This window comes from Amblyomma mixtum, chromosome 9 (genome assembly GCF_055824585.1).
Source record: "Amblyomma mixtum isolate Tamu chromosome 9, ASM5582458v1, whole genome shotgun sequence".
NCBI classification, from domain to species: Eukaryota; Metazoa; Arthropoda; class Arachnida; order Ixodida; family Ixodidae; genus Amblyomma; species Amblyomma mixtum.
The window spans coordinates 58,567,780-58,639,868 of record NC_143020.1 but is presented as its reverse complement, the minus strand read 5'-3'; the positions used below and the strand labels follow the sequence as shown (position 1 = coordinate 58,639,868).

Sequence of the window (72,089 nt, the reverse complement as noted above, 5' to 3'; positions counted from 1 at the left end):
TGCTGCAGGCATGCGCGCAGGATGGACGGATGGATGGATGGATGGATGGATAGGAGCGCCCCCTTTGAAACGGGGTGGTGGCAGTTGCCACCATGCTCAGCTTTTCTTTCTTTATTATTTTTTGTTTACTGTGTTGGCAATTCTCATTAAGAATCCCCATCATCTTTACCTACGGTTTCCTACAATTCTAACCTTATGCCACATCTCTGCTTTTCAGCCACCAATCCTCCAATCGCTTTTTGGTAACTTCTACTGCAGATTTATTTACATGACCACTGTTATCTTTAAACCCTAGGGCCTCCGGAAGAGTGACTGTGCCTGCATCGACATCCGGATGGATACCATCACATTTGAGTATGAGGTGTTCAATTGTTTCCACAGATCAACCACACACTGCACATGTGTCAGCTTCTTCGTTAAATTTCTTTTTGTAGCTGCGCGTTCTAAGGCACCCTGACCTAGCGTCAAAGAGTAGGGCACTGCCTTTTGAGTTATCATAGAAAAATTCTTTCCTGATCTGCCTTTTCCAGTATCGATATAGTTCCACACTATGTTTCTTTTCCTTTGAATTAATCCAATTTTTAAATTCGGCGTTTTTAACCTGTAGTTTAATGTTCTTTCTTTCTCCGTCCTCACCACCGGCATGCTTACTGGTTAGTTTTCTTGTTCTCTTCCGCCACTGCGAGTCAACGCTCTTCCTGTATAAATATTTAAATACCTTAGCTGCCCACCTGCTGCCGTCGAATTTCCTCAGGCGTTCTTGATATAGTATTTTACTCTTAGCTTCCCGTGCTTCGAAAGATGCCCAGCCCATATCTCCTTGCACTGCCTCGTTTGTGGTGTTGCCGTGGACACCTAGTGCTAATCTTCCAACAGCTCTCTGATTTACGTTTAATCTCGACTGAACTTCTGCCCTTAAGCACAGAACCGCATTGCCGAAAGTAAGTCCCGGCACCATTATTCCTTTCCAAATACCTCTTAGTACTTCATATTTGTTGTACCCCCATAATGCCCTATGTTTCATTATCCCGGCATCTCTTCGTCATTTTGCCCTAAGAGACTGTTCATGCTTTTCCGTGTATATCTGCCCTTCGTTTAGCCATGTCCCGAGGTATTTGTATTCGGCCACTTTGGGTATTTCGTGGCCTTGTATTATAAACACCTGATCAGTTGTATGGTTGAAAATCATCACACCAGACTTAGTTGCGCTAAAACTGAATCCTAGAGCGTCTCCTTCGTCTCCACAACAATTAACGAAAGTTTGTAATTCTTCCTGGCTATCTGCTAACAGTACAATATCGTCCGCATACATTAAACCCGGGAGTCGCTGCTCAACTACATTTCCGCCTAATCTGTACGACAGATTATAACCTAGATTACTTTCTTCTGGCCTTGTTTCCATATTTACCACTTAAAGCATGAACAGCAGCGGTGATAGAGGACAACCTTGTCTTAAACCTTTGTGCACCCCCACAGTTGTGGTACTTTTTTTCCCTTCCCATGTAATTTCCACTTTGTTATCTCGGTAGATTTCCTGTACAAAATCAATTACCTCATGACCGATACCTAAATCTTGTAATATGCTCCACAGGAGTTCCCTGTTCACGTTATCGTATGCACCGCTTATGTCCAGAAAGGCTAAATACAGAGGTCTGTTTCCCGCCTTAGATATTTCTATGCATTGGGTAAGCACGAACAGGCTATCATCTAAGCGCCTACCGCTTCTGAACCCATTCTGAAGTTCCCCGAGTATGCGATTACTTTCTACCCATAACTGCATTTTTAATTTCACCGCCTGCATTGCCAGCCTGTACATACCAGATGTTATCGTAATCGGACGGAAGGATTTTATGTTCATCTTATCTTTATGTTCATCTCGCAGCTGCTGGCTACCTGGCGCCACCTGGCGTCCTCGAGGCGATCTGCACATACGCACTGACGTAGGGCCGGCTCCCGGCAGGTATTCTGGTAACGGTACACGGTATTCTAAAGGTATCTTATTCGTACAGTGGAAGGAAGCGTGCCATGAGACCGCATCAGGCGTCTCACCGAGTGCTAGGCACTCTTTATTTGGACTAGGTGTTTTTAAAATTATCAGTCCAGACAATTCACTTTAAGTGCCAAAAATTTACACCATCTCCACTTGACTTCTTTAAAACATTTCATATCCGTAGAAACACGGTATGATGAGCGAAATCACGTACAGTGGTCACAGCAATTCTCTAGAGCAAACGAAAGCCGCGATGTAGCAAAAACAATGTGAAATTTTTAGCAGGTACTCGGTTCCGGAGACGCATAGACCAAGTTGCCTTGACAGTCGCGTTGTGCCACGGATATCTCTGCCGCCTGATGCAAGCCAGGCAGAAAAGCGTGACGAACGCTAGAGTGGCAATGAAATTTTTAACGACTAAATTAGGTGACTTGTAATAGCAAAACCGATTTGAAACGAATGCTGAACGAGACGACTTGCCCTAATAAATTTTCGTGCCCAGCCGTTAGATTACTCGCAGTGTTTACATCCCAAAGCGTATACCGACGTTTGTGCATGGACCACATGGGAAACTAAGTCACATAGCAGACTCGATTATGTGTTGTAATTCTACGATAACGATGCGCTTTTAATCTCCAGAGATAGCAATTAAATGTCGCTTCATGTAAAGTGCCGCACGCGGTTGTTTCCCGTGCGGATATTTAAGGGTCCGCTCCGGCGCTTGCGAGGGTATATGCCTATCAGAAGGAATAATTTAGCGAATAATGCTTCCGGACTCTAGGGATATGTCTTCCTCTACAGAGCGCACGAAATAAATCTGAGAGCAACAATAAACGAAAGCATGGCCTTCAGTTTGCCGCCCAATTACGTCTTCGCAGCTGTCGTGGCGCACCGCGGATTAAACATCCTGTCATGCCGGCCAAGTTTTTATTTTCCAATTTTCCATGACTACCCGGCTGTCGTAGCAATCCGTAGGCTAAACTTTCGTAGATTCCGGTCAAGTCTCGCGGTTGGACTGAGGATAAGGAGTACCGAACACCCCCCTCCAGTAGAATAGAAATAAGTTCCACACGTGAGCACTTCCGAGTGGCAGAAAGCTTGCTTAAAGTCCGATAGTACAAGAAACGTACTCGAACGGTCACTGCGTCACCGCTAATCGCACCCCTGAATAGCGAGACATTAACCTTTCGTTATGAGAAGGCGTCGTCATGTCGTCCGCTTACGCGAAACTTCCAGCCCTTATTGCATCTAAAAACACCAAGCATCAGGCGCGTAAAACCTGAACAGTTCGTCCTCGTCACTCACCTCTGTACTTAGCAGCTCTTCGACGGGAAAGTACGTCCAGTTCACGCCTTTTTCCGGGCACAGCACGCCATCCAGGGGACAGATGGGCTCGACGCCCTCCGTGCACTGCTCGTAACAGGATATGCAGAGGACGTGCTGGCAGGCAAGGACTGCCGCCTTTGTGCGCACCAGTCCGCAAGCACTGCACGCTGTGACGTGGGGAGGCGGCTTCACGAAGAGGAGAGGCCTCCAGTCGAGCTCGGCGGTGAACCCGACCAGCGTGTAGGGCACTTTTCCAGGAGGCATCCCGTCCTGCTGTCGTCCTAGTGCTGAAGACGATGGAAATGCTGTGCCCATCCGAGAATGCTTGTCCCCGCTATCTCTGTCTCTCCCTCTCTCCTTCGGTTTTGTTTTTTGCCCGTCGTCAAGGCTCCGATCGAATACACCTGTCCCAGTTCCTTGCCACGTGGTGAATCGTCAACACTTTCAAGTCACTCTTCGGAATGCTACCCCGCCAGCATGCGCATATCTGCCGCTGAGCAGAAATGATAGTTCGTTGATCACCGAAATTTTGACCATAATGGGAAAGAGAGAGAGGATTCCCGGGGCTTTGTTAAGGTCTTGGTCCTTGTTTCATTTTTGTTTTGCAGGTACCTGTTTCTTCAACAAAGATTGCGTGGTGACGGGAGCAAGAAATAAGACGTCACTGCAGTTCCGTGACACCGTCATGTTGTGGGATAACCGCGTACCCCATTTCCTCCGCCAGCCAGCGGCGAGCTTGCGAACGCCACATGGCAAACCGCGCGAGCCACCCGGGAACGGAAGGCAACCTGCAGTGTAGTTTGCAGGTACATGTGGCGCCGTCTCGCGGCCGAAGAGACAAGCACTGAGTAGGCAGCTCGGCGCGGCCCGACCGGCTCCGCTTCCCGAGGAAGGCGCAAACAGCGAGGTTGTGCAGCTTTGCGGATTTTCTGGAAGCTTTACCTCGGCCATCCTACGCCATGGATGTCGGTCGCACTCGGAAAAAAAACCAACCGGAGATACTGTTGCGTGAAGGACTGTCATACCCGAGAAGGGAACGGAGACGTGAAGCTCTTCGTTTCCCTGCAAGGCCGTACGGGTCAACCCGGCGACTGAAGTGGATCGTCGCAGTGCGTCGTGTCAAGGAAGTTGCACTGGTGTTATAATTCACGTGAAGCTAAGAGGAGAAAAAAAGTATAAATGTGGAGCTGCTGAATGAAGCTATAATATTGAGCGTTCATTAATTTCGCCGCTAGTAGTTCTCTTGCTTGGTATCGTCGAATTGCGGTCGCGCTCCCGCGTTGAGAAGCCGTTTTCTGGTTCTGTCAGAACAACGGTCTTCAAATCAGGATTCGTCGCGTTCGAAAGCAGGGCTCTTGGTCGCGGTTTTGTCCTATACTGGTACTCAAGTACGTGCGCTCAACGTTAGCGCGTACGTGTCGAGGTACCATGAATTAAAGGCAGCACGCCTCGCGGGGTGAGCCGCAGGTGATTAATTCAGGTCCCACTCCCGTATGTCGTTCCCTTATGTGTTTGCCCGTCTCGCGCAGATTTACATGCTTTGCCTAAGGGGTGAATTGATTTTGCAGTGCTGTGTGTCATACAAATTTGGTTGCATTATATTTGAGTGGTGAAGACTTCTTCAACTGCAGCAAAAATGACAACACAAAAATATGTTCAAAGCACTTTGTCCGTGTTGAAAAGAGTACCATTGAAACGCATCCCGGTTATCTCCCGACAAGCAAGGTCATGCATGAAACTGCCCTAACATTATTAACAACCTGAATTCAGCTGTAAACACCTGGATACCGCGGGAGTCATAAAGAGGCTCACTGTGTGGTTGCTTGGACGTTCAGTCTGGGCTCGATAGATGCAATTCTTTCTGTACACCCACCACTGTTTACTGTGCTTTCGATTACACGCTACGGGAAAAATTCACATATTCACGGGTCCCGTGCATCTAAACTTTGTCCCTTTATGTTTTTCAAAATCTATTTTCCATATCAGTTACCAATGCAAAGCGACGAGACGGTTGCTTACACATGCACTGTACATGCACAAGTTGAACGTCGTACACGTGTTTGCCCCGCTGAGACTGACACTTCGCCGAAATTTCAGCGCCGTCCGTTTCCTTCACTGAGTGCACATGGTTGCTCTCGTAAAGGCGACATCCTTTTTAGAGCTCCGGTCGCTGCCAAAGCTAGCGCGACTATTCGCGCAGGGTAAGTGCGCGCGCGAAAAGTAGTTCGCCATAAAACCAAAGCGAACACAAGCATATTTCGTTGCTACAAATCCCGTGCCGCGACCTCCTGGACTTCTCTTTACCTCGTGCCACATTTTCGTAATGCGACTCGTTGAGGCATCGAAAAGAAAAAAAAATTGGCAGTGGCTTAGCTCTGGCTAAGCCTGGATATAGAAGCGAAAAGTTGCAGTTATGCTTTGTTTGACGTCATGGCTGTCGCAGTTCGCGCACAATGTACTGGGAGCACCAGGATAACGGTGTAGGCATGCGCGTTATTAGCCCTCCTTCCGCATGCGTAGCAACTGTGGTAAACACGCGGCTGCAAAGAAAGGGTGGCGAGGAGGCGAGCGCGCAGCAGCGAACTCTCTCGCTACCACTTTTTTGTCTTCCTTTCCTCCTTCGTGCGCGCGCATGCGTCGCCATCCGACTTTCACCTCAGCAAAAGTGGATTTCAAGGTACAATTTTTCGCCCGAAGCGAAATCATCATCATCATCATCAAAACTTTTTAACAAGGAGAGGGGTTTAGAGCACGCTGGGTGCTCTAAACTCTTCTGTTTAAAGAACCTCGGGCTATGAGGTTGGCGGCTTCATTTCCAGGATTCCAGGAACTAAGAATGAAAATAGAAATAAGGACTTTTTTATTTACATTTTATTTTTACAACAAATTTTGTGCGCTTTGTGGCTGAAAAAGAAATGGCGAACGATATAGATGTCATGCTGTGAATGTTGAGTGTTATGGGAGTAGTAAGTGGTTTTAATTATAGATGGTAAATTTAAGGAAAAAGATTGTTGCTAGCCCCAGCATCTGCCACCGCTGCTGGAAGCACTTGAGCTGGGGCAGCAGAAATAAAGGAGAGCAGGCAGTGTGTAGGAGTGAAATGAAAGAGTGTTGTGGGAGGGATACTGATTTCGGTACGAGGGTCGTCGGCTGAGATATCCCGCTGCGGCGTGTCCAGGAAGGTCAAAGCACCTGGCCGGGCATTTCACGAGCGGGGTTAGTGGCCTTCATTACTCAGTTCGGGGAAGGGGCTTTGTTCCGCCCTCCGACACCTCCGACAAGGCGGCTGGTCGGCGCTGCTTGTCAAGGCAACTAAAGGGATAATCCATTCTCTGGCATCGCTGTGTCCCATGGTGGGATAAAGACATGAAGGGGTGGCTCTGTGCCGCCCCGACGAAGTTGCTGCCCACCCTAACCGCAGGGGAATGGCACCGCCACCGAAGTCGTCGCCACGACAGCGCCAAGGCATGACAACGGTGGGGGCGCGTCAGGTCTGCAGGTTTGAAGGCCTGAAGAAAACACAGCAATTTTGAAAAAAAAGGGGTTTTTTTCGTTTTTTTCAGACGAGAAAAAATGGAAAGAAACATCGAAACATTCACAGTGGAATTTCAAGGTTTTATGATTGCTTGCTTTCAGTTTAGGTTTTTGTTTTTGCTTTGAAAACCATTACAGCCTGCATCGTTGAACGATTGGAGAGCAGTCGTCATCGCCGGTGCGATGTAGTGCTTTTAAAACGTTCGTGCTGTGAGTACGCGGGTTGGAGGCCAGGTCACATATAAGATCCAGGCTTGACTTAAAAACACACTAATAATTGAACTCACGCCTGAAGTAGAACAAAATGGCTGCAAATTCTACAGTGCTACAGACATGGCATAAATAACATAGGCTGCTGTGAACGTAAGCGGTTTTAGCCAAATACAAGCCTAGCTTCTTGATTTCCAACGCAGCAGAGTACAGGACAACCGCTGGAATTTGGTCCAAGAGAGAGGTCTTCAGCGAAGCACGTGCCCCCATCTACCTGGTGCAAGGCCTTTGCACCAACCAGCCGCTAACTCCTCTGGCTTGCCGACTGCTGCAGATACCACCATCATCCGCCAGCTGCAAACGAAACTGAAACATTCACTCCCCTTTCGTTCCTACTCAAATGAAGAACTGTCGTTTCGTTTAAGCCGTTTCAGAACAATGGTGAGCCTCTGTGCGTTCATCGAGCAGGCGGGCTTGACTTCCCGCTTGTTCTTCGGCACGTAGTGCACGCGTGACATGAACGCTCCGTGGGTGCTGCCGGGCGCCCCACCCCGGCCGCTAGTGCAGTGTGCCGCGCGCGCGATTAGTCCTAGACAGGACGCTACGTGCGCGCGGCTATGCACATAAAGTTTTCTTCTTTTTGTAAGTGAATGTGCACAGTGGCCGCTCGCGCGCACTTATTTTCAGACAATGTTTGGACATTAGCGCGCGAGCGGCTCGAACTTGAATACTTTTGTATTTTGTATATAGTGTAGAAAGCTCTCCCCTGGCCTTTCTTGCTATCGCTCTCCTGTATACTCTCCTCACTGTCCTCTCCCTTTCCCTTTCATTTCCGCCGGCTGCAGCTCTGGTGCTTAAGATATTAGATTGCAATAGCCGCGGCCGGCAACACTCTTTTGCTTCACCTTTTCTTATTTTTAGAAATAAACCACTACAACCTTTAGCCTCTCCGTTTTCCGCTGACGGGCACGAGTTACCCGGCTGTCCAGGTAAGCGATGGTTCTTTTTTTTTCTTACTCTCAACCAGTGTCGTAGGCATTACCGAAAAGAAGTAACTAAACACGTTACTCGTTACGCTAAGCAAAAAAAGAACGCGTTACCGCCCTACGTTACCTACAAAAAAAGGTAACGCGTTAACGTTACCGTTACCGAAAAAAAGTATCACAAGTTACTTCGCCGTTACTCCATGACCATTAATTTTAATCGGTGCGTCTTCGCTGTAACTGTAACCTAAAACTCGACTTCTCTGCAAGGCTTGTTTTCCAACCAAAAGATCTCAAACCCTGACGACGCGCTCATATTCTTCAAGCGAATGGAATCTCCGGATGATCGCACTCTGCTTGCAACAGAGTCTAGGCAGGAAAAGGAGGGAGGCCGTCCTTAGTCACAGTGCTGTGGGGAGTGCGTTGTTCCTTGTTCTTGCTAGAGGAAAACGGGGGGGGGGGGGGGGGGGGGTATGGCTATGACGGGAGAAAGTTGAAGCGACAGTGTTGTTGAGCAGAAAATTTTTAGAAAGTTTAGTGTGAGGTAGCTCACTACCACCCGCACATGAATTAACAAAAGCCCATTTCATTTTTTCCTCTACTTGGGTGCTACAGCCAGTTGACTGCAATCCCCTTTTCTGTGCTGTACCATTGTACTCTTTCGACGGCTCTCTTGGGGCCATCTTGAAGTAAAGTGGCGACATTCCTGAGTTTACTCAGAAGAAGGAACTGCCTCCACAAAGAATGCGAGAGTGTCGCCTGGGAACGAGACCTTTTGGTTGGAAAACAAGCTTACGCAGAAATTGACTTACAGATTTCTGCAAATGGTCCATTGGTGGCTCGGCATGCGTCCACTCTTTAGAGAGTTGTGTGTGTGAGTGGTTCGGGGGTGAAGACGTGTGTGAATGCGTGTTCGTGCTTTTTTTTTTTAGTTGAGTGCGTCGTCAAGGGCAGGTGTTTTTTGGCATGCATGCGAGCCGCAACACGGGTCGTCGAGAACACCTGTAGATTTTGTTTATTTGCAAAATCATTTTCGGCGTCTTTTTTTTCTGAAAAAGAGGCGGAGGGGGACAATTGAAATAAAAAGTAACTAGTAACGTCACACCTCACGTTACCGCGAAATATTAACGTAAGTACGTTACCCGTTACAGTTCCCAAAGGGTAACGAGTACGTGGCTAAGTTACCGAAGAAAGTAACGCGTTACCGGTAACGCCGCTACTTGTAACGCGTTCGAAAACACTGCTCTCAGCAGAGACCGTAAAGCCGATGCGGGGGAGCCTAGATCGGTAGCACGTGTAGCGAGCCGCATACGCGAAACTGCTCGCCCTACACCTTGTGTGGAGTACGGGGTCCGCTGAGTAAGGCACTGGCGAGCCCTGAGCTCCGCCTACTTGTTTGTGCATTGACAATGCACTCTTCTCGGTTGGAATTACTCGCGAGCAGGAATAGTAAAGTTCCAACCAACTACCGAAGGTTTTCAAACCAGCCGAAAACAAAGAAGTTGAATGAGCGCGCCGAGTCTCAATTTTAGCCTTTCTTTTAGACCACATTTTTCTTAAACTGCCTTCTATTTTAGTCCCGTCCTAACTAAATCAATTCTGTTGGTTAAGTTGATATTACTGCCCCAACCGGCAATATGTCACCCTACGGACGTACGAAGACCATGAAATGTTCTTCGTACTGCTAACCGCCGTATATGGGACCACCGGCCAACGCGCCATTATCTTTCGTCGATCGCGACAAGCCTGCGACCAGCCCAAACAGGCCACCCGACGTCGGAAGTTAACTGTAGTTGTCGCATCCGAGGACGACCGGCAATGGTTCCCACTGGATCTCGAGTTCGTCGTCTTAGCGCAAAATCCACAAAAGAGCAAAAACGTGGTAAAAATGCATCAAGCGCGGAGCTAGGGCACTGAAAACATGGCGCGGAGGATGAAGTATGGACGAAGGCAGTCGGAGCGCCGCCGAAGGGCTAGGTGCATGGCTTAGACGGAACACGGGGCGCAGCTTCTGAGTAATTAATGTTAACACTCTGGTAAAATCCTATCCAAGGCGTTGAATAATTAAGGAGAAAGTAAACAGGAAACTAAACAGAGTATCACGCTTTGCAGAATATCTACAGAGTGAGTCAATAGTTTCTAGGTCGCATGGTCAGGTCTTCTGCAGTTTATTGTGACACTTAATACGTGTGTAAAGCTACCAAGGCTTCCAGACGTGAGAATGATGCCTCTCCTAACACATACACCTATTTCGAGGTTCAGGGATGGTGTTGTAGACGTCTCAGTACGCAGCTTAAAAACAAACTCCGTGGCCCGGGGACTTTTGATCAGGGGAATGGGGGAGGTGTACATTATATAGGAAAACCTACTGGGAGTACTGTAGGGGACAAAACTCTGTGAACCATGGGTTCCTCAAACGAAGCCGATAGCTATATTATTAGCCGGCAGCTGGAGATGAAAGAACAAAGCTTTGACTCTCACCTCCACAAGCGGGCTCTTTAGCCGCCGGCTAAATCTCACGTGTTCCTCAAACCAGCGGCCGCTTTCGTTTGAGAAACACGTGGTTCACAGACTTTTGTCCCCGACTGTACATAGCTTTTAATAGCATGTATGCATAGCAGGTATCTGAAACCATATTCACATGAATAGTGAACAACCGACCTATCATAATCATAAACACGTGTCCTAATATCCTTTGTTAGTAAGGCACCCTGTTCAAGTTGCCTTATGGCAACAGCTGACTCAGGTACCTTGTAAGCCTTCTTGAGCATTTCTGCTTTTTTAGCTAATTGGCAGAGCGAAAACAAATTCCCTGCATGTGGCAAACGCTGCTTTTTCAGTGGGACTTCTTTTGCTGCTTCCCAGATGCGATTGCTATTTATGTAGCTTGTTGTTTTTTGCAAGAACAACTTTTATTAGCGGTTGTCTTGTCACTCTAACATTGTTTTTAGCCTCAAGGTGTTGCACGATGGTTCTGGCATAAATGCGGCAAGCAGGTGCCGCGACAATTTTTCATTGTGAAGGTAGACACAACGGAGAAAGAGTGTAGCGTCTTTTAAGCTCCCAGGTATGATTTAATTTAGGGCGGTGCATTTGTGAAGTTCCTGGCGAATCTATGCCGCTCTGAAGTAGCAAACCTCGCATCAAATCATTTGCAGCTTGCGGTGACTGCAGACTCAACCACCAAGAACAAAGGTTGCAGCAGCTTTAGTTTGCGTGCTAATTTACAACTTATTTTGTGGCATATGCGTGTAGCCTTGGGCAGTGAAGCTGGCTTTTTAAACCCACCTTTCGCCTTCGCACAAAGAACGAGAGCCGTCTCCATCTCCAGCCTTCGAATCGTCAACAGCGATAGTGCTAGGCCTAGTTGATTGCAGAAGATGCAGACGCACAAAGATGGACGCACCAGCTCCTTGTGCGTTCGTCTTTGTGCCTTCGTGTTTAGCGCCCTATTAAGGTCTTATACAATCGTCAACCTTAAATCCTTGCTAGGCATCCCAAAATGTATTTTGCCATACTCGGTGGTGTTCCATGAGCGAAGTGACGCACTCTTAATGTTACCAAGTAACAAGTCAGGAGCAAAGCGAAGACTGTCCAGAAGAAAAGGCAATCCATTGAAGGGGGAAACCGCTAAGTAAAATCCGAATCTATTACTGCCCGCAACAGTAAGTGATGGTTTTCCGCAGACTAGGGCAGGCACGTAGCCAGCAGTATTTGTCGAGAGGGGCCCAAGGTTAACGTTTCGTATCGAAGGTAAGGGACGGGGGATTAGGATTTTAGGCTAAGACGCCGCTCCACCCCCACCCCCCTTCCCCAACACTTAGATGCATGCCGTCACTATGGCTACAAAAGTATAAGCCCAATACCATAGCACTTAATGTTTGCCCTTTGTCACTTCAAAATTGAGGTGCCAAGAGACGCATGAAAATGCGTCACAATATGGATATTATACAGAACGGCGAAGAGTTCGTCGACAGTTTAAGGTTACCAGAGAAGTCTATTCGCACTTTTCAGCGCCTACAGGTGGCGCGGCGGCATCGCTGTCATGGAGAACGGAGCGGTGATGGAGGTACCACGGAAGCGCGTGCGTATGAAGGAGCATGCAGCTCCCGACCCTGTTGCGTTTGTCGAAGCGATTCTGCCGCTCGCTGAACAAATGCAGAGGTGCGCCGTAGGGAATGATTCACCTTTCAATGTCAGCCATATGATCCGTTAACAGCTTGAAACCATACAACGCAAAGGAAGGTAGGGGACTAAGGAAGCACTTTCATGCGCCTCTTTTCGATCCTCTGTTCCATTAACTTGCGCTAAAACTTTTTCACATGAATGGCTAAGTAATTGGCTTCAAAGTACCGCAATTTCGGGTATGCAGTCCGCGGGCTGTAATGTAAAAAAAGCTGAAATTTTGCGCTTTGCGGCGCACTAACTATAGGCGCGGACAGTACAGTATCTTTCAATATCGCCGGATATGCAATGAAATTCCGTACGCTTACTCTGTTAGGATATCGTTCTGGGGTGTGTGCAGATAAATTTTATGCGCCGGTCGCACAAGTTGCTCCTCTGGGCTTTGTGTATCGGACGCGGACAGTCTAGTGAACAAAATGTTTTTCAGAAATAATTGAGCCCTGCTGACACGTGTGGACTGCATATTGTAAATTACAGTAATCAGCCACGACCGGCACTAATCTAGTGCTTTATACTCGCCCTATTTACAGAACTCGTGAACATGCTAACGAGCGAAAAATACAGAGCGTTTCGCAAAACATTACTCTGCACAGGGGTCCGCTACGTTTAAATGTTTCATGAGCACCACGGTCAGAACATCAACTGTTGACATTCAAACCACACCTTTAAAACGCATATATGCAAACTCTCTAACCGGCTTGTGTTTTTTTTTTTATTCTTGACGCCATGTCGTGAGAGTACTCGGTAATCTGTAGCGACGACACGGTGCCGGCTGTCAGCCGTGGTCGCAGAGGGCTAAGATCCTTGATTGAAGTCATGAAACTCCGGACCGAGGAGCGCCGTAACCAGCCACGCTGTGGCGGCTAGCTCACCGAGATAACGCCAGAAGAAATCTTTCCAGATTTCTCACAGTACACGACCATCGAATTTGAATCACTCACTTTATTCCCGATCTACAGCTCCAAGCTTCAATGTGCTTTCAATTTTTTGTACCTAGAGAAACTGCACAGGCTCAGTTCATCTCACCCGGCACGATTTTTGCACTGGGGGACACTACACAAACGATCGCTTCACACTTTTCGCGCCGGCACATCCATTGCGAGAAGTGTAGCTGCTTGCACTGCGAACGCCGATCACCGGCAGACCGCTTCGGAAAAGAACCGCGTGGGGGCGCCACCGTTGCTGAAACGTGCGAATATCCTCATGATTGTACTGCAAGAATTCAGCCCCGAATTCAAAGAAACTACTTGGGACAGTCGTGATGTTTTATCTTTCGATCTTGCTGCCACGTGTTTAAAACACGCATTACGTTTCCAACGCAACAAGCTGCCTGATACATGCAGCACAACAGCTGCACATTTCTTATAGAGGAAAACAACACTCTTCTTTCGAGCCGCTCGCGACCGTCTTCCGAGACCGTCTTCTTTTTTCTTTTTTTTTTGTCGTGTGCTGTACTCGCTCGTTGGGACGTACCCTTGGACTCCCCCCCACCCTTCCCCCACCTCCAATCTTTTCTAAACCACGTCTCCGGGATTACCCTGCTCGTGGTCCATTGGTTTCCTGGAAGGTCCTTGTCGTCGAAGCCGGCACCATTCTTGAGCGCGAAGCATTCCATGGGTTCTGCTGACGCTGATGCACGTGCACAAGAGATCCGCCAGTGCCCCTGTCATCTTAGCTTGTCTTTCCCCTTCATCTGAGAGAGAAAAATACCCCACTAACGAGGGGCCGAAACGGCCCTGCCCCAGAGGCAGTCGTGTTGGGACTCTACAGGTGTGGTGGCCACCTGGTGCTAAAGAAAAGGGGCACCTTCCGCCCTGTCCTCTCGGGGTCGCTCGGCGTACTCAGTCAAACCCACAAAACTGGATGTTCTAAATGTTTCAAGACAAAAGCCTCATTTGGAGCTGTCGGAATCGATGAATACTGCAGCAACACTATTACATATTTTTATTTCGATATCCCGATCCTGAACTCTAGTCAGCCAAGTTTTATGTGGCTTATTCCCGCGCTCTTTAGGTCCTACATAATGACTGTACCTCTATGCAGAAAATTGTGGCATGGATGTTGAGAGACAATAGTTTACGGCAACGGCTTTTAATTTTTATCATTTGACACATTTCATTTTTATTGCTGACGTTATTTGTTTCTTCATTTATACAGTTGTACTTCTGCAGTGGTATCTTTACCCGGCTGATATGCATCGCGTGCCAATGTATGCCTGCTTAGCATGTGTTACTCTCCGTGCGCCTGTGGTTTTCGTTCAAAATTTACTAACGATTTTTAAATCTTAGTTACCTTGCTACCTTTTATTTTCCAACATCAGCTTTTACGTCGTGCAGTTTCGGGGTCTCTGGCTGTGCGCTTAGGTACAAGGTGGGGGGGCTCATGTTACAGCGTGGCCACATAGAATTTGTGGAGGGATCAAACTCAAGAATAATAACTAATTAGGGAGTAATTACTCATTGACATCCACCCGATTGCAGCCATACGGCTACAAATTAAAGCCAGCTTTCTCAGAAATTCCGGGGTCCGGGGTTCGAACCGCGCACCAGGACGAATTTTTCTTTAACTACGAAATTTCTGAGAAAGCTGTATAGCTTTCCTTTGTAGCCGTATGGCTGCGCTTGGGTGGATGTCAATGAGTAATTACTTCCTTATTACAAATCTACTCCATCTTGGGGGATTCTCCTAGACATATGACCAAGAATAATAATTGCATTGTCATTCTGCATTAGATAACGCTACGCACTGTCTAGACAAGTGAAATATGTATTTTTAGGGCCGCCGCGGTGGCTCAGCGGTTGTGGTGCTCGGCTGCTGACCCAAAAGACGCGGGTTCGATCCCGGCCGCGGCGGCTAGAATTTCTTTGGAGGAGAAATTCTAGAGGGTCCGTGTACCGTGCGATGTCAGTGCACGTTAAAGAACCCCAGGTGGTCGAAATTTCCGGAGCCCTCCACTACGGCGTCTCTCATAGACTCAGTCGCTTTGGGACGTTAAACCCCATAAACCAAATAAAACCAAACCGAAATATGTATTTTTTTTTAAATAAAATAATGTATTCGTATGTCTTAAAAATCGTGGCAGACATAACTGATACCAATGCGTCCATGTCTTTGCGTAATCACTAAGTGAATAAAATAGCACACGAAGTCTACAACTATATCAGTCCGAAAGCAGCAAGCAGTGCATGCCGCTGATATGGAAAACGAAAAGGTCATGAAGTGAGCAAGTACAGGACGAATATTTCAATGAATCTGTCGTTCAAGAACCTTTACATTTTTGTAGATATGCAATAGCCAGGGAAAAATCTCAGTGACGCTGTCCTTCGTTCCAGTGTACTGCGCAGCAGCAGCTGTCACCGGTCATGCATTGCGAGTAATTGCCCCGAAATTTTTAGTCGCAACAGCGGGCATATGTATAAAACGAGGAGTTCTTCAAAGTATACATTAGAAGTACGAAGATAAAATGGAGTATTAGAAATGCGAAGATACAACTTGATAAAGGACAAAAAAGTGTCCCCTGGAAACAAAGTCACACCATGTATACACAAAACCTCGCAACTAGGTATCTAAATACACGTATGTCTCCATTAAATCTACGTGTCTAAGCAAAAGTCACTCTAATAAGGCATCAAACAAAGCAAATAAATATCTTGCGCAATCACAGATAGTAAACTTTTCACACGGAAAGACAGACGATCCAGGCAAGGACAAAACTATGATAGTAGAAGGCGCGATATGTACTTGGGCCATGCTGCAGTCGGTGGACAATTCGACAATTCAAGGGGGGCTGAAGCCCCATAATCTCTCCCCCCCCCCCCCCCCCTCCTTTGGCTACGCCCCTGATCCGCACGTGGTGGTGCATTTCAGAACCTCGAGCCCGATTGGTGTTCTTTGTTTTGTAACGTTATTTATTCGCGTGTTTTGAGTGGGAACTTTTGATTCGGGTGATGATGTAATCAAAAATTTCAACCTGTAACCCGATGATTGCCTGGGAAGCTTCTTTCAAGTGCCGACAGATGGAAATAAAAACAGCGTGTGAAGAATTATAACTATTCTCTCTTTGTTAGGAGAAGGTAAGTGACGCCAACCAAGTAAAATACAGGAAAAACACGACGTTTCAGGACCGGCTCGGGCCCTTCTTCACGGTGTGACTATGGGCGAGCGCAGCTGTTCTTTTTAAGCCCCTGCGTGGAGGACCTCCGGGTCAATGGCCGCAGCCCATGGACATAGGATGAGGGGAGTGTCCCCAGGGAACGATTAACATTCTATCGTGTTTGCTGAATGTGCCACGACTCGAGTAGAAGCCTCCTGCGTGGGTTAGAATCCGTTTCCAATACAATGGTGCTGTCGAAGTCAATTGGGTGGTCGCACCCTTCGCACTGTTCGGCCACGGCGCTGCGTTGACGAATCAGGTGACGGACGTCCGCTTTGTGTTGTCTCATCCTTTCCGCGAAGTTCTTCCTTTCCCCTATGTACAACGCCGGGCAGACGGAACACCGAATTTTGTACACGACCCCCTGGGCCTTTTCTCTGGGCTGCCGGTTTTTTTGGGCGGGGGAGAAGGCGACTGATAGTGCTGGTCGGTTTGTGCGTTGCCAGCACCCCTTCTTTTCCGAGAATGCGAGCCAGCGTCTCGCTCACGCCTCTCACGTACGGGATGCAAACACGTTCTCGCTTCTGGCACGCGCCTGAGGAAATAATAGTTCGGATTTTGTTTTGCCTTTCTTGTTTCCTGATAATGAGCCGGATGAATTATTGACTTTTTGTTTATTTTTCAAGAATTCAACATCTTCATGGGCTTCTATTTCTTCTGTATTCTAAAAGAACTCACAGCGCTCGAAAAGGTAACTGTTACTATAGGCAGTGAACACCGAATGTTGGAGTTATCGGAGATAAGGTAAAAAACAAACAGGAAACGGATGATGTTTTTTTCCGGAACAAAGGATGACATATTCGGAGCGAGCAAAAACCCCTGCTAGGCACTCCCACCACCGCTCTTAGTGGCGCGATGTTAATTCTAAAGACTAATTAGTGAAGAGTGAATCCTGTTATGAGGTTACCATGGCGTACAAAATGTCTACAACAAAAAAATAAACGCGATTCACGAAGTGGAGGACTTTGCTTCTTTAACATGTTGGTACGTGCCGTAAATACATTGGGGGGGGGGGGGGGGGGGGGGGGGTAGAGACAGGCTTTAGTCGATTGGACCGTTCTTAGATTACGGCGCCCGTAATGATAAAATTACGGTGACTCGATGGCAGGCGCCGCTTTCAGGGTGAGGGCACCGCTTCGACGGGGGTATGTTGGGTCCTACTCTCCCGTTCGGCTTCACTGGGAGCAATGCGTCGGCGGGCTGTTTCGAACAGAAAACGCCTCTACCGTGTGAAATTCCGCAAATTTGGTGTGCTTCCTAGACAGGACGGTGCCATAGATTGCTTAAAAAGTGATTCAAAGTTAGTTACGCAAATATATATCTTCTTTCGCAGCTAATCTGCCTTGAAACTCGGCGTCTTGTGAACAGTCGTTACTTTCTCACAACGATCGCAGCCTACTCCAGTGGAATCAGCTGACCCAGATGCTTTGCATTTCCTTACCTTGCAAACATGCAAGATAACTTATTTCGAGCTGAATTTTCATATCCGCCAAAAACTCCCATTCAAGCAGCTTCTCGTTCACCGCGGAGTCAACTTCGAGAAGTTTACGATAATGAAACGTTAAATTAGCGCATTATAACTCCGCCCCAAGCAAACATTGTTCTGAAATGCAAGCAGTTCGCATGCATTGCCTCGCATCCTTTGGAGTTCTGTTGGTTTACAGCCGTCTCACCTGACCTGTGGTTCCCACTTTTTTTCTCCGCCCACTTCCCGAGCAAAGCGAGATAGCCGCTGCCCTTTTCTAGAGTGAGCATAACACCAGGGAACACAACAATCCCTCATTGCTTGATCTCCGACTGCTGCACCACGCTCACAACAGGAGATCACTTCAGGCAAAGCAGCGTGGCCCAATGGGCGAATTTACGTATATTTTCGCCTCGGTTTTGCATGTTTCGAGCGTTCCCCGCGGCTGTTCTTCTCCCGACTGGAGACGCATCATTGTACAACAGCCTCAGTACACATCGAACCTTTTGCACCATGCTGTCAGAAGTCGCACGCTTTGTCAAGACCACTAGCACGTGCGCCGATGACGTAGGCCGGGAAAGCTGTAATCGTCCTGCAGTTGATTGCGCCAAGGGGGACGAGGATTGAAACTTGCCAGACCGTATCCAAATTTACCGAGCGCTTCCTACTGAACCTGACGACAACGACGTTTTCAGTAAGGCACTCATATTATATAGGTCTACTGTATGTGAGCACACGTCAAGCATTATGTTCAGTTCTCGGTTCTGGCAGCCTTGACGTCATAGGAAGCATAAAAGGGTTCTCACGCAGCTTCCACCCTCTCCGTTCGATGACGTTCTACGTCACACCTGCGGTACTCAGGACGTTCCACGTCCGCCGTTTATGAATGTGGGTGGCGCTGATGAACACTCTCAAGGTTAGGTTACTTGTAAACATAAATACCCCCGAAAGCAGAAGAATTGACAGCCGTCGCCGTAGCTCAGAGGTAGAGCACCGGACGCGTAATTCGGAGGTCGTGGGTTCGGATCCCACCGGCGGCATGTGGTTGTTTTTTTCTTCTGCTTTTCTAATCAATTAGCCTTAAGCGATAACATATTCAGTAATATTCTAAATTGATCAACACCACAAATAAAATAAATAAATTTAAAGAAAAAAATCCCCTGTGCCCCTAGGTTTCAGTGGCTGTTGGCTTCTGTCATATTTACATCACGAAGGCATTCTAACCCCCCCCCCCCCCCCCCCCCCCTCCTCCGCCCTCCCTTACCCCCGTCTCTCTACTTACTTGCGCCAGTTCATTACCAATATCCTGGCGGTGTACCTACATTGAGTGCGTCAATAAGCAAAGAAGTCGCGACTGCGTGACGCAACGAAAGGCACCTTTTTTCTCCACTACAGAGCAAAAAGGCTCGTGTCGTTGCCGTCACGCAGCCACATCAGTAAAATGTGTCACGCGTGTTTCTGGGCAGGCATTTTCTAGAGTTTACGTTTCTTTTTTTTTCCTCTCTTGATGACAGTTGCGGGGATGAGAGCTTTTCTGTACTTTCGACCCGTCCGTGTTTTTTTTTTGTTTTTTTGCGCGCTTTGCGTCAAACGAGCGCACCTGAAGTTTGCTCCCACTGCACCAGCGCCACTTCTCCCCTGCCGGTCATTTTGGCGTTTCTGCCTGGGCACGTCGCCGGTGGAGCGTGCTGCTGCGCGTGCTGCTCGCGCCGCTAGCACTCCCTCTTTCATAATGAGCACGTGCCGTCCTGCTCGCGGGCGCACAAAAGTATTCTTGCCAGTGGCAAGTAAAATTTTATTTCGTATTTTTCAGGAATCGTTAACCACAGGAATATTGCCCTTAAGCTGGGAGATAGCTAAAACAGTACCAATTTTCAAATCTGGGAACAAAAACTCCGATGAAAATTACCGTCCAATATCTCTCACGCGCATCTCCTGCAAAATGCTGGAACATATAATTGCATCTCATGTTTTCAGTCATCTTGAGCAGAATAAATGTTTACGCTAATCAACACGTGTTTAGGAAGGGTCACTCCGGTGTAACACAATTATTCGTACTAACTACTGTTTTGCATTTTAATATCAACGAAAATATGCAAACTGATCGTATGTTCCTTGACTTTGCCAAAGCGGTTTACCGCATAGTTCAGTGACGCATGATTTTCGAAATTATCATCACTCCTTCTATACTCGCTAACTTTCACATGACTTCGCAATTCCTCTCGCATCGCCAAAAGGTGATATTTGTTAATAATCTGTCCTCTGACCTTTCCCCGGTAGCTGCGGTGCACCGCAGGACATTGTGCTTTTTCCCTTATTATTTCTTATTGATATAAATGATTGACCTAATAATATAACTTCCAGTATGTGAATATTCGCGGATGATTGCGTTTGTTAAGATCGGCGTTAGCAAGAAGTCAGCACCCACGTTGCTCCTGGATGGTTCCGAGAAACCCCTGTCTACCCAACGACTTGTTTGCCTCATGCGTGCCGAATGGACCTTAGAGGCAAGGGCAATGTACCTTGCTGCGTCTCCGTGCGGGACCCCACAGGAACAAGAGGACACAAGCATCTATGGCGGATGTCAAGGGCCGTCGTCTTTGATGGCTCTTCTGCGTTTCGAGCATCGCGGCGGGCTGGTGGGGGACTTCCGCAACCTTCCGGCACGTCCCCGAAGGACAAAGGCCCACTTCCGCCCTTTTCAGGGTCTCGCATTCCGACCCTTCGTGAGTGATGTCTTCCGATGGACAGGTGTTGACAGCCGGGGGGAACCTTCCGCGCGTCCGAGAACCTTGCATCCCGGAATCAACTTTACCTCGAAGGCATCCTTGTCTCTCCGGCTCAACGCGTGACGTGACCACAAGTGCGGGGGTGGAAGTGTATGCGCGCGAGTGAGTTTCCAGCCACAGCTGCCCTGGAGTTGACGTCATCATCCTAGGGAAGCTATGGAAGAAGGACGGTATAAAACTCGGCAACGAATGCGGTCGAGGCACACTTCCTGTTCAGGACTCTTGTAAATATGTAGTCACAGTCGGATTTTCTGTTTCTGACTGCTGTAAATATGTAAATGAATTCGTTTTCTTTCGCCACCTTCTAACTCCGTCGCTCAGCGGCATTCCTGTCCTTGGCCTGGAGGTGGCAACGGGCGTCGTGCTGACCGTGGATTCGTCGAGCCGCGACCCCGAACCTTGTCCTCAACACATTATATACCGCCCTATTAGAACTACTAACGACCACCTGGCACTTTAACCAGACCGTCTTAATATTAACGACTGGTGCAACTCATGGTTAGCGACCCTTAATGTATCAAACTGCAAAGTCATCTCCTTCTCCCGTAAAAGTATCAAGTCTAGCTATACTTATACCGCATTCAAAATGATCTACTCTCTCACGTATCACATTACAAATACCTTGGCGTTTCTTCAGGTCTTTCATGGTCATTCCATATCTCATCCATACGCGCCGTCGCCTCCAAGTCATTAATCTCCGAAATCCACCATCTGACATTCGAAAACTAGCATACCTCACTTTTGTTCGTCCACAACTTGAATTTGCTTCTTTCATTTGGTCTCCCTGTCACAACAACATGATCACCACGTTAGAATCTATCCAAAAGAGGGAAGCGTGATTAATTTTGCGAAACTTCAACTACTGTTCAAGCGTCACTAAGATTAAAACCGATCTTTCTCCACAATCACAAAGCACACGCCGCCACATCACTCTCCTAAAACTATTTCACAATTTGTACACTTTAATAGAACAAGTTCATATCACCTCGATGTCTGATCACGCACGTTGAAAAGATTATGTAATCAGCTCAGTTTCGCAAGGATATATGGTGATACATTCGGTTTCAATTCATCCGCACTACCACGAGCCATGAGATTACGGAATGACATAACAGACAACATCAATTCCACATCTTATCTAGATTCTTTCCATGCCAGCTCATCACACATTTCACTGAAACCGTCATTTAGCACGCCTTCGTTCAAATCATTTATATCTCTTATTTTTTGTTCTTTACTATGCTGCAACTGTGGTGCCATTTTGATGTTTTCTTACTTATTTTTCCTTTTCTTTTCACTCTTATACGAGGTCTGTTAGAAAAATATCCGACCTTTGGCCGTAGAAAAACAACTTGCATAACTGGAGCGTTCCAAACCTAGTCACCTTCAAAGTAGCTACTTGGGACTACACACACTTCTCCCAGCGGTGCTGCCATTTTGGGAAGTATTCCGAAAAGGCCCCTTTCGGAAAGGAGTTTAGCTCAGCTGTCATTGCAGCCATAATGTTTTTCCTTGTCTGAAATCGCGCTCCTTTCAATGGCCTTTTGATTTTGGGAACCAGCCAGAAATCGCAGTGGCCATATCAGGAGAGTAAGGAGTCTGTTGAACTACAGGAGTCTGTTTTTTTGCCAAAATGTCTGAATCAAGTGCGAGGCATGTGCAGGAGCATTGTCGTGATGGATGCGCCACTTTCCTGTTCACCTCAACTCCGGGTTCTTGCGCCGCACAGCATCACGTAGGCAACAAAGGACATCCCTGTAGCACTCTTTGGTCATTGTTTGAACCTGTGGAGTACGTACTCGTGGTCTGCCACACAGAGGGTGCCAAAGAAAGCAGTCAGTATCACTTTCACATTGCTGCGCACTTGGCGGGCCTTCTGAAGTCTTGGTGACGTGGAATGCTTCCACTGTGACGACTGAGATCTGGTTTCCGGTCGTACCTGTACACCCAAGACTCGTCACCAGTTATTATGATGTTGATGAAGTCGGAGTCACTGTTTGCGGAATCCAGCATGTCCAGTGAGACTTCAACACGAAGCTGCTTTTGCTCCACCGTGAGCAGCTTCGGCACGAATTTCGCCGCAACTCTCTCCATGGCCAAATCTTCGGTGATAATGGAATGTGCGGAAAAATTGCTCATGTCCACCTCTTCCTCAATTTCTCGGATAGTCACGCGACGGTCCCGCATCACCACAGCGTTCACTTCGGCAATGACCTGGTCATTTCGGCATGTTGATGGCCGACCGGAGCGTGGCTCGCTCTCCCCCGATGTGCGGCCGTCTTTAAACCAATTGTACCACAGTTTAATTTGTGTGCTGCTCATAGCATCTTCACCGAAAGCCGTACTGAATATTCCGAATGGTTTCCACTTGGTTGTCGCCCGGTTTGTGGCAAAATTTGATGCAGTAGCGCTGCTCCTGTCACTCCGCCATTTTCCTTTCAATAAAAAACCGAGAGCACTGCGCACCGCCTCACTCAAATGCTGCGTCCCAGCGACTGACGCTATCGGCAGGCGGGAAAAAATTCGTGCATGCGCACGAAGGTTCAAGGTCACGTGATGCAAGCGCGCTTGTTTCATATCCATCAGGTGTTCGCAAAAAAAAATAAAGTCGGATACTTTTCTAACAGACCTCGTATGCTTGCCTTAATTAGTGGCGCTACGCTACTCACTGTTACCACGTTCCGCCAGCACAATATCCTTTATTGCTGGTATTTTATTTATTTTATTTATGGCATACTCCAGGCCGCGAGGCCCAAGCAGGAGTGGATACAGAACAGAACACAGATTGAGCAATAATACCAAAGTGCAAACAGAAAACGAGCAGCGCGAAATGACATGGAAAAGAAAAAGAAACTAACAAAACAAACTAAAAACAAACTAACAATGGTTACTTATCAAATCAAGAGACCGTACACACGAAGCTGGTAAGCTGTTCCAGTCACTGATGGTTTGCGGAAAGAAAGAGTGCTGATGTTTTGGCTGTTTTGGTCGGATCCTCCCGAGCGCAGCCGTACGGCTGCGCTCGGGTGAATGTCAACGAGTAATTAGTCCTTATTGGTATTTATTTTGGGTGGCGTATTTTTTCTCCTTTTATTTCCGCGTCTCTTCTTCTTCTCTACTAATTTGTTGATATGTTGTTTATCACGACTGTATGTTTCCTTTTTGTTTCCTTTGTTTACGAATGCAGAGTATAGTATTTTTACGCCCTACTTACGCAATGCCAAATGGGCCTCTAAGGATTTCAAATAAATACTTAAATAAGCACAAGCGACGCCACGGGAGCCTCTTGTCAATTCTGAGAACGAAGGTTGTCGCTTTTTGGAGGATGCGACCCAGGAGACTATAACTGCGAATTTGGCAACGTCCCGCATTTCCATCGTGGGGGAGCGGGAGGGCGACACGAATAACTTAATGTTTAACAGTGACTTTCTCAAACACTGATAAAAAATTATAAATGCAATGTAGCTTCCATCTTTGAGGGAAGAGCGATGAAAAACAATCTCCTGTTGGAACTTTTTTCCTCTTTTATTACCATAACATCAATTAAATGCGTATGCGTATCAATTAAATGATACGCATAAAGCAGAAAAAAAGTTACACACAAAGCGGTGATGTTCCACATGAGGAATTTCCTGTTTTTCAGGGAACTGCGGGAGTAAAATATGCCTAAAAAGGAATCTTCACATGTTCTCGGGAAATTTTCTCGTTCCAACCGACTGGGTCACGTTGCTACACTGCTGAAAGGAGAAAGGGCTAAAAATATCGATTTTCGGGCCTAACTTGGGAAATTTTTCGTTATGAAATGTAACATCACTGCTAACCGCAAAACAGAAGCATTAGTAGAAGGTTAAGTTTATGCATGAAACCGTCGAGGCGCTTTGAACAATTCTCGATCCATGCTTAGAAGCATGGACAAACTGCAGGGACTTCCAGAGGCAATCTGGTAGAAATGATGCGTCCCGGATTCTCGCCTCGAGTGGATTAGACTCCGAAGATCCACCTTAGTTTGATCCGAATTATGTCCTTGCTCACATAGGCTTCATTCCTGAGGTGCCTCAGCCTAAGCGATGAAAAACGAAAAAGGACTCCTATGGTCCGCAATTTGGAACTGACCCAGGTATTCTGCTTCCGTCCGAATATTTTTCTACTCCCAATGGATGTATGAAACTCAGCCCAAGTGCTACGGATGGAGGCAGGCAATGGTTATCGTTCCACAGCATCCGCACAGTCACTTGAAGCTGACAGGTTTGGTCGATATTTGTGAGCACAGCTACAGGTGACACGGAGCAGCCTAGTTGCCGTACCTCCTCGCACCTAAACTCAGCATAACCGTAATCCAGGTATTTATCTATCAGTGATTCGACACCCGTTATTGACGACTCACCGACAGCTATTCGTGGTTGTTGGGCTGGGAGCACTGGGTAGATGCGCTTCGATGTTTGGCTATTTTCTTGCGTTCCGGATTCTGGTCTCTCGACGGCAGCGGATAAAGACCCATTTCTTCCTTTTTCGACGCTCGCTGGTTCGTATTTGGGTGCAATATCGGATGTCACTGTGGTGCTCGAGAGGTTGCCAACTGCGTCGCTCTGTGCGGTGAGATTTGGCCTGTTTTCCTCATTAGGCGTGGTAGCTCTGGTGTCGTTCTCTGTCGTTCTGCTATGGTCTTGCTTGATTGTTACTTCGAGTAGTCGTTCCAGAACCTGACTGAAGGTGTCCATAGTGTGAGAGAGCTTCTCGAGTGCGTCGCTCTGTGTTGCGAGGTTCCTAGCCAGCTGCTCCACACAAGCCTGTTCTTCCAAAACTCGGCAACACGATCGCACGGACATAGAGTCGTGTCTGAAGCTGGTCTGGCTGCCGCATTCTGAAGGAGAAGGCGACAAGGCGCAGTCCGACTGCAGAAGGGCGGACACGTCGGTGCAGAGGACAGAAGCCGAGCACATGGGGCAGAGAACTTTATGGTGTCTACATTCCTCATCGAAAGGGCGGATTATCTCCTTTGTAGTCACCACAGTCTGGCAACCATATGCTGAGTTCCAGCGCTTCAATTGCGTATAAGAAATATGCGAAGAAAAACAATATACGCTCTGTTCGAGATTATGCATTCAGCACTTTTTAAACACTGTGAACCCTGCACACGAGACGTTTAAAAGCATATCGATTACGCGACAAGGCCGGCATAAACTGAGTGCATATTGATCGTCGTAACCTAACACTTAATTGTAATAAATCAGCCAACCTTTAGTCACTGAATTTAGCCCGTCTACTTGTTTTGAAGACTTAGCGGTGGCCACATTAAAAAACTGTGCCATTTGGCAGAGTTGTAGCACACCGGTGTTAAAAGTTTATCGCTCCAAAATTTGCAATTAAATTCAAGCCAGTATGCATACAAAATGACAGGCCATGCTCTGCAAGAGTAAGGGGTTGCATACTAAATGACAGGCGTAATCCCGAGCAGATTCAACATATAATGCAACACCACCCCCTTTGCGGTTACTACGATTCATTACAAAATTCTTATAATTGTCAAAATGAAGTATGTCGCCCACATCATAATACCATGTCTCGCTCAACATTATTCTGTTATATGTAAAAGAAAATTGACTTAGGAGATAAAATATGTTATCATGCTCTGCGGGTGCGGAGCGTGCATTGATGTGCAGATTTGAAGTGTACGATGCAGAGGGAGAGGGAACTGCTTGAGGTAAGACGAAATGGTGATATTTATTTTTCAGTCGTTTGTTTTCTTAGGGTGATTGGCTATGAGGTGGTACCGAAAATATCTTAGCAGGATCGTCTTCTTGGGTAATGGGTAGAATCTCAGAACCATCGGACTGCCTTGCAAAAATTTTTCCGTTTTGTGTCCACACTGAATTCCATTTGTGTTCCTTTTTACGCCTTATTGCCATACTTAGAAGCTTCTTCCGACTGGGGCATAAGTGCTCATTTACATATATCGGATTGTCATTATAAAGTCCAATGTCACGGTTGGGGAAGCGATTAAAACAGATGCTTGGTCAAGTTGGTAACTCATTTTCACCGGAGCAGCGCGCACTAAGACACGGACACGAAGGGAGACACGACACACACAGCGCTCGTGTGTGTCGTGTCTCCCTTCGTGTCCGTGTCTTAGTGCGCGCTGCTCCGGTGAATATGGTGAAGCGAGCTTTCTTTCCTTTCTTTAGCATGATGTCACGTTTCACTCCAGACTTGAATTGTACAATTATACTAGTTTTGTCACTGTTTCGGATCGGAACCCGCTGGCAAACCTCGATATCGTCTGCAGAGATTGGTTCTTTGATGACATCACCAATTTTTGATACAATGGTAGTGATGTTTTCATCTCCTGTTTTTGAAACACCCTGGATCTCAATATTTGCATTCCTGGAGTATTTTTCAATGTGAACGAGCTGCTTTTCAAGGTAAGCATTGTTTTTTCAAGAGCCACACATCTCTCAAGATTTGCCTCCTTTTTAGCGGCAAGATTAGCATTCTTTGCTAATTGCGCATCGATTTTTTTCTTCAGTGATTCAATTTCTTCATAAGCAAACTCAACACTCGTTGTCATGCTTTTCTGCTTAGACCAGATCGCGCATTTCATTACGCAAGCCCCTTTCATAGGCCTCTCGGGTCGTTTTAAATTCCTGCCTGAGATCATCTTTGAGCTTCGCGTAGATTTCGTCTTTGATTTTGGCAATTTCTTTTGACATCTTTACACAGGAAAAACGGCCCTAGACACTTGGCAGCAGTGACGGTAGAGTATGAAAAAAGAATGCACCGTACAACATACACTGCACTAACCTGCGTAAAAACGGCAGAACAGCGTCACGTGATGAACCCAGGTCGTCTCCCCTACTGCCAAGTGAAGGCCGGCAGCATCGAACGCTTCTTTTTACAGCATGAGACAGGTGACGTCACGGCCTCTGATGTCGTTAGGAATGCGCTGCTGGTGGCAACGCTATCATCCGCTTGAGCGTCGTTCCGGTGGGTGTCGTTCCGATGGGCGTAGGCGCACGTGTAGTCAGCCGATCCTTCCGTAGCCACTCGTTGTGGTTTTGCAGAGTTTATAGTTTATGATTTATTGGGGTTTAACGTCCCAAAGCAACTCAGGCTATGAGAGACGCCGTAGTGAAGGGCTCCGGAATAAAGACCACCTGGGGTTCTTTAACGTGCACTGACATCGCACAGTACACGGGCCTCTAGAATTTCGCCTTCATCGAAATTCAGCCGCCGCGGCCGGGATCGAACCCGCGTCTTTCGGGACAGCCAATTAAAACCGGTTGAATTTTACTCGCACTGGTGGAGCAGAAGATAACGTGTGAACCACGTGATAACTTAGAGGGCAAAACACTTGTCATGAAAACCAGGCTGAAGAAGCCAGGAGGGATAGATGTGGTTATGAGATGAGATTTACAGACTCTCGCGAACTTTTATGGCTATTTCATTTACGAGACGTTCCGGTCGGCTAATCAAAAAGAAAACCAAACGCGCTTTAGTTTGAGAATTTTTTCACACGAGAAAAATATAGCTTTAAAATAAAAGATGTTTTTGGGGCTTAAGGGCCCAAAGGGAGTCAGGCTGTGACAGACACCGAGGCAGAGGGCTCCGGATCATTTCGACCAGCTGGGTTTCTTCAACGAGCAATGATACTGCAAAGTACATGGCTGTCATGCTGGCCGCCGAGGCTAGGAGCAAACCCCGGTTCCCCGGCTCAGTAATCAAGCGCCTTGACAACTAAGACACTGCGGCGTGGAAATAAGGAAAGAGATAAGTCAATGAGTAAAGCTTAGTTTTTTTCCTCAGCGTGTACTATAACCCATAGCTCATCCGTGTCGCTGCTCGAATGCCATGGTTGTAATTCACTCTGCAAAACTAAATGAATAGCCGGACACCAGCCGTTTCTGTACGAGCCCCAGCCCGACTCGGGTCCGCAGCTTTAAGCCCGAGCCCGGCCCGGGCCCGCAACTTCAGGCCGGGCCCGGCCCAGGCCCAGCAAAACAGATCATGTCCCGGCCCGGCCCGCGGGCCGGGTCGGGCCCGGGCTTTTGGGAAGCATGCCATGAGACGGCGTAGGCGTCTCACTGAGTGCTAGGCGCTCTTTATTTGGACATCGGGGTTTTTGAAATTATTAGTCCGGACAATTCACTTCGAACTGCCAAAACTTTACATAATTTCCACTTGACTTTACACTGCTGTGCAGGAAAGCACACTTTATTCACAGTTTTTTGTCTTGTTTTTTAAAACATTATTATATATCCATAGAAACACGGTATGATGAGCGAAATCTCGTGCAGTGGTCAGGGCAATTCTCTATACATGATTTTAGTTTCGATTCCTGGGCGCCGTCATGTTTGTTTTACTCGAGCGCCGACTACCGCCGACGCCATCGTGGGCTGATAATTTGCAGCCCGTGGGCTGCAGACGAAGCAGCATGTGATCTCTGGAAGTGTCATTCGCACGTTTTATTCCTTCCAAGCATAGAAATTGTGCGTGGGGTTTTGCCTCGTGTTCATCCACGTACGTGCCATGCTATTAGCGACTGCAACAACTAACCGGGAGCAGGCGGCCGTTCTTCGACGGAGCGATCAGCATCGGTGAGGCCATGCTCGCAGTTCACGCGTGTAGTTTCTGTCGCCGGTTGCCTGTAGAGCGAATGTGGTATGATGTTGCATGTTGGAAAAACGAAAGAAAAATGTGTTGAGACTCAAGATCTCGGAGAGCAATCGAATATCTAGTTTTTCAGGAAGCAGTTTCTTATGAACGCTTTCTCTGTCTGCTTGGCCACGGTGAGTGACAATGATGCAGAGCTTGCGACAGAGTACCCCGCTCACAAATTGAACATTACGGAAACAACATCGAGTACATGACCGAGACGAGTCCACGTCTGATCCGTGCATTGCTTGTTTGCGGAGAAACGCGCTATGAAATTGAAATTTGGTCACCCCTGTCGATCGTGCGCGGCGGACTGTTCGTACTACGAGCGATACAAGCCAGTTCACTGAAAGCAGTTAGCATTCTCGCCTACTCCGCTCCCGCCAGTACTCGCTGGTTTGCAAATACCAGAAAATGTGCAGTTATACTGTCTGATAGGTTGGTACGCTAATGGAACGCTACTAGCGCTTACCGACAGGCCGAATCGCCGGACTTGTGTTGAGAATTCCGATCTCAATCGGGTAGGGGCACTGCTCAGGTCATTGAGTTTGTTGTATATCTGGTACGGTTATGCATAGTGGACTTTTTTACGGTGCATTCGATTTGATTTCAGTCGAATAGTTTAGTATAATGCATGACAGTGTTTACCGTCACATGCATACCGTGCTTTTTTCTTCTTACGTTGCCGTAGCTGCATTTTTGCTCACTTTGCAGTTGGGTAAAATTTCGTGTCGCCGCTTCCATTCATGCCATGCTATGCAAATTAAATTAGTATTTTTGCACTTACGACGTTTTTTTTTTTTTTTTTTTCAGGTGGCGATGCCCTCACGCTCCCGACATTGGCGATCATGTGGGGTGGCAAAACCAAGTTGTGGGAAATTTGTGCTGTCCTTGCATCGTGTACTGTTGAATTAAAAGAGCTTTGCCAAGAACGTGAAAAAGCTTCTTCTCTTAAAATTATGCACAGAGTATAGTTTTGGCAAGCCAGGCTCTCCGCTTCGATCCGCGCCCGATATTAAGCACAAGCAGTGAGTTTTTTTCTGTATGCATTTCATTCGATGCGTAAGCTTGCTGTTGGCGCAGGTATTTTTTGTTCACCAACTATGTCCACTGCCAATGCAGCTCGAGACCGGTGAGAAAGCGGTGCAGAAATAGACATCGCAGACGCGCTGAGACCTTTCCTTCGCATAACATGCTGCGCGTACATACTGAGGGCGTTTTTTTTTTCCTACTTTGGATGACAAATGTCGCAACCGGAAATGAAACAATGATGTCTATAGGGCATTGACGTTCCGTACAACATTGCTGCTTTTGTTGTACAGACGCAAACACGCGCTTGACCGGTGGCTAAGCGGCCGCACGTTGCTACGCGCGCCGGATTAGACACTTTCAGTTGGACGTACGCAGTGAGCTTGCGTACGCAACGACACCGCGGGTAACGAATGCGCATGCGCAGAACGCAACGTATCTAGCTGCGCGTTCCGGACGTCCGCCCGCTATAAAGCATAGCGTAGCGTACGCAACGCGGGACGCTACGTGCTGCGTAGAACCAATCGCGGCGACCATGTCGCCCGCTTCGGACTGATTTTACCTCGCCGCTGCTTTCTTCAGCAGCGATGGCTCGCTCTAAACTGTGCTGTTAGCTTTTATTTTGTCTACTCTCACCCACGCGCCGAAATATTAGGGACAAATGCCCCTTGTTTTTCAGATAATGAGGTGATTTTTTACCTTTTAAGCCGAACTAACGTTGTGTACGTTTATCGTCATAGCAACCGCACCTGTCGAATAGTTTTTTTTAATCATGTGGCTACTTTTGCACTTCATTAAACATTTTTTCTTCCATTAAAAACAGTAATGTACTATTCAGTGTCCGAAACTGAAAAATGTTCAGCCGAGCGCTACTGCGCTTATAGTGTTTGTCACTAGATGGCGACACAACACAACGCGCTACGCGATTGCTCTGCGGCGGTACGGCCAACTATAAGTGTGACGGGGGTGTCCTTTACAGCGTACGGAACGTAATGAGCGTTGCGTACGCAATGACGCTACGTACGCAGCAACTAAAGGTATCGAACGGCAGCCCAGGGGAGGACGGCAACAGTGGGCTGCCGCGCAGCGCACATGTTTGAGAGTATTTCTCCCTCTCCTGCCCGCTCCTCGTAAAATGGTGAATAGCAACCGAACGCCGCGATGTAGCAAAAACAATGAAATTTTTAGCAGGTAGTCGGTTCCGGAGAGTGCTGGCTTTGCAGAAAAGCGTGACGAATGCTAGAGTTCCAATGAAATTTTTAACGACTAAATTAGGTGACATGTAATAGCAAAAACGATTGAAAACGAATCCTGAACGAGACGACTTGCTCTAATAAATTTTCGTACCCGACCGTTAGATCACTCAGATATGATGTCGTGTTGGAATTTTACGATAACGAAACGATTTTCATCTCCAGCGATAGCTAGTGTCGCTATTTGTATCTACCGCACGCGGATGCTGCCCGTGCGGATATTAAAGGGTCCACTCCGGCGCTTGCGAGTGTATATATATGCTTATCGGAAGGAATAATTTAGCAAATAATGCTTGCGGACTCTAGGGATTTGTTTTCCTCTGCAGTGCGCGAAATAAATCACTGAGAGCGATGAACGACTGCATATCCTCCAACTTGCCGCCCACTTACGTCTTCGCGGCTGTCGTGGCGTACCGCGGATTAAACTTCCTGTGATGCCGGCCAACTTTTTATTTTCCAATTTTCCATGACTACCCGGCTGTAGTTGTAGCGATCTGTAGGCTAAACTTTCGGAGTTAACATTTAACACCATTTATGTTAAGATAAAAAATTCATGAAGCAATTAAGGTTTCCTAGCTAATGAGTACATTACATGGTCGAAAGCAGGATATATGTGTGGCAAAACAAGGCTATAACAGCCTTTGCTGCAATATGCAAGTGCATCAAAATAATTGCGCCTTTTATAACGAAAGAAAACTCTGCCTTACAAAAAATGCTACTTGATCACTCAGAGTCCGAATTTTATGATTCACTGCAACACATAAAAACTGTTTTATTTCACATTAAATCTGCTCACAACAAAAGTGATGCGCAGAGGTCAGTAGATATAAACAACAGTCAAGATCCACTTAAAATTTCTTGAGGTGAAGTTTCTTCCACAAACACCACTGGCCTTCGGGCATTTGCACGATGTCCTCCTCACTCCAACATGCAAGTGCGTCTCACGAAATCAACTCCAGTGTCATCCGAAGCTGGTCTAGATGCACATAACCGTAACGTGTAAGGTCAAAGAGATTAAACGACCCTTCGGTATGATAAAAAGGCTCGTTCGATGATCCTGTGGGCCTTCGTATATATGTGCATAAAGGAGAGGGTTTATATTCGAGCTGCCGTTTTGTACATTCCATCGGGTGCACCACACTAAGCCTAAATCTGTGTAGGAATGGCCATTGAACTACGTCGTCCATGCTGCCCTCGTGTAGCTCCAACCCCAATTAAAGCAACAGAGCCTGGTCGTTTTTTCCTGAACACAACCGCAGGAGACACGCGGTAGCCACACAGGTACACTTGCTTGGTGTCATAGGCGGCGGATCCTAGCGCCACAGCTGTATCATGTAGCAGTTGAATGTTTCTGATAAAAAAAATTGCACAGTGATGCTCCGTTTTCAGTCTGACGAATGAGTCTGTTCAATTGGCCCAATGCCCTTCAGTTTGCCTTTTCGCTATCCTTAGCTTCATTGATGGCTGCAGCAAGCCGTGAATAGCAGTCGTGCCCCTGTGCCGTTGCCTTTTCAAATTCACCTTTTATTTCATCTTCTAATGATCTTATTCTGCTCGAGAGAGTGTCGGCTACCTCACTTCTAGCGATCAAGGATCCTTCTATTTGCTCTGGTGCGGTTATTTGGAGAAAGCTTCCGTTTAAAGTGTCGTGGCCTTCTCGGGCTCCCTCAGAGGGTTCCTGCTTTATAGCTTTCCTGACAGCGTTTACATCTTGCGAGATCTTGTTCAGTTGGTCGGCTCGTGCATTGCCATCGCTGAGCAACTGCTCCAGGAGTGCCCTCATTTCGCCTGTGTGCTGATCTAGGGCTTTGCTCACAGCCGTCAAAAGTGACTCGTCATGTTGCCCAGTCTGCCCTCCGTGTTCTGAAGGAGGACGAGCTGGGAGAACTGAACAGCCAGATCTGAGGTGCTCGCACACGTTGCGGGAAAGAACAGAGGCCGAACACTTTGGGCAGTGAACAGAGTGGTGTCCACAGTCGTGCTGGAAGTGTTCGGCGATGTCTGAAGCAGCCATTACAGCAGTGCAACCGTTCTCTTCATTCCAGCATCTGACCTGCATTCAAAGCGGTAAATGTTAGTTATTGAAATTTCTAAAGGTGCAAGCGAGAAGAATAATGAAACATCAAGATGGGATGGCCTTGTCATCGCCGGTATATGGCTTCGATTATTCAAATTAAAATATAAACAAAAACGTCTCCTCCGCGCTTGTATAGGGCAGGAGGAAGATGCCGAACTGAAAATGACTCAAGTTATATAAAAATGACTGAAGACAGGCGCAAAAAGAATTAATAAAAGATGTGCTCACAATCAGAATCTTGACTGGAAGAGAAGGAATCATAAGTGGAATTTTACCCCATTTCCTCTGCAACGCTCAAATTGATCGCCCCTAATTTTCATCCTAAAGAGTTACCGTAAGGGCACGACGCGGTTCCATTAATCTCTTCAGCAGCCTGAGGTCCTCTTTGCAGATCACTCCACAGATATGAAAGCGTCTATGTCATCTTTTTTTTTTTTAACACACAAGGCGTCATTTCAGCCAAGTCGAACAAACCTTCCTCACTGGTACCAGTGGTTGAGGAGTAGCAGTTCGAGTCACAGACTCGCATCTCGATCATTTTTTTATTTTCAGCGCAATTGCTTTTCGTTCTTCCAGGCACTACGTAATGGTAGTGGGATTGCATCACCACACAGTAGACCCATGAGGAAATGTTAGCAAAGTCATCACTGTTTCACTGCGTCATTGTTGTCTGTTGTTTGAATTACCCGCATGAGTCTGTGCTTGGTTTTGACGTCATGACCCTCTCGATCAATCCCGATTTTCTCGACATGCCATTGCCGATGGCCGGTTCTCCGCTGAATACGGCCCTTAATGCTTTCAAGTTAAAATTTGCCCTAAAAAGGCAGTTCTCAAGTGTGAACGCTTCAGAGACTGCATTTTTCAGGCTTGTGTTCAGGTTTTATGCTGTGCATTGGCAAGGAGTCCGATCGACGAGCCTTCAAATTTGGCATATTGCGCAACCTTGGAGCTACTGCTCTACTGAAAGTCGGGTTGAGCCGACTGAGTGCTAAATATTAGACAGCTTTAGCATGGCCTGTAGTCGGAGCCCGCACGCAGCCAATGCGCTTCCGCAAGTCGCTTTGACGGCGCCAGATGGCGCCAGGTACCAGGCAGCATTAAAGCCCCTAAAGAAACTAAAGTAGCGTCAATACGCCCTCCCTCTTCTCTATTCCTCACCCGCGCGCGGCCGAACGACTTTTGTTTTCTTTGTGATTTCATGTGACTGCGGTGGCCGCCTCTAGCCCGCTCCGAAGGAACTAACGCCCCTTTTCAATTGGTTGCGCTGAATTCCCGTATTTGCCGAGTTCTCTATGTCTCCGCATTAACCGTGCGTTCCGCTGCATAAATACATCGGTGACTTAGGAGAAACATTTGCATGCTTCACTGAATCGTTTAAAGGCAAAAATGAGCACGCATAGATGGATTGTTTTGGTGGAGCCGCGCGCATCGCGTCCGGGTGCGCCGAGCTTTATGCGGCGTGCCAAGTTTGATATCGAGGGTGGGGCATGCATTGAACGTGACCGTGAATCACGAGGCCGTAGAAGGAATTTGCGGTGATCTGTTTTGGTGAAGAGGAGTATGCAAACAGAACGACCGTCGCCGCCGGATCGCTGGACGTGCTACAACGGATGCACAGGTTTGACATCCGAAAAGACACCTGGAAGTAAAGGCATTCTAAATGCCCGTAGTTCAACCGATCTTCTAGTGGCTTTTGGTTTTGGTCTGCTGCAGTGTATCGCGGACCAGGTAAGACGCTTGAGGGAGTGCTCGAAATACGGTATGAAGGCCACGCTACGTGTACACTTATCTGTGCCTCCCCTGTTCTCCCGCGTGCATGAACTGTAACGATATAGACTCCCGCATAAAAATTTTCTTTGGAATAGTTACTTAGTAAGGAGAAAACCTACCTCACAAATAACCTTCGCCTGCCAGCAATGGGATAATAAAGTATACGTAAATGTTTCATCGGCATCAGTCATTTAGTGAGAAGCAAAACCTACCTGGCTTTTAACACATCTGTCCGATAATCTTCCACATTCGTATAGTCGCTATTAGAGCACTGCACGGGCCTTAATTATTCACGCGTCCCGAGCCCGTCAACCTTTTTCGTTACGCGCCCCAACCCGGCCATTTTTTCGATATAGGCCCGAACCCGGCCCGGCCCGCGAGGTAGACTTGCCCGGCTCAGGCTCGGAAACAGCCCGAGTACTAAATGCACATCGGCAAAGCCAAAGCCGTTTCTTATACTGATCTCATTAAAAAAAAAGAAGCGGCTACAAAGCTTTTAAAAATGGAGATAATGGAGGCGTCACTGTGGACAACGTTAACAAAAAAAAAAAAAAAACAACTGTTTTAGCATTAATAAAAGAGGTTATCACAGATTTGCTCGCATTCGTAGCCTCCTCCAAATTAGTTCGGCGTCAAGGGGAAGCGAGAACGTGGAAGTGCTGTTACAAAGTATGTGACAGGAAACGCACTACCCACTTACGATGGGCACTATCACGCATACCCACAGCTACTGGTCATATTTTGAGAGTAAACGCAAGCCAGCGCGCGCTGGCTGGTGTTTCCACCAACGGTGCTACGGTGCCTTGACGATGCATATCGGCGCGATAATTCTTTGTCTTTTTCTGTAATATATATATATATCTATATATATAATATACACGCACGCACGTGCGCACGCGCGCGCGCGACTGCAGAATGTAACGCGTGCGATTTACGATTTCAGAGCGCAGTTTGATCTGCGCTTATAGTACTCATGTATGTCTAACTGCGGCATGCGCTCAAATTTAAGGAACTTCACTCTACAGTTAGACGTGTGCCTCGCGTCACTTACACGCTTGCGTGCGTGCAATCACGATGCGCTCAACGCAAACGCCCTTATGTCGAGCTTACTGCGGCCATACGCTCGATCGCGAACAAACCACTGGACAGAGTAGCTTGAAAAAAAAAAAGGAAAACTCAGCACCTATTGAAAGCACGTCCCTTACTTCGCAAAGTCTGGTCGATGACGTTGCGTTAAAATTCGCCCGGCCAATTCTGTGTAGCCAAACCTTCCTCCGGCCCGCGTCGGTTTTCGATGATGGGATCGCGAAGAACCGCTTTCCACCGTCGTGACGGTTCCTGCACCCGAAGGCGCAGCAGCCCGTCACGCCGCACAGGTAGACGGCTTGAAGTTAGGTGACTGACACACGTTCCGAGCAAAACAAAAGCCGATGTTCTTCACAGCAAGCAACAGCGCAGTGCCCGCAACGACGCCTGCCGAACCTACGGTGCGCGGTTGGAGCGGACGATATGGCGTCTGCGGCCGCGAAAAGCGCGGGTTGAAAGGACTTTTGCGCGCGAAACCCTCGACCAATCGGAAGAGGCGACGGGCGCAGGAGAGGGAGAGGCGGCGCTCTGCAAAAGTTGTCATTACTTTAAAAATTTCCAAGGGCTTTAAAACTATCAACGCAACGGCGCCGTCTACATAGCTTGCACCGTCATCACATCCGGTGGACGTCGGTTTCTAGTCGGCCGTGCTGCCGAACCACCGTCAGCCCGCCTCTAGCTTACCGCTGCCTATGGTAGCTCGCATCGTGTTGGTTCTCGTCCATCTGTAGATTCAGTATGGTTTTTTGCGCCACCCTTTGCTGCTCCAACCGTAACGACATCTCCAGGTGAAACAAGAGGCCGATTAACACGAACTTCGTCTGCATTCATCAGGTAATCGTAGGCATGCAAGTGCGAGCTCTCCATCTTCGACTCAGTACGAATCTGCGCGAGCTGTGGCTGGCTCGCATTAAGCGCGATAATTTGGACCTCGATAACTGTAATCTCCTTGTCTGCGGAGCACACTTTGTGCAGGTAAGAGGCTTGTGTCGTCAACTAAATGTCAGCGAAACCATGGGAAGCAACGGTTGCACCCTGAAGTGAACGTTGCTGTTTTCATTGACCCCATCCGATTTGTCTGACAACACAAACCTAGACTGAGACCAGCGTCGCTGCATCCTAACTACAGCTCAAGGGAAGCCGGTTCGGATCGCCACGACCGCAGCGAGCAATGGCGGCAGAGAAAGCGGCGTGCCGAGGCCGAGCTTTTCGTCTCGTAGGCGCATCGCAGACAGGCTTCTGTAGAACTCGTAGAGTGCCTCCATTGATTAGAAGGCTTTCGTCCCTTCCAATTTCACAAAGCTGCAAAGAGTACATAATATCCCCCTGGGTCACTTCAGGGAACACACCAACGCCCATCGTCGCGTCGACTCCCGGTCGCTGCGGGTACGGCCCTATATCGTCGCTAATTTTCACTTTGTGTGCTAAGCGCACGCGCGCCGATGGAACAAATACAGAGAAGTAGCCTGCGCTGAATGGTTCTTTCCTCTGTGGGGCAGGCACCGCGCCCGAAAGATAAGAAAGTAATCCAAAGCGTCCGAGGAGTGGTCGGGCACCGCAGGGCGGAGAAAGCCGAATGGCCCAGCAGCATGGCCGCAAGCGCTTGATGGGGGCGGAAGTGACGACACGTGCAAGCTATGTCTACACAGCGAAAACTCGTCTCCTCATGCGGTGGACACTCGTCCGACGATAACAGGAGCTCGCATATCCTTTTCGAAATGAGTGATTGTATACGCACGACGTCGTGTTCGCCGACCGGAAGTTCGTACACGCACGACGTGATGCGCTTGCGCCATCTGACGAGAAAAACCAATATCAACTTTGTTTTTCCCACGGCCGGTCTCGAGGGGGGCGCGCGCCCCCCTCGAGTCCGGCCGTGGATTCTCCGTGATCGGATTCTCCGTGGATTCTCCGTGTACATATACAGCAAAATGTCACCAACGCAATTCAGATCAGACTGTCCCTGGTGCGGCGGTACACCTACACTCTATCACATTACCTGGGAGTGCGAAAGAAACATAGCATTCCACAATTATCAAACACCGAGTGAGGAGCAATGGGAGAGCTGTCTCTCCAGCAGCGAGCTCGAGGTCCAGAGGGCCTTGGTACAGCACGCTGTTGAAGCGGCACGACTCAGTGGAGCCCTGGACGACCAAGAAGTCTTCATCTCCGCGAATCTCTTGAAAGAGCAATAAAAGTTTTCTCTCTCTCTCTCTCTCCGTGATCGGCTCCGGCGGCGCGCCGCTGCTCTTTGCTCTATCGCGGGGGCCACGGTCCCACCGCTCCGTCCCAGCCTGTAAATGACACTCCACACACTGCAATTACGTAAAGTCCTTTAGCTCGCATTTGTGTTTTTTTTTACTTTTCTTTTTCCTAACTGCGGGCCCGAGAGGAAAGGCGGAGGGAGTGGTGAAAACTCGTCCGCTTCTACACAGCTCGTTTGAACTTGTTTGTTTACGTCAGTCTCTTTTACAAAATTGTCAGTCCAATGTTTCCAATGCTGCTACATCCTTGCTGCTTCCGGAGCAAAATGTGTCTGTGTGCGTGCGTGCGCGCGCGCCTGTACACACGCGCGTTCCAGAATAACAAAGCCGCTAATAATCGTTCTTGGCCGCCTAGACGCAGGCGCCTCGGGCGCGACCGCGAGCGCCTGCACCCCGCGCGCGAGCGCTGCTTCGTTTTAGAAGTTTCAATGATGGGCGAAATACGAAACAGAAAGAAAGCAAGCGCGCACTTATGCTGCCGCTACACATGTGTAGCGGCAGCTCCCAAAGGCGATGCGCGTCGATGGCAGGCTGGACTACGGAAAGGGACGCCGAGGGCGGCTGCAGCCGTTGGCAAGGGGTTCGAAGCTCCGCTGCGGGACAGGCGCACTATAACGAAGGTGGCGAGGGGGAAAACCACTTGCTTAGAAAAGCAGAAGGTGCACGAAGGTCTGCAGCACGGGGGCCGGCCAACCGGCACATATAGCTAGGTCGCTTGCCAAAAAGCGCTGCCGAATGCCGCGCGCTATCTAGCGGTGTACGACGGCTAAGGCGCTCCTCGAAGGAACCTAAAGACGGGAGGTGGCGGTGAGGGAAGGGGAATGGTTCAAACAACGTTATAACTTTAACTCTGACGTCTTGCACTCGTGAAAACCACTCAAGTTAGAAATTTCCGGACTTAAAAAAGTGCTCGTTCTCAACGCTGTATTTAGTCGCGAACAGTGTATTCGTTCTGACTCGGAAAATCCTGAACGCTTGCTTCGCGAAGTTCGCAAAGCTGTCATACTTCTCCCCTAAGCAGATCTCCATCACGGCAACGACGAAATGCCTATCATCCACGCTAAGCCATGGGCGAACTGGTCGAGGCCGTCGAGCATGGATGGGGGAGAGAAAAAAAAAAACGCAGCACGCGACTACGTGCGGCGAGAGCGAACGCCAATTTTCGTCGCTAGACGGCGCAAGCGACCCACGACGTGCGTGTACAAACCTCCGGTCGGTGAACACGACGTCGTGCGTATACAATCAATCTTTCTCGGAATACACCGTTTTGAAGCGAAAAGCTTCACTAGGCCAGTCAACACCGAGGCGAGCATGGGCCCCGTCGTGAGAAAAAGCCACAGGTGCGCTTGCGCGAACTGCGTGACGTCACAGGAGAGGCGCAGGTGGTCGGAGCCGCCGCTGCCGTGACTCTGCAACAACCGCGTGACGTCACAGGAGAGGCGCATGCCGCCGCGGTTCTGCCGGTTTAGCCATGCCATCGCCGAGGCTTTTCGCTTCTGATATCGGGGCTTAACCGAGCTAAGCCCCAGCCAATTTTTTTGCCTCCTTTATTTTTTTAATTTTCCCAGGCTCGGGCGTAGTCCTGCACCCACCCCATACAAAGAGAAAAGCCACACACACATTATGATCATCATCAGTAGACCAAGGAGGTTTCATCCTTACAGAACACTGACCGAGTGATCGGCTCGGTTCGTGTGTGTGCGTTTATGTGCGTGCGTACACGGATGGGCCACTTTCTCAATTGCTTTTATTTCTGTGCGTCTTCTTTTCTCCCTTTTCACTTTTCCTTCTCTTACCACTTGGGGACGCCAAAACGTTGCCTGCCCACTACAAGGCGACTATAATAGAATCATCGTTATTATCATCATCATACTCGCAGCCTTTTCCTGTTTTCCTGGATGACTTATTGGGGCCCACAGCATTGCTCTTTACCTGGCGGTAAATTGTATTACTCGTCGAATGAAAAACTCTCACAAGAAAATTGCCGTCGATTACGTTACTTCCTTATGCGAAATTTGAGCGCAGCTCATCAGCTATTTCAGCGTTTCGATAGAATGAGGCCAAGAATTGGAGCAAGACATGTATATAAAATAAAAACCTTATTTCTCACACATAATCTTCAAGAAAAACTCCAGTAACGATTCCTTTATATCACTACCGCCACGTAGCTTAAAGCACGATTGAGGTGTCCGTTGTTCCAAGAGGGCACTTATGCACCGTCCTTTCTTCTTTCACTCCCACCTTACTCCCTTCCCCTACGGCGTTGTTCAGGTGTCCACCGAGATATGCGAGACAGATACTGCGCCGTTTGCTTTGTTCAAAAACCAATTTAGCAATTATTATCCCTCTGCTTTCTAAGCTCCCGCTCCATTGGTTTCGCAGCTTAAAGTGCGCCTAAGGTGGCCACTGTTGATCACAGCGGACAACGGTGACGGCGACGCCGCGACACGCAGAAACGAGCGCCGAAGAGCTGCGCTCTAAAATCTAGTTCACTATACTAAAACCAAGGGTCAGTGCCATCTTCGCTTACCTCTCTTTCGGCGATATCGAAGGAGGATTCCTCCCAGTCGACGTCGATTTCCAGGTGCCAGCATCCGTCCAGAGGGCATATGATACTACCGGGAACGTCTGCGCACTGGTCGTAGCACGACCAGCACAACACGTGCATGCAGGGAAGCACTGACAGCGTCTTGGGAATCAGCCCACAGGCACTGCATACTTGATCTAAGGGTATCGGGGCGACGAACTTCAAGGGTTTCCGCTCTCGTCTGCCGCAGAATCCGACCAGCGTGTAAACGTAACTTTCCATAGCGATGCTTTCTGCGTCCGCTCAGTGCCGAGCGCTCAACGAGTCTGCCGTACCCGAGGCGGCCAGGACATGCCTTCTTAAGTGTTCCCTCTTCCTCCCTTCACTCTCGCTCTCCTTCACCCTCTACGTCACCTTTTTTTATGGTGACAGCAGTATTCCGGAAGAAAAGGAGGAAGGAAGGAGGGAAAGATTGAATATGCTGAAAAGGAGAAAGAGCTGGGCGCAAGGCATGAACACAAAAAACACCCTCTCAAGCAGAAGAACAGCAAAGGGATGGGGTAGAGGTAGCAAAAGAGGGCAAAAAAAAAGGTGCCTGAGGAGCAGGAGCCCGAGCGGGGATTGAGCAGGGGTGGCATAGAAAAAGGGACAAATGATGGGCGGGTACGGGGCGCGTGGATGTCAAAGAAAGTCTCCAAGCACGGCCTCGTCAAGAGTGAGGGGGAGGAAGAGATTAGTTACGGTGCGTCCTTGGTCAGTTTGGCGCTCACAGGGATTTGAGGGAAGTGGGGTTGTTCGCAGCAGTTTCTGGAGGGCACCACCTTCGCCTATGCTCGTCCATTGAAGGCCGACCGAGGCTTGCAAGGAAGACAGCTGGACCCTCTACCCCCTCTTTCCCCTGTCCCTTCTACTATCCCCTCACATCTTTCCTTTTACTTCTACACACTGCCTGCTATCCTTTATCTCGGCTGCCCCAGCTCAGGTGCTTCCAGCCCCGATAGCAGATGCGGGGGCAGCAAACATTCTTTTATCTTGCATATGCTCGCGGGCGCACAAAAGTATTGTTGCCGCTCGCTGTGAGTCATGGCTGGAATTCCGCGACGTTCAAAGAGTGGAGAAACTTGTCTCAGGGGCTGTCACAATAGTTCTCTGAACATCAACGGCCATGGAATGCCCATGGAATTCTACAGATTCCCTGGAAATGTCCTGCATTCTTGGGGGAAAAAAAATTAATATTTTAAAATTGTAATGTACAGTAATGGAAATATTGAAGGTAATGGTCCACCCTTTCTATATGTAGCTAAATCTTAAAAATTTGTCATCGCTCGTATCGAGCTGTTGACGATAGGAAAAACGTTAATACGGGGAAAAAAAATGCAAGCCTATCGATGGGAGATTGCTACAATGAAATCTTCCAGTATAGGAAAAAAAAATGCGGTCGTATTGTTTTCTATCCAAAAATGTTTTTGACCGGAATTGTAGGGTATGAAATGGATGAGAACGAGAAACGGCAGGCCTGGATAACTGCTGTGGACAGGGTGCAGTAAGCTTTTTCTGTTGCTAAAGATGTTTTGTATGTTGCACGCGTAATATTATTTCTGAGCAGTTTTTGCTGTAATTCACTAAGTATGCAGTGTTTAGTAAAGCTCGCTCTAAGGAAACTAATTTTTTTTGCCATTTCTTATTTTGGAGGCTGACAACAACAGCTAGCGGCGTTATGCAGACGCGTGTGAGGCAAGGTCAGTGATCGCCTCAATGTTTCGACTTGTAACGCCTGGCTCAATTTTCGAAGTTGCTTTTCATGTAAAAAATTTCTAAAAATAAAAGTAATCAAAATGTTTGCTTGCATATGAATGAGCGTTTGCATATGAGCAATGGATATGCAAATTAATTGTTTTCGGGATGAGCGTGCACTGTAATCGGCATTAAAATAAATATGCCAACCGCTTATCTCCGTTGCAGCGATTGACCAAACTAGAGCATTTTTTCTCTTAGCCGTATATAGCAAGCAGCTGGTAGGCGCATTTCGTGCGTGTTTTCGTTTTTCTCTCCAGCCTCGCGTGTCGCCTTAAAGCCACTTTATATTAAGTTAAAATAAAAATTATTTCCATTATTATTCAGCGAAACACGTAACAAAATCCTTATTATTTGGCCAACAAACCTGCATGCAGCGAACTGCTCAGCCACTCAACGAAATTAGGTATTTATTTATTTATTTATTAGTACCTCACAGGCCCCGAAGAGCATTGGGTGAGGGGGGCAAATCGAAAAAAAGGTATATACAGATGGAAAAAACCGTAATATCGGTACAAGAACGCGGTACAAGTCAAATACAAGACAGGAACACGAAATTTATACAAAACGGAGAAAATAACATCAGACACGAAAATAGAGGGAGGAAAAAAAGCGAAACACGAACATGAGAAAAAAAAGCAACCAGGGGTAACAGGAGTGGTAAATGGGAAAACAACGTTAAGAACAAATGAAACTGTTGTACATTTCGAACATCACTATGGCAATAAATGTATACATAGATGTTTTTTAAACTCACCAGGATCAATGAAAGAGATTATGTTGTCAGGAAGATCATTCCAGAGTTTTATTGCTCTAGGTAGTGCAGAGGAATTAAACGACAGGGTCTTCCCATATATCCGGTTGAAGCAGATTTAAATTGTGTAAGCGTTGTGAAGAGCGGAAAGGTGATGCCAGAGGTAACAACGAAGGACGGGTGTGAACATATTTATGGAACAAACACAGAAGTGAAAGTATCTTACGAAGAAGGCTGCGCCAAAAAAAAAGAAAGGTATTTACCTCGAATTACATGTCTTAAATGATCTCGTCATTTACTTGCGATACACATTTCGGCGTTACGGTACCGGCTTTTTCGTCAACAATCTGCTTCACGGAGTGGGCCTGATCCACTAGCAGTTCTTTTTTTCAAGTTTGCGCAGCGAAAAAAATAATTAACTGTCCACTATTTCTTTTAACCTACATCTAAGAGCGTACTGCTGCGACAGAAAGAAATGCGAATAGCGCGGTGCCTAGGCGCTCCGCTGTTGGAGTTTATTTTCGTCACGCTTATACTTGGCTCGCAACACAAATACGCTAGAGACATCCGTGATACAATAATGTACCACTCTAGCGTCTTTTTGTTACTACAGAGATAAAAACGCATTAAAGGTAAATTCCCACTACGCAGCGCGTGGGCGCCTTGCTGTTCGCGTTTCTTTCTCGCGCCCCTGTACATTTTACTAATCCTCTGAAGCTCGTCAGCGTTCAAGCACGAGGGGAAAAAGCCAACAAAACTCTTCACTGCACAAAGAGATTTGCAGGCTGGCCAACACGTGCAAAGTACGCGCAGAACTGGCTTTTTTTCAGGAGAAAGCACGCTGCTCGCGCAGCTACTCAATGGGAGGGGTGATCGGTTTGCCCGGTCAAAAATGCGGAGTCGGCCGGAGAGGGCGCATTTCACTGGCGTCCGCAGCGCCCCCCTGCGAAGCTGCGGGCGCTGCCATCTTGCATCTTTCTCTGCTCTACCATGCATCCATGTTTTGACCGACATAGTTCCCTCGGTCAACAGATTGTTTTCTATGTAAAAAACCTGAAATAGTAGATCACGTGTTTTTAGATTGTTGGGATGCGGTTTTTTTCTGGGATGTGCTTCAAAGAACATTAAAGAAAGATTTACCGCTACACCCGCATGGCATCAGGGTTCTTACAGGTAGGAAAACAGGACATCCCTTATGACACTATTATGCTCCTTGGCCTCCATAGTTCATGGAAAACAAGGACGCAATTCAACAATGCAGAAGTAGTTGTGAGATCTCCACGCGAGCATTTCATTGAAGGTGTCATACGTCTGAGGGAAGTGTATCAGGCACTACCTGATCATCCAACTTGGTTAAATGTGTTGGATGACTTGGTTGTACTGAAAAAATTTTAACCTGCCGTGTCAGTGAAAGTGTTGCTGACAAGTTTTACTTCTTTGTACCTTTTGTGAAAATGCAATAAAGAAAAAAATCTTTCTCTGCTCTACTTTCTTTTTCTTTTCCTTTAGTTTGTGAATAATCAAGCCACTTTTTTTTGTATTTATGTAAATTATCATGTCATCTTTTTTTCTTTTTTTTCGTGCTTGGCACCCTGATTGATATTCGTCAATAAAAGAAGCTCACCGAGGATTCATCATCCCTCTGTGCTCGTTGAGCCCTTCGGTTACAATGCTACCGTGCCCTACTTTATTTTTCTCATTGGGTTTCTGCACCAAATTCGAGTTTTGGCCACATGGGCCCTGTGCTTTTATTTTTTATTGGTTTAAGTCTGTTGATGCTACGCAGGTGCAGGCTATTTCTCATTCCCTTTTAATGTTGCCGTTACTTTCGATTTTAGCATGGAATGAGACTCCGACTAAGGCGCTGCCATCTTGCATATGCAGCACCGTCTGTGATCTGGGCAATATCGTTGCCGTGTTGGAATGTGGGATTACGTGCAGCTGTGCATTCGCATGTGGGTCAACTGCAGCTGTTCTCTTTCTAGCGTGCTTTAATGTCGGTGCTGCAGTGCACCTGACGCGAAAAATGATTGCATGAGGTTGTTGAGTCAAGCTCGCTGAGACATGTTTGGAGCTTCAGCTAGCAACGAAGCTGCGATAGCTCGTCGACTCTCAACAGTGTGCTGGTTGTGCCTGATGTTAGCATTGGAGGTTAGTGATGACTCTTTATAAAGGCATTTGCGTTGAATGGCTTCCTAGATCGTTATATTCCATTGTGCACAGCGCAAAAAAAGCATGACAGGCCAGCGGTGTCCTTAGAGATGGACATTCGCTCTGCTTAGGGTCTTCCGTTTGTGATCGAATTCATGCGCGGGCATGGGTCGCCATCCGACTTTCACCTCAGCAAAAGTGGATTTCAAGGTACAATTTTTCGCTCAAAACGAAATCATCGTCATCATGGTCAAAAACTTTTTAACAACGAGAGGGGTTTAGAGCACGCTTGGTGCTCTAAACTCCTCTGTTTAAGGAACCTCGGGCTATGAGGTTGGCGGCTTCATTTCCAGGATTCCAGGAACCAAGAATAAAAATGGAAATAAGGACCCTTTATTTACATTTTATTTGTACAAAAAATTTTTTGCGCTTTGTGGCTGAAAAATAAAGGACAGCAGGCAGTGTGTAGGAGTGAAATGAAAGAGAGTGTTGTGGGAGGGATACTGATTTCGGTACCAGGGTCGTCGGCTGAGATATCCCGCTGCGGCGTGTCCAGGAAGGTCAAAGCACCTGGCCGGGCATTTCACGAGCGGGGTTAGTGGTGTTCATTACTCAGTTCGGGGAAGGGGCTTTGTTCCGCCCTCGGACACCTCCCACAAGGTGGCGGGTCGGCGCTCCTTGTCAAGGCAAAAAAGGGATAATCGCCTGGTTGGCGTCGCTGTGTCCCATAGTGGGATAAAGACATGAAGAGGTGGCTCTGTGCCGCCCCGACGAGGTTGTTGGCCACCGTGACCGCAGGGGAATGGCACCGCCGCCACCGCCGACGTCGCCCCGACGGCGCCAAGGCAAGACAACGGTGGGGGGACATCAGGACTGCAGGTGTGAAGGCCTGAAAAAAAAACAGTGCAATATTGGAAAAAAAAAACGTTTTTTTGCGGTTTTTTTTCCAGACGAGAAAAAATGGAGACATGGAAAAATTTACAGTGGAATTTCAAAGTTTCATGATTGCTTGCTTTCAGTTTAGGTTTTTGTTTTTGCTTTGAAAACCATTACAGCGTGCATCGTAGAACGAATGGAGAGCAGTCGTCATCGCCGGTGCGATGTAGTGCTCTTAAAACGTTCGTGCTGTGAGTACGCGGGTTGGAGGCCAGGTCACATATAAGATCCAGGCTTGACTTAAAAACAGGTTTGGTTTGGTTTGGTTTATGGGGTTTAACGTCCCAAAGCGACTAATACCCGTGGCACACGGACAGATTTAATGCCATTAAGTGCTTACTGCCTTAAGTTTTAATGGCATGCCTGCGGTGCCACACGCACAAATTTAATGGCATTAGCCTTACTGCCATTCGCGACCTACTGAGTTTGCCACAACTCATTCGCCCGTGCAATGCCTACTCTCGTTCCCATTCCACACGCAGAACAGTATGCAGCTGTTAGTAGCAACTTCCTAACCAGTAGGAAATAGTTAATTCTTAACTTTCAGTCAGATAAGGCAACTATACTGCATTTTCGATGCGAAGAGCGCCATTTTTATCAGCCTTATTGACAGGTACTCTCGACTTCGGTGCTGACATGCGAGTCTATGGCTACTTTTTCGACTTGTAAAGCAGGAACAGCCGTATTTTCTGAAAAATCGATTTTATATTACATTTGAATAACATTTCCCATATATTGTGCTCATTAGCAATGTTCATATTCAGATGAAACTTTTAACTACCTTGCAAGCGTTATCGTCATCGTCACTTTCGATAATGGCATTAAATGTGGACGTGTAGCACCAACACCGAAAATAATGGCATTAACAAACTTAAGGCCTTAAGCATTTACTGCCATTTCTTCTGAGCGTGTGGCACGGTTATAAGGCTATGAGAGAAGCCGTAGTGGAGGGCTCCGGAAATATCGACCACGTGGGGTTCTTTAACAAGCACTGACATCGCACAGTACACGGGCCTTTGAAATTTCTCCTCCAAAGAAATTCAACCGCTTGAACTCACGCCTTAAGTAGAACAAAATGGCTGCAAATTCTACTGTGCTACACACATGGCATAAATTACATAGGCTGCTGTGAACGTAAGCGGTTTTAGGCAAATACAAGCCTAGCTTCTTGAATTCCAACGCAGCAGAGTACGGGACAAGCGCAGTAATTTGGTCAGACAGAGAGAGGTCTTCAGCGAAGCACGTGGCCCCATCTACCTGGTGGCAAGGCCTTTGCACCAACCAGCCGCTAACTCGTCTGGCTTGCCGACTGCTTGCCGGCCACCATCATCCGCCAGCTGCAAACGAAACTGGTCACGTTTCGGAAAGATCCATACAAGGATTCGCAACAGGCTTTCAGGGGAACGCGTTCGAAAGCTTGTGTATGTGCAGTCGAACCAAGCTGCGGACAAAGCTTCAATCCATGCTGCTGCGCGTAGTACTGTAGCGACACTGACTCTGAGTCTTTCCCTTTCTCGGTGCAGTAAAACAAGAAGTTCGTTCCATAAATATGATATTTATATCTCCATATAAGCCTGATGACAAATCATTCTTTATCTTCTCGGTGCAGTAGAACAAGAAGTTCGTTTCACAATACGACATCTACAACTGCATATTCCGCTGAACTTCGGAGCATTATTATTTATCGTTGTGCTGTTGCAAACAAATCTGTTTTCGTCACGCTTTGAAAAATTTCCAATTTTTCATGAAAAAAACGGGAAAAAAGTAACTAAATACGTTACTCGTTACACTAAAAAAAAAACGCGTTACCGCCCTACGTTACCTACCAAAAAGGAAACGCGTTACCGTTACCGTTACCGAAAAAAGTATCGCACGTTACTTTGCCGTTACTCTATGACCATAAATTTTATTCAGTGTGTCCTCGCTGTAAGAACTCAAGATAACAATTTTATAAATATCATACTTCATAGAATTCCAACTTCACAAAGAAAGAACACTTGCTTCTATGCTATTTGGTTTTGGTTCATATTTGAATAGGTTTTAGGCGCAAAAAACAGACGAGACACATAGGAATTAGGTAATAGGACGCAGGGCCATCGCCGAAACAGGACGATGGCGCTTCGTCCTGTTACCTTCCTATGTGTCTCGTCTGTTTTTTACGCCTAAAACCTTGTCAAATATGTTCACAAAGAAAACAGCTGCACTCACCAAATTTACAGGAATTCTGGTGTGCTTCTGCTTACGAAATTACGCGGAAATCGTGTAGCAATAAAGAAATGCTTAAATGACAGTTCCAGAAAAAATAAATTTGCGCACGAAAACAATTTTTTTTTACTTGAACCTGCATAATTATCGCAAAATGCGAGTGTTTATGTCAAGGTGTTCAAGGTCAGCTTTGCTCGCAATAACCAGAAACGTAGCCGCAGTTGCAGATAGAAACAGCCGGTTGACTGCAATCCCCTTTTCTGTGCTGTACCATTGTACTCTTTCCACGACTCTCTTGGGGCCATCTTGAAGTGAACTGGCGACATTCCTGAGTTCGTGAGTGGTTTGGGGACGGAGGCAAGTGTGTGACTGCGTGTTCGTGGTTTTTTTTTTTTTAGTTGAGTGCGTCTTCAAGGACAGGTGTTTTTTGGCATGCACGCGAGCCGCAACACGGGTCGTCGAAAACACCTGTAGATTTTGTTTATTTGAAAAATAATTTTCGGCGTTTTTCTTTTTTCTTTCCGCAAAAGAGGCGGAGGCGGGCATTTTGAATAAAAAGTAGCTAGTAACGTGACACCTCACGTTGCCGGAAAATGTTAACGTAAGTACGTTACCCGTTACAGTTCCGAAATGGTAACGAGTACGCTACTAAGTTTCCGAAAAAAGTAAAGCGTTACCGGCAACACTGCGGGGGAGCCTCCATCGGTTGCACATGTAGCGAGCTGCATACGCGAAACTGCTCGCCCTACACCTTCTTTGGAGTACGGGGTCCACTGAGTAAGGCACTGGCGAGCCCTGAGCTCCGCCTACTTGTTTGTGCATTGCCAATGCACTCTTATTGGTTGGAATTACGCGCGAGCAGGAATAGTAAACTTCCGACCAACTGCCGAAGGTTTTGAAACCAGCCGAAAACAAAGAAGTTGAAAGAGCGCGCCGAGTCTCAATCTTAGCCTTTCTTTTAAACCACATTTTTCTTAAACTGCCTTCTATTTCATTCCAGTCCTTAATAAACCAGTTCTGTTTGTTAAGTTGGAATTACTGCCCCAACCGGCAACGTGTCGCCGGACGGGCGGACGAAGACCGGAAATGTTCATTGTACTACTAACCGCCGTGTATGCGACCACCGGCCAACGTGCCATCATCGTTCGTCGATCGCGACGAGCCTGCGACCAGCCCAAACAGGCCACCCTACGTCGGAAGTTAAGTGTAGTTGTCGCATCCGAGGAGGACGCAATGGTTCCCACTGGATCTCGAGTTCGTTGTCTTAGCGCTAAATCCAAAAAAGAGCAAAAACGTGGTAAAAATGCGTCAAGCGCCCAGCTAGCGCACTGAAAACATGGCGCAGAGGAGGAAGCATGAAGGAAGGCAGTCGGACCGCCGCCGAAGAGCTAGGTGCGAGGCTTAGACGGAACACGGTGCGCATATTCTGAGTAATTAATGTCAACGCTCTGGTAAAATCATATCCAAGTCGTTGAATAATTAAGGAGAATGTAAACAGGAAAGTAAACAGAGTATAACGCTTTACAGAATCTGTACAGAGTGAGTCAATAGTTTCTAGGTCGCACTGTCAGGTTTTCTGCAGTTTATTATGACACTTAATACGTGTGTAAAGCTACCAAGGCTTCCAGGCGTGAGAATGATGCCTCTCCTAACACATACACTTATTTCGAGGTTCAGGGATGGTGTTGTAGACGTTCCAGTACGCAGCTTAAAAACTAACTCCGTAGCCCGGGGACTTTTGACCAGGGGAGGGGGGGGGGGGTGTACATTATATAGGAAAGCCTACTGGGAGTACTATCGGGGTCAAAAGTCTGTGAACCATGGGTCCCTCAAACGAAGCATATAGCTTTATTGTTAGCCAGCAGCTGGAGACCACACTTGTGGAGATGAAGGAACAAAGCTTTGACTTTCACCTCCCCAAGCGGACTCTTTAGCCCCCTGCTAAATGTCACGTGTTCCTCAAACCAGCCGCCGCTTTCGTTTGAGGAACACGTGGTTCACAGACTTTTTTCCCCGACTGTACATATGCTTTAATAGCATGTATGCATAGCAGATATCTGAAAATATATTCACGTGAATAGTGAACAACCAACCTGTCATTATCATAGACACGTGTCCAACTCTCCTTTGTTAGTAAGGCACGCTGTTCAAGTTGTCTTATGGCAATAGCTGACTCAGGTAGCTTGTAAGCCTTCTTGAGCATTTCTGCTTTTTTTCCTAATTGGCAGAGCGAAAACAAATTCCCCGCATGTGGCAAGCGCTGCTTTTTCAGTGGAACTTCTTTTGCTGCTTCCCAGATGCGATAGCTATTTATGTAGCTTGTTGTTTTTTGCAAGAACAACTTTTATTAGCGGTTATCTTGTCACTATAACATTGTTTTTAGCCTCAAGATGTTGCACGATGGTTCTGGCATAAATGCGGCAAGCAGGTGCCGCGACAATTTTTCATTGTGAAGGTAGACACAACGGAGAAAGAGTGTAGCCTCTTTTAAGCTCCCAGGTATGATTTAATTTAGGACGGTGCATTTGTGAAGTTCCTGGCGAATCTATGCCACTCTGAAGTAGCAAACCTCGCGTCAAATCATTTGGAGCTTGCGGTGACTGCAGACTCAACCACCAAAAACAAAGTCTGCAGTAGCTTAGCTTGCGTGCTAATTTACAACTTATTTTGTGGCATATGCGTGTAGCCTTGGGCAGTGAAGCTCGCTCTTTAAACCCACCTTTCTCCTTCGCACATAGAACGAGAGCCGTCTCCATCTCCAGCCTTCGAATCGTCAATAGCGGCAGCGGTAGGCCTATAGTTGATTACGTATCATAGGATAGTGCAGGCTCTCAGAAGATGGAGACGCGCAAAGAGGGACGCACCAGCGCCTAGTGTGTTCATCTTTGTGTCTTCGTCTTGAGCGCCCTTTTACGGCCTTATAAAATCGTCAACCTTAAACCCTTGCTAGGCATCCCAAAATGCCTTTCGCCATACTCGGTGGTGTTCCATGAGCGAAGTCATGCGCTCTGATGTTACCAAGTAAGTAGTCAGGAGCAAAGACCGAGTCTTTGTGCAGGAACTCTGCCTCGAAGACATGATCGAAAGGTTTGGCGTCATCGCGTACGACTGTACTGAATCACCGACTTTGGACGACGCTATAATGACAAGCTCGAGGTCGCATCTGCTGCTATGAGTGCATCAATTTCTTATCCGATGATAATCATTTATCCCAAGTGCCCCGGCGAAGGTTGTCCAAAAGAAAAGGCAATCCCTTAACGAGGGAAACCGCTAAGTAAAATCCGAATCTATTACTGCCCGCAAGAGTAAGTGATGGTTTTCCGCAGACTAGGGCAGGCACGTAGCCAGCAGTATTTGTCGAGAGGGGCCCAAGTCAACGTTTCGTATCGAAGGTCAGGGACGGGGGAGTTTAGGCTAAGACGCCGCTCCACCCCCCCCCCCCCCCCCCCCTCAACCCTTAGATGCATGCCTACACTATGGCTCTAAAAGTATAATCCCAATACCATAGCACTTAATGTTTGCCCTTTGTCGCTTCAAAATTGAGGTGCCATGAGACGCATGAATATGCGTCACAATATGCATATTACACAGAACGGCGAAGAGTTCGTCGACTGTAAAATGTTACCAGAGAAGTCTGTATCCTCATGATTGTACTGTAAGAATTCAGCCCCGAATTAAAAGAAACTACTTGGGACAGTCGTGATGTTTTATCTCTCGTTCTTGCTGTCACGTGTTTAAAACACGCATTACGTTTCCAACGCAACAAGCTGCTTAATACATGCAGCACAAGTATGCACAAGAGCTGTACGTTTCTTCCTTCCCAGCCGCCCGCGACCGTCTTCCGAGACCGTTTTTTTTTTTGTGGTGTGCTGCACTCGCTCGTTGTGACGTTGCCTTGGACTCCCCCCCCCCCCCCCCCCCTTCCCCCACTTCCCTTTTTTTTCTAAACCACGTCTCCGGGATTACTCTGCTCGTGGTCCATTGAGTTCCTGGAAGGTCCTTGTCGTCAAAGCCGGCAACATTCTTGAGCGCGATGCATTCCATGGGTTCTGCCAGGTGGCTTTGGTTCTGGTGACCCTGATGCACTAGCACAAGAGATCGGCCAGTGCCCCTGTCATCTTAGCCTCTCTTTCTCCCCTTCACCTGAAAGGGAAAAGGACCTCACTAAAGAGGGGCCGAAACGACGTTGCCCCGGAGGCAGTCGTGTCGTGACTCGACAGGTGTGGCGCCCACCTGGCGCCAAAGAAAACGGGTACCTTCCGCCCTGTCCTCTCGTGGTTGCTTGGCGTACTGAGTCAGACGCACAAAACTGGATGTTCTGAATGTTTCAAGACAAAAGCCACATTTGGAGCTGTCGGAATCGATTAATACTGTTGCAACACTATTACACATTTATATTTCGATATCCTGATCCTGAACTCTAGTCAGCCAATTAAGCAAACGAGGGGAGGGGAATGAGAGGCTCGTTATAAATAATTATGAGAGAAGCCAACAGCCACAGAAACCAAGGGACGTAGAGGATTTTTAATTTATTTATTTCGTGCTGTTGTTCGATTTAGAATATTACTGAATATGTTATCACTCAAAGCTAATTGATTAGAAAAGCAGAAGAAAAAACAACCACGTGCCGCCGGTGGGATCCGAACCCACGACCTCCGAATTACGCGCCCGGTGCTCTACCGCTGAGCTTCGGCGACGGCTGTCAAACCTTCTGCTTTCGGGGGTATTTATGTTTACAAATAACGGCGTTCTTAAGCGGCGGACGTAGCACGTCCTAAGTTACCGCTGATGTGACGTAGAACGCCATCGAACGGCGAGGGTGGAAGCTGTGTGAGAACCCTCTTATGCTTCCTATGGCGTCAAGGCTGCTTGAACAGAGGCCCTCGCTAAGCAATTAAGCAAACAAGGGGAGGGGAATGAGGGGCTCGTTATAAATATGAGAGAAGCCAACAGCCACAGAAACCAAGGGCAGCCAAGTTTTATGTGGCTTATTCCCGCGCTTTTTAGGTCCTTCATAATCATTGTAACTCTGTGCTGAAAATTCCGGCATGGATGTTCAGAGACAATAGTTTACGACAATGGTTTTCAATTTTTATCATTTGACACATTTCATTTTTATTGCTGCCGTTATTTATATGTAACGGTATGCAGAAAATTGTGGCATGGATGTTCAGAGACAATATTTTACGGCAATGGCTTTCAATTATTATCATTTGAGACATTTCATTTTTATTGCTGCCGTTATTTATTTGTTTCTTCATTTATACATTTGTATTTCTGCAGTGGTATCTTTACCCGGCTGATTTGCATCTCGTGGCAACTCAGCATGTGTTACTGTTCGTGCTCCTGTGGTTTTCGTTCAAAATTTACTAACGATTTTTAAATCTTAGTTACCTTGGTACCTTTTATTTTCCAACATCAACTTTTACCTCGTGCAGTTGCGGGGTCTCTGTCTGTGCCCTTCTCAGGTACAAGAAATATTACTGTTTGTTGCCGCAATAAATTAAATTTTTCACTCGGTCCTCACTTGTCAGAAAGCGCACAGACTAAAATTCGATAAAAGGAATCAGGTTAATCACAGCGCTGCGCACCGGGCGTTGAGGATACTCTAGCTTCATCCATTCTTGATAACCGTCCTTTCGTTAAATGTTCAGCTCAGGTTCACATCGACAAATTTAAAGCGGAACATTTATTTCATGAATGTTTCCACCGTTCAGGCAAATACCACAGAATTATGCGTTCCTTGAATTCCAGAAGGCTCATTAGGATGCTGAATAGTCAATCGATATAAAAAAGCTACGGGGACTCTTAACATCGCCCTAGGAGTGGAATCATCAGTTTTCTCATTTGTTGAAGCTCCTTTTGCAACTTCCGCACACGTTTGCATCAGTTCATTTGGCCATGATCGACTGCTAGCTGCAGTAGCTTGTACATCGCATTCTTTTTTTTTCGGATTGTATGACGTCCTACCAAGGAAAAGTGCAGGCAAAAAATAACGAAGCGAATAGATGGCGGGCCACTCGTGAACTAAAGCATTCTTGTTATGTGTAACGCCTACAGCTAGGTCGCCTGAGGAACGGAAATGGCGCTTTCCTCGGGGCAGCCTTGGTACAATGCAAGAACGCTCCCCCTCAGGTACGGCGGGTCAGCAGAGGACAAGGCGGCGAGACGCGCTCGTGCGAGCGAAGTAGCAGCAGCGTTTGGAGGGAGTGACAAGCCATCCGCACCAGTGGCATAGCCAGAATTATTGTTCGGGGGTGGCGGGCTCATGTTGCAGCGTGACCACATAGAATTTGCGGACGGATCAAACTCAAGAACAATAACTGCATTGTCATTGTGCATTAGATAACGCTACGCAATGTCTAGACAAGTGAAATATGTATTTTTTTAAATAAAAGAATGTAATCGTATGTCTTAAAATTCGTGGCAGATATAACTGATACCAATGCTGGCAAGTTTTTCGTATTCACTAAGGAAATAAAATAGCACACGATGTCTATAACTATATCAGTCCGAAAGCAGCAAAGCAGTGCATGCCGCTGATATGGGAAACGAAAAGGCCATGAAATCAGCAAGTACAGGACGAATGTTTTAATGAATCTTTGTCGTTCAAAAACCTTTACATTTCTGTACATATGCAACGGCCAGGGGAAAATCTGTGTCGCAGTCCTTCGTTCCAGTGTACTGCAGCAGCAGCAGCAGCTGTCACCGGTCATGTATTGCGAGTAATTGCAGCGAAATTTTAGTCGCAACTGCGAGCAAATGAAGAAACGAGTTGTGAAATATATACATTAGAATTGCGAAGATAAAATCGAGTATTATAAATGCGAAGATACAACTTTATAAAGGACAAAAGAGTGCCCCTGGAAACAAAGTCACAGCATGTATACACAGAACCTCGCAACAAAGTATTTAAATACACGTATGTATCCATTAAATTGGACGCGCATTCAAAATGGACTGAGGTGTACGTCATGACATGTGCGTCCGCGCAAGCCACCATAGCAAGATTACGTGATTTGTTCGCTCGATACGGCGCGCCGGAGACTGTTGTAAGTGATAACGGCACACAGTTCACCTCATCCGAGCTCCAAGCGTGCATGAAAGAGCACGCCGTTCGACAAGTTTTCACTTCTGCCTATCACCCGAGCAGCAATGGGCTGGCTGAAAGGTTTGTGCAGACGGTAAAAAATGGCTGAGGATTAACTTGGTTAAGCCTGGAGAATGCGAAGCATCATCGTGTCGCGTAATTTGGAGGCGCACAACCACAGCGACGGCGCGAGGTGGGCCCCCGTTTCACCACTGTCGTGACGTCATCGTGTCACGTGGTGTGACGTCATGTATCACGTGATTTGGAGGCGCTCAACCACAGCGACGGCGCGAGGTGGGCCCCCGTTTCTCCACTGCCGTGACGTCATCGTGTCACGTGGTGTGACGCATGTATCACGTGATTTGGAGGCGCATAACCACGGTGAAGGGCTGAAGTGGTAGCTAAAGTAGTATGCTTCGCATAAAAACGCCTTACGCAAAGGCCCAGCCACAGAAAGCCTTGAAGAAACATTATCCGAGTTCCTGATGGCATATCGGAACACACCGCATGCGACGACACTTCAGACACCATCTTATCTTTTCCTTGGTCGTGAGCTGCGCACTTGTTTGGACGCTTTAAAGCCCGCCCTGTCGCGTACAGTCGGAGGAAGCCAGTTTCAGCAAACGATGCTGCGAAGTGCTGATCATACTGTGTTTCAAGTGAATGAACAGGTTTTGGTGCGCAATTTCAGGAGCGGACCAAGGTGGCTCAAAGCAACTATCGTGCAGCGCACCGGGCCAGTGTCGTACGAGGTCAAGGTGCAGACACCCCACGGATCCTGCATGTGGAGGCGACACAAGGACCATTTGCTACGAGCCTCGGCTGCGAACACGCCGTCACCATTTGCGGTTGGGGAGGAGACCGACATCTGTCATCCAGAAATTTCAGATTGTCCGCCACCCTCATCAACCGCTGTCTCCGCAACTAGCCCTGCACCCGTGGTCAGCGGAAACAGCCCTACGAGGCGGTACCCTCAGCGAGTCAGGAAGCCGCCTGACCGATACCAGCCATCGTGACTCTCCAAATTGCGGTGGAGGAAGTGACGCGTGCCGGCGTTCTGTGCGAGCCGAGAGAGACGTGTGCCGGCGTTTCGTGTCTACCGAGTGAGACGCGTGATGACGCGCCAAATGACGTCAGCAGTGGCTCTACAAAAGCGAGCGCCTGCATGAGCGCCGCGGCAGAACGCATCTCAGCTGTTGCCCAATAAAGTGCTACGCAGCGTTATTATCGCTTCTTACTTGCCGGGACCCGCGAACACCGCAGTCATCTCCTTCACCCGTAAAAGTATCAAGTCTAGCTATACTTATACCGTATTCAAAATGATCTACTCTCTCACGTATCACATTACAAATACCTTGCCGTTTCTTCATACCTTTCATGTCATTCGATATCTCATCCATATGCGCCGTCACCTCCAAGTCATTAATCTCCGAAATCCACCATCTGATATTCGAAAACTAGCATAGCTCACTTTTGTTCGTCCACAACTTGAATTTGCTTCTTTCATTTGGTCTCCCTGTCACAATAACATGATCACCACGTTAGAATCTATCAAAAACATGGAAGCGCGATTCATTTCACGATACTACAACTACTGTTCAAGCGTCACTCAGATTAAAAACGATCTTTGGCCACAATCACAAAGCACACGCCGCCACCTCACTCTCCTAACGCTATTTCACAAATATGTACATACACTTGAATAGAACAAGTTTCACCTCGATGTCTCAGCCCGCACGTTGAAAAGATTATGTAATCAGCTCAGTTTCGCAAGGATATAGGTGATACATTCGGTGTCAATTCATCCGTACTACCACGAGCCATGAGATTACGGATTGACATAACAGACAACATCGCTTCCACATCTAATCTAGATTCTTTCCATACCTAACTCATCACACATTTCACTGAAACCGTCATTTAGCACGCCTTCGTTCAAATCATTGTTATCTCTTATTTTTTGTTCTTTACTTTGCTGCAACTGTCGTGCCATTTTGATGTTTTCTTACTAACGTTTCCTTTTCTTTTCACTCCTATACGCTTGCCTTAGTGGCGCTACGCTACTCACTGTTACCACGTTCCGCCAGCACAATATCCTTTATTGCTGGTATTTATTTTGATCGGATGTTTTAGGGGAATAGCTTTCCTTTGTAGCCGTATGGCTGCGCTCGGGTGGATGTCAACGACTAAGTACTCCTATTTGGTATTTATTTTGGGTCGCGCATTTTTTCTTTTATTTCCGCGTCTCTTCTTCTTCTCTACTAATTTGTTGATATGATGTTTATCATGACTGTATGTTTCCCTTTTGTTTCCTTTGGTTATGAATGCAGAGTATAGTATTTTTACGCACTACTTACGCAATGCCCAATGGGCCTCTAAGGATTTCAAATAAATAATTAAATAAGCACAAGCGACGCCACTGGAGCCTCTTGTCAATTCTGGGAACGAAGGTTGTCTGCTTTTTGGAGGGTGCGACCCAGGAGACTGTAACTACGAATTTGGCAACATCCCGCATTTGCATCGTGGGGGAGCGGGAGGGCGATGCGAATAACTTAATAGACAGTTTTAGCTGTGCGTCCGCAAGGGCTTAGCGTACGCAAGGAGATTGCGGGGTTCGTAGTGCGCATGCGCAGAACGCAAGCGCGATCCGTGCGTCTTGCGTACGTACGCAAGCCAGCGGACTTTGCGTTGCGTTGCTTGCGTGGCTTGCGTGGTTAACGTGGCAACATGGTGGCGCCCTGCACGCCCGCTTCGGACCAAATACTGCATCGCCGGTGCATTTTTCGACGCGATAGCTAGCTCTAAACGGTTGTATTCACTTTTATTTTGTGCATTCTCATCCCTCCGTAACGATATATGTGACAAATAGTAATCGTTTTTTAGATAAATCCAAGAATTTCTTCATGTTAAGCCTAACTATCTACGGCGTACGCTGTCGTCATAGACACGACCTGCGGTAAAGTACTTCTCCAACTTTGCGCGAGAATTTATATTTTCATTTGATTCAATTGATTTACATTAAAAAAGAAACAAAGCCTTCGAATACAACCACCACTGCCATTAATAAAAGCGGAAAAAGTTTCCTCAGCACACAGTTCACAAGCTTTGACTTCCTGTCGCTAGATGGCGCCACTGTGCCCGTTCTGCGAAGAATTTCAGTCGAGATTAGACGTAAATCAGAGAGCTGTTGGAAGATTAGCACTAGGTGCCCACGGCAAAACCACAAACGAGGCAGTACAAGCGGATATGGGCTGGGCATCGTTCGAGGCACGGGAAGCTAAGAGTAAAATACTATATGAAGAACGCCTGAGGAAATTGGACGATAACAGATGGGCAGCTAAGGTATTTAAATATTTATGCAGAAAGAACGTTGACTCACAGTGGCGGAAAAGAACTAGAAAACTAACCAATAAGTATGCCGGTCATGAGGACGGAGAAAGAAAGAGCATTAAACGACAGGTTAAAAACGCGGAAGTTAAAAATGGGATGAATTCAATGGAAAAGAAACATAGTGCAGAACTATATCGATTCTGGAAAAGGCAGATCAGGAAAGAATTTTTCTATGATAACTCAGGAGGCAGTGCCCTACTTTTTGAAGCTAGATCAGGGTGTCTTAGAACGCGCAGCTGTGCAGTGTGTGGTAGATCTGTGGAAACAATTGAACACCTCATAATCAAATGTGATGGTATCCATCCGGATGTCGATGCAGGCACAGTCACTCTTTCTGAGGCCCTAGGGTTTAAAGATAACAATGGTCATGTAAATAAATCTGCAGTGGAAGTCAGCAAAAAGCGATTGGAGGATTGGTGGCTGAAAAGCAGAGATGTGGCATAAGGTTAGAATTGTAGGAAACCGTAGGCAAAGGTGATGAAGAATCTTAGTGAGAATTGCCAACACCGTAAACAAACAAAAAATAATAATAAATAAAGAAAAGCTGAGCGTGGTGGCCATTGCCGCCACCCCGTTTCAAAGGGGGCGCTCCTATCCATCCATCCATCCATCCATGCGAACGAGGGCTGCACGGCGGATGCGGCAAACCAGGCGGCGGTTGCAGCGACGAAGCGCCGATTGACAGAGTGGTGGACGCTGGTGCGACACTAGAACAGTACTGTTTCGTCGGTATTTGCGTGTGTGTTTGCCGCTTCGCGTTTGATAGTAGTGTTTATGTGTGTGTATATCCAGCCACCTTTGGTCATCATCCCGGGCGCTCCAAGGTGGATGTAGAATGGTGGCGAAGGCTGGGCCCCAAAATCGGTTTAGCGCGACTGCAGCACAGCCACTTTGGGCGGCCGAAACACTCACATAATAAAATTCAAAAGCACAAATTAAAATGCTATAAAACAACAAAAATAAATGAATATTTTAATGCCACGTTTTATAAGTTACGTAAACTATTTCAGCTAAACGTTACGCCGAATTCTGTAATTTTTTTCAACGCTCTTGTTGCGCTCTCTGTTGATCAGTGTGCGGTGCATTTGCAGCGCGACTTTGCAGGCCTAGTTTCGGTACCCGGCCACAGTGGCTGCGGCAGCTTGCGAAGCGATTTGTTATCTCCAGCTGCCTGCTATGGCACGCCTTGGAAAGCGTGCAAATTAAGCTCGCCGGTTTTGAAATGGCCCCTTTAAGAAGTTTTTGTCGTCCTTGCCCGTCGCCTCTCTGTCACCGTTTGGCAAGATCTGCACCCCGCTGCACCGCTGCAGCGTTTGCTTCGGTGTACGGCCAGTGCGAAACCTATTCCCGAGGCTTCGCGCTCATCGCTTCGAGCGCTTAGCTCTGCATTTCAAGATGAGCTTGCGGCATGTGAAAAAACCTTGCTCCGTGGCACATTGTGACAGCATGGGTTGTACCGTGAGTGTCTTACCAAGTTACTACACCGCTTCCCTCTGGACTTTCGCAGGTGAGCTCTTGCCGTTGTCGTCTGCTCTATATATGCTTTTGTCGGGCTTTCCGGGCCTATCGTAGCTGTAACCGTTTCTTGCGCACTTGGCTTCATTTTATCGGGATATTTTAGTAAATTGCAGGGCACGCACGTGCAATCATAAGATGTGCAAAAGACACAAATCATTTGTCTTATTTGTAGCTAGTTTCGTGCAGCCGACTGTCATCAACATGAAATTGATACCGGGCTCTCATGAGCAACCTCGTGCCCTCTACTTGCCGCATGGTCAATTTAAAACCAACTGCGCTGCATAACAGCTCTGAGCATGACATTAATGGTTTTGCAGCACCGTGAAGCCAATTTGAGGATCTCCTCGCAACTGACAGTATCGAAACTCAACCATGTGCATGTGCGCCGCATTGACTGTGCCTTAACTGAATTCAGCCAGCAGTAGTTATTGCCGTTTTACGTATACATGACCGTCAATGTAGATTTAAACTCATTGCGCTGCATCGCTCTCGTCACTCTTTGAGCATAGAAAAGCAGCTTGCCGCGTGGTATCAGGCGAGCGTAACCGCACTCTGAGGCTTGGAGGCTTGGCGCGAGCATTTTCTGCCATAGTTATAACGTACTGTATTTAGGTGAAAGGAGTCTTGGCGTATTGACGTTTGGAGTATATGGTATTCATTTGGGTGCAGTTGTATAACGTGGACGCTGCATCATGTCCAGGTGCAAATCGCGGGTGCAGTTCTCTCGCAACCTCAGCCTGGAGAAGACGCCGTGCCAGCTGCGAGACCTGAGGACTTTTTCCAAGCACTTCGAACTGTTTGTGTATCTGCGGTCAGGACGGCTGCGTCTCCATGCTGTGCCTACTCGAGGAAAAAGTGGCTGTATTGAATGTCCTTGCACTTCACTTTAAACTGCACTTCATGTATGTTTTAGTTTGATTAGAATTGCTTCAAATTACTTCGGTTAGCGACAAGAATCAGGTCTCGAGGTTGTGCGCAGGCCCTACGTATGGTGTAATGCTCTAGCGTTGAACAGATTTGTTGATGCTAAAACTTGTTTTCAATATTGTCATGCAGGTGTAAACATAGCTGCTATATTCTTTCAGTTGAAGAAACGAAATGCGTGAAGAGTAATCCTTGTGTGCTGCATGGTCTATGTGTTGATGCGCCTACTTATGTCATGTCATGTTTGCCTCAATGGAAGCTGTCGTAGCATTGTTTTCTATACTTTTCAATTTCCTACTTGGCAACATTCGTGGAACTTCAGGGCTTTTTCCTATCCGCACTGTGACCATTGAGATGAATAGCCAGCTTAAAAAAGCTGCTGCTTGAGCTGCCTGTGACGCGCATTTTTTGTTGGCGTGCTTTATCACTGTATTTGTTTGGTTGCTGTAATAAACCATAAATATCAAAACCATACTTGCCGTACACTGTATTCCAAACTGTGCATTTGAGCCTGTGCTTTGTGCATCATACCTTGATGTACTCAAAAGTACTGGCACCAGTATATTCACCAAGGTTTCCACTACGAATCATGCATCCTTAGCCAGCGTCTGGAAGTGTTGCTGCCTTTCTATGCTGCCTTCTTTGCCAGTGACTTTCATTTGGTTCCCAATTGCACATTAACAAGGCCATAACTAGCAGGAACGCGAGCACATTTGACTGGCAAAGCTTGCTGCGCGCTGAAAGGCAACCTTCTAGAGATACCGGTTAGAAAATGCGGTTCCTATAAAAAGACCACTTTATAATTCGCGCCAAAGGCATACGTATGCGTGACGTCATTCAACGTCACTCATACGTAGGTTGCCCCCCGAAATGGGGGCGCGGGGGTGCCCCATGAGTCGCCATTTTTTGGACCAATGGGCGTCTATGGAGCCTTCGCTACCATGGTATATCTACCTTGGGCGCTACGCTAGCCACTCCCAACTAAAACTGTCGTTGCCAGGACGGGTGGCACGGCGCGTAAGGTGCGCCCGTAGCGTACGCACAACTTTTGCGGACGCACAGCTAAAACTGTCTAATGTTGAACAGTGACTTTCTCAAACACTGATAAAAAATTATAAATGCAATGTAGCTTCCATCCTTGAGCGAAGAGTGAGGAAAAACAATCTGCTGTTGGAATTTTTTTCTTTCTTTATTACCATAACATGAATTAAATGCGTATGCGTATCAATTAAATCATACGCATAAAGCACAAAAAAGTCACACACACAGCGGTGATGTTCCACATGAGGAATTTCCTGTTTTTCAGGGAATTTCGGGAATAAAATACGCCTAAAAACGAATCTTCACTTGTTCTCGGGAAATTTTCTCGTTCCAACCGACTGGGTCACATTGCTACACTGCTGGAAGGAGAAAGGGCTAAAAATGTCGATTTTCGGGCCTAATTTCGAAAATTTTTGGTTACGAAATGGAACACCACTGCTAACCGCAAAACAGAAGCATTAGAACAGAGCTAAGCTTATGTATGGAACCATCGAAGCACTTTGAATAATTTTCGATACATGCACAGAAGCATGAACAAACTGCAGGGATTCCTAGAGGCTCTCTGGTAGAAATTAGTCCCGGATTCTCGCCTCGAGTGGATTAGACTCAGAAGATCCACCTTAGTTTCAACCGAATTATGTCCTCGCACACAAAGCCTTCATTCCAGAGTTGTCTCAGCCTAAGCGATGGAAAAGGAAAAAAAAGACTCCTATGGTCCGCAATTCGTCATCCCTTCTTGGAACTGACAAATGTATTCTGCTTCCGTCCGAATATTTTTCTAATCCCGATGGATGTATGAAACTCAGCCCAAGTGCTCCTACGGCTGGAGGCAGCCAAAGGTCATCGTTCCACAGCATCCGCACAGTCACTTGAAGCAGACAGGTTTGGTCGATATTTGTGAGCACAGCTACAGGTGACACGGAGCAGCCTAGTTGCCGTACCTCCTCGCACCTAAACTCAGCATAAACGTTATCCAGGTATTTATCTATCAGTGATTCGAACCCCGTTATTGACGACTCGCTGACAGCTATTCGTCGTTCTTCGGCTGGGAGCCCGGGGTAGATGCGCTTCGATGACGTCTGGTTATTTTCTTGCGTTCCGGATTCTGGTCCGTCGGCGGCAGCGGATAAGGACCCATTTCTCCCTTTTTCAACCCTCGCTGGTTCATATTTGGGTGTTGCGTCGGATGTCTCTGTGGTGCTCGAGAGATTGCCAACTGCGTTGCTCAGTGCTGTCAGATTTGACGTGTTTTCCTCATTAGGTGTGGTAGCTCTGGTGTCGTTCTCTGTCATTCTGCTATGGTCTTGCTTCATTGCTGCTTCAAGTAGTCCGAGAGCCTGACTGAAGGTATGCATAGTGTCAGAGAGCTTCTCGAGTGCGTCGCTCTGTGTTACGAGGTTCCTGGCCAGCTGCTCCACACACGCCTGCTCTTCTGAGACTTGGCCGGCAGACCGCAAAGGCATAGACTCGTCTATGCATCTGGACTCGTCTTCACATTCTGCACAAAAATGTGACATGGCGCAGTCCGTTCTCAGATGCGTGCACACTTCGGCGCAGCGAACCCGAGCCGTGCACCTGGGGCAGAAAACTGAGCGGTGCTTGCACTCCTCATTGAAATGGCGGATGATATCTTTTGTAGTCACCACTGCCTCGCAGCCATTTTCTGCGTTCCGGCACTTCACCTGCGTATAAGAAATGTGCGAAGAAAATGAACAATATACGCTTTGTTCGAGATTATACTTTCAGGACTTTTTAAACACTAAGAACCCTGCATACTGTAAGAAAAGAACTGTAACGCAATCAAGACGTACACAAGAGAGGACCACACAGGACCACACGAGACGACCAGGCCGACATAAACTGAGTGCATATTGGTCGTCGTAACCTAACACTTGACTGTAATAAGTAAGTCAGCCAACCTTTAGCACGACATTTAGCATGTCTACTTCTTTTCAAGACTTAGCGGTGGCCACATTAAAAAACTGGGCCATTTGGCAGAATTGTAGCACACCGGTGTTAAAAGTTTAACGCTTCAAAATTTGCAATTAAATTCAAGCCAATATGCATACAAAATGACAGGCCATGCTCTGCAAGAGCAAGGTCTGCATGCGCTAGCGAGTTCTTGCATGCACTAGCGAGACTAGCGAGTGCTTGGCTATTTTTCAAACCACTGCAAAAACCTGTTGTTGGCCATTGCAAACATCTTTTATTCACTCTTAACTTCGATTGAACCACTGCCACCACCGCCTTGCTCCGAGCCCTGGACTAGGGGCCAGGCCACCCGACTTCTGGGAATTAATCTATTCTAAATGAAAGTTTTGTCTCTCTCTCTGCGACGTGACGGAGCAGAATATAATATACGGGAAGCAAGGTTGCGATAGCACGGGTGTTGTGACGTCGCGAACCGGTCAGTTCGCCCTAAGATTTCGGCCTTACCGCCAGTCAACGCCAACCGCGGTTTTTCTGCGACACGGGGCCTTTAAAGCTCGCGCGTTAAGAGACTGCCGTTGCGCTGTTCCACGCACACAATGTAGCTGCCTCTGCTGCGTCGTTGTACAACTGCGTCGGCAGTACGCTGCTGTCAGAGTCACTTTAGGTACCGGCGGCAATGTGCACGGCTTGCCGGAGCAAAGAGGATACATGCAGCGCTGCACATCCTACTACACTGCGCACAACTGTCGCCTCCGCCGAGAGAGCGCGCATCGCTGCCGCTGGCACGAGAGTTACTGAATAAGTGCCGAGAATTGCGCATTGTTTTCCCTGGGCCGCTAGCGCCTCTATTAGCCATACACGATCACATCGTTGAAAGGTATCAAATAATTTTGGAGAAGGAAACTCCGTTGCACTCGGCCGTTGCTGGCAGTAAATTTGTACACCGACTGTACTCGTGCTTTGCGGCAGTTTTTTTTTTTTTGTCGCAGAGCACACGTCTGCTGAAAATGATGTTTTATTGCCAATAACACGCAATTTTGTCCCAAGTGTTCGCTAATTGTTGAAAGAATGATCGGGGAGGCCACCAGAAAACGCTTGTGATATGCATATAAAATGACAGGCCATGCTCTGCAAGAGCAAGGTTTGCATGCTCTAGCAAGCAATTGATCAGACTAACGAGTGCTTAGCTACTTTTCAAACCACTGCAAACACCTTTTGTTGGCCATTGCAAACACCTTTTATTCACTCTTAACTTCACCTGAACCACTGCCACTGCCGTTTTGCTTGGAGCCCTGGACTAGGCGCCCCAACCACCTGACTTCTGGGAATTAATCTATTCTAAATGAAAGTTTTTTTCTCTCTCTGCGCTGTGACGGAGCAGAATATAAAATACGGGAAGCAAGGGTGTGATAGCACGGGTGTTGTGACGTCGCGAACCGGTCAGTTAGCCCTAAGTTTTCGGTCATGACGCTGGTCAACACCGACTAGCGCGTTGAGAGACTACCGTTGGGATATGCCACGCACACAAGGGGGTGATCTCTACTGAGTCCCTCTACAACAGCAGCGTCGGCAGCACACTGCTGTTCGAGGCACGATGTACAGGCGGCAATGTAAAGGGCCTGTCGCAGGCACATCCTACTATACTGCTCACAACTGTCGCCTCCACCGAGAGAGGGCGCCCATGCTGCCGCTGGCACTGGAGTTACTGGCTTATAGAGTTGCGCGTTTTTTTCCCTGGGCCGCACGCGCCTCTATTAGCTATATGCGATCACATGGTTGAAAAGCATTGATGTATTTCGGAGACGCTAACTCATTTGCATTGTACACCGGCAAATATTATGTACAACATCTTTCCTCGTGCTTTGTGGCAGTTTTTTTTTTTAGCCGTAGAGCACGTGCTCTCTGAAAACGATGTTTTCTGATCACTAACACGCAATTTTATCACAAGTTCTCTCTAATTGTTCAAAAGAATAATCGCGGAGGCCACCAGAAAAACGTTTGTGATTTGTGACGTTTACACAAGATGGCGTCACCCATTCAGAAGACGAGTATTTTGTTCGCAGATCATTGAGGTAGGCCTCGTTGCAGCCGGCGCATTGCTAGTAAGCTGTATGATTCAATGCGACAGAAATTTACCTAAAATAAAGCAAGTTCGGCTGCCAGAAATAAGCGGATTGAGCCTGCACTTGCTCCACCTCCTGCACTCAAGAGTTGCGGATTTCCCTCATAGTTTGGATGCTTTGCGGCAACAAAGCAGATCTATGCGCAACTCTAGGTACTTATGCAGTAACTCTAGCGGCGGCCGAATTTCGATGGAGGCGAAATTCTTGAGGCCCGTGTACTGTGCGATGTGAGTGCACGTTAAAGAACCCCAGGGGGTCGAAATTTCCGGAGCCCTCCACTAGCCCTCCATTTTAAATGCCCTCCATTTTAAATGCCCGTAGTTCATCCGCTCTTCTAGTGGTTTTTGGTTTTGGTCTGCTGCAGTGTATCGCGGACCAGGTAAGACGCTTGTGTGAGTGCTCGAAATACGGTATGAAGGCCACGCTACGTGTACACTTACCTGTGCCTCCCCTGTTCTCTCGCGTGCATTTACTGTAACGATATACACTCCCGCATAAAAATTTTCTTTGGAATAGGTACTTAGTAAGAAAAAAACCTACCTCGCAAATATCCTTCGCCTGCCAGCAATGGGATAATAAAGTAGTACGTAAATGTTTCATCGGAATCAGTCATTTAGTGAGGAGCGAAACCTACCAGGCTTTTAACACTTCTGTCCGATAATCTTCCGCATTCGTATAGTCGCTATAAGAGCATTGCACGGGCCTCAATTAGTCACGCGTCCCGAGCCCGTCAACCTTTTTCGTTACCCGCCCCAGCCCGGCCCGATTTTTTCAATATAGGCCCGAACCCGGCCCGGCCCGCGAGGTAGACATGCCCGGCTCAGGCTCGGAAACCGCCCGAGTACTAAATGCACATCGGCAAAGCCAAAGCCTTTTGTTATACTGATCTCATTTAGAAAGAAAAAAGCGGCTACAAAACTTTTAAAAATGGAGATAATGGCGGCATCACTGATGGCAACGTTAACAAAAAAAACGCTTTAGCATTAATAAAAGAGGTTATCAGAGATTTGCTCGCATTCGTAGCCTCCTCCTAACTAGTTAGGCGTCAAGGGGAAGCGAGAACGCGGAAGTGATGTGACAGGAAAAGCGCGACCCACTTGCGATGGGCACTATCTCGCATACCCACAGCTACTGGTCATATTTCGAGAGTAAACGCAAGCCAGCGCGCGCTAGCTGGTGTTTCCATCAGCGATGCCTACAGTGCCGTAACGATGCATATCGGCGCGATAATTCTGTTTTTGTCTTTTTCTGGAAGAATCTAACGCGTGCGCTTCACCATGTCAGAGCGCAGTTTTATCTACGCATGTATGTCTAACTGCGGCATGCGCTCAAATTTAAGGAACGTCACTCTGCAGTTAGACGTGTGCCTTGCGTCACTTACACGTTTGCGTGCATGCAATCACGATGCGCTCAACGCAAGCGCCGTCATATCGAGCTTACTGCGGCCATACGCTCGATCGCGAACAAACCACTGCCCAGCGTAGCTTAAAAAAAAAAGGAAAACTCAGCAGCTATTGAAAGCCCCTCACTTAACTCGCAAAGTCTGGTCGATGGCGTTGCGTTAAAATTCGGACGGCCAATTCTGTGTAACCAAACCTTCCTCCGGCCCGCGTCGGTTTTCGATGATGGATCGCGAAGAACCGCTTTCCACCGTCGTGACGGTTCCTCCACCCGAAGGCGCGGCAGCCCGTCAAGCCGCACAGATAGACGGCTTGAAGTTGGGTGACTGACACACGTTCCGAGCAAAACAAAAGCCGCTGTTCATCACAGCAAGCAAAAGCGCAATAACAGCAACGACGCCTGGACAACCTACGGTGCGCGGTTGGAGCGGACAATATGGCGTCTGCGGCCGCGAAAAGCGCGGGTTTAAAGGACTTTTGCTCGCGAAACCATCGACCAATGGGAAGAGCGATGGGCGCAGGAGAGGGAAAGGCGGCGCTCTGCAAGGGTTGTCGTTACCTTAAAAATTTCCAGGGGCTTTAGGCAGCATGCCCAGCGGCGGTGGGCGGGCACTCCAGTAACGGTAACATGGTACACGGTACGTAGGTATCTGTTAATAGACGCCTTTAGCATACATGTAATGTGTTACCGTCGCCATTGCCGGAGCACCGGGATCCCGCCCACTGCCAGTGAGCACGCGCTGATTGGTCCTGATGCTGAAGGCGTGCACGCAGCTGCCGGGCACCTGGCGCCCTCTAGCGTTATCGAGGGGATCTGCGCATGCGCAGTGGCGGTGGGCGAGCTGCCAATATTCTGCTAATTGCATGCTAAAGGCGTCTAACTACTAGCGGTCCACGCGACGCGTGCAATGGTAGGAAGCATGCCATGAGACGGCGTCAGGCGTCTCACCGAGTGCTAGGCGCTTTGGACTGGGGGTTTTTAAAACTATCAGTCCGGACAATTCACTTCGAACTGCCAAAATTTTACATAATTTCCACCTGATTTTACACTGATGTGCAGAAAAGCACAGTCTATTCACTCTTATTTTTCTTATTTTTTAAATACATTATTTCATTTCCGTAGAAACACGGTATGATGAGCGAAATCTCGTACTGTGGTCAGAGCAATTCTCTAGAGCAACCGAACGCCGCGATGTAGCAAAAACAATGTGAAATTTTAAGCAGGTACTCGGTTCCGGAGAGTGATGGCTCTGGAGTGAAGGCGCATAGACCAAGTTGCCTTGAGAGTCGCGTTGTGCCACGGAGATCTCTGCCGCCTGATGCAAGCCAGGCAGAAAAGCGTGACAACCGCTAGAGTGGCAATGAAATTTTTAACGACTAAATTAGGTGACATGTAATAGCAAAAACGATTGAAAACGAATCCTGAACGACACGACTTGCTCTAATAAATTTTCGTGCCAAGCTGTTAGATTACTCGCAGTGTTTACATCCCAAAGGGTATACCGACGTTTGTGCATGGACAACATGGGAATCTAAGTCACAAAGGAGACTAGATTATGTGTTGTAATTCTACGATAACGAAGCGCTTTTAATCTCCAGAGATAGCTAACGCCGCTATTTGTATTTACCGCACGCGGATGCTGCCCGTGCGGATATTAAATGGTCCACTCCGGCGCTAGACAGGTTATATACTTATGTGAATAAATAAGTTAGCGAATAATGGTTCCGGCCTCTAGGGATTTGTTTTCCTCTGCAGAGCGCGCGAAATAAATCTCAGGGCAACGATCAACGAATGCATGGCGTTCAACTTGCCGCCCAATTGCGTCTTCGCAGCTGTCGTGGCGTACCGCGGATAAAACTTCCTGTGAGGCCGGGCAAGTTTTTATTTTCCAATTTTCCATGACTACCCAGCTGTAGTCGTAGCAATCCGTAGGCTGAACTTTCAGAGATTCCGGTCAAATCTCGCGGTTGGACTGAGGATAAGGAGCACCGAACACCCCCCACCAGTAGAAATAGAATTAAGTTCCTCACGTGAGCACTTCTGAGCTACAGGAAGCTTGCTTAAAGTCCGATAGTAAAAGAAACGTACTCAAACGGCCACTGCGTCACCGCTCGCCATTTAATCGCATTCCGAGACATTCAACTTTCGTTATGAGAAGGCGTCGTCATCTCGTCTGCTTACATTAAACTTGCAGCCCTTATTGCATCTAAAAACACCAAGAATCCGACGCGTAAAACCTGAACAGTTCGCCCTGGTCACTCACCTCTTTACTCACCAGCTCTTCAACGGGAAAATACGTCCAGTTCACTCCTTTTTCCGGGCACAGGAGGCCATCCAGGGGACACACGGGCTCGACGCCCTCCGTGCACTGCTCGTAACAGGACATGCAAAGGATGTGCTCGCAGGCAAGGACTGCCGCCTTTGACCGCACCAGTCCGCAAGCACTGCACACTCTGACTCGTAGAGGCGACTTCACGAAGCGCAGAGGCCTCCAGTCGAGCTCGGAGGTGAAACCGACCAGCGTGTAGGACACTTTTCCATGAGGCATCCCGTCCTGCTGTCGTCCTAGTGCTGAAGACGATGGAAATGCTGTGCCCATCCGAGAATGCTTGTCCCGCTATCTCTGTCTCTCCGTCTCTCTCCATCGATTTTGTTTTTTGCCCGTCGTCAGGCTCCGATCGATGTGAATAGCCACCGCGTATACACCTGTCCCAGTTCCTTGCCACGTTGTGAATCGTCAACACTTTCAAGTCACTCTTCAGACTGCTACCCCGGAGGCATGCGCATATCTGCCGCTGAGCAGAAATGATAATTCGTTGATCACCGACATTTTGACCATAACGGGAAAGAGGGAGAGGATTCCCGGGGCTTTGTTAAGGTCTTCGTCCTTGTTTCATTTTTGTTTTGCAGGTACGTGTTTCTTCAACAAAGATTGCGTGGTGACGGGAGCGCGAAATAAGACGTCACTGCAGTTCCGTGACGCCGTCATGTTGTGGGATAACCGCGTACCCCATTTCCTCCGCCAGCCAGCGGCGAGCGTGCGAACGCCACATGGCGAACCGCGCGAGCCACCCGGGAACGGAGGACGCCGCAGCTGCTTGTGCTCCCGTTCTTGGAGGCCACCGCGGGGTGGCCGCTCACGTAAGGGGAAAGCGTGAAACACTGCGCAGTGGAGAGCGAACGACAGCCACCCCGCGCTGTAATCGGCAGGCAATGACAGCAAATTGCCCGGGCCGGGGCCGTGGTCGACGCAGGGGCAAGCCCAAGCATAAGATGGCGCAGTTGGCCGCATACTTTGTGTGACTTTTGGAACACTTCCTTCGTGTAACTTATGTGTGCGCATGAGACCCCCGGAACTGCTTGCACTAACGTAGGGGGCCCTAGAAGCGTGTTTCTTAGAGCAACGGCTGATGTAATGTTCGGACCTTCGCCAATAAACCCAAGGTTTGTACATACCGAGAACGGCATGTGCAACAATTTTGCTAGGGCTGGAAACTGTATGCACAGAAGGTGATGAGCTGACCATGCACAATCCCATTC

The 72,089-nt window shown here is 47.6% G+C and overlaps 1 protein-coding gene and 2 pseudogenes across 1 annotated transcript in view; 1 reads left to right on the top strand and 2 right to left on the bottom strand.

Annotated features, from left to right (window-relative positions):
- Nucleotides 1–3,580, bottom strand: part of LOC149329195 (uncharacterized) — a 6,075-nt gene extending 2,495 nt beyond the window's left edge. Inside the window, exon 1 of the mRNA XM_089559195.1 lies at nucleotides 3,296–3,580. Coding sequence (XP_089415321.1) covers nucleotides 3,296–3,580 — 285 coding nt within the window. The remainder of the gene's footprint in view (nucleotides 1–3,295) is intronic.
- Nucleotides 3,581–32,507: 28,927 nt separating this feature from the next.
- On the bottom strand, nucleotides 32,508–71,097 carry LOC149329193 (TNF receptor-associated factor 5-like; annotated as a pseudogene).
- Nucleotides 35,044–37,719, top strand: LOC149329194 (uncharacterized; annotated as a pseudogene).
- Nucleotides 71,098–72,089: the final 992 nt, after the last annotated feature.